The following is a 72,089-nucleotide window of genomic DNA, read 5'->3' on the forward strand; positions in this document are numbered from 1 at the left end:
AATCGTTGCGATAAAAAGTACCATCTCCGTGTATTGTGGTGTTTTCAAATTATATATTGTATACATGTTCATATATTTTATTTGGGTAATGGTGAGGTTGATCGGCCGCGCTTGAAGTAATACATCGGATGAACCGGTTTTTATTTTAAATTGATTTACGCTTGTAATTGATAATTGAACTGTTCCCACCTTGAATCGGAAAATACTGTAAAACTCGTTTTTGTTATGTGGCCCTAATTGTTTACCTTGTATACTTGGGTGTAAAATAAAGAGTTGTTCTGTTCTGCTCTGATTAAAACAAGCGACGACGGTTAAACGTTACGTTTACAAAATTTGACAATTCGGAACATTTACAAATCGGTGAAACGAAACGTATTTGTAAATTGTGACGACACATAGCGGTAATTACGGGGATAATCAGTTGATAGCGATTATATAATTATTTCATCAAGCAATGTTAAACGTGATCTAATTTCAGAAAACAAAAAGCGTGAAAAACAAAACCAGCCGACAATATTCGCGGCGATTTTCAATAATGACGATTAAATAATAATTTGCGAAAAATAATGAAGATATAACAGTAACCGATAATTGGTAAAGCACGGGGAGATAAAATTTATTTTTAATGTATCACTTCTGTCGGACACTGAGTGAGAAAAACGCTCTTGTCGAACAAGTTAATTGACGCGTGTTTGACAATACACAGGGTCGAGTGTGTACACAGTAATCTCGATACCGATTTTTCCTGCTTGATGGCCCGATTTGCACGCGTTTTGCACTCTCCCGAAAACTTGTAGAGGCAAACTTGTGTTTATGTCGTCGGATAAAATAATCGCAATTTTTCTTGTAAATTTTAAGAAATGTTAATGCAGAATCAACATACTAACACAATATCGCGTAAAAATAAAATTAATGCATTCAATGTCAACCGTACTTTCGTTTGACAACGGATCCATTTTAATTTCCTGCAACGATATCTATATATACGACACACGAACACTAAATCCGATCTTAATAAAAAAAAACAGTTCCGCTCGATAAAATATCGTGTATATTTTTTTATAAACAACTGGTAACAAGATGACCTGTTAATTCTGTTCAGCTCAATTGTCTTTGATATTTGTAAATTGTTTAGAGGTGTTATTAAACCAATTAGCAGATAACGTTAATCAATCCACACTTACATTATGTCACTATTATTTATTGTGCTGTAACATTGTATTATGTTTATGCAATAAAATTTTGGACTTCGACTTGGTTTGATAACACAGTTTGTTGACGGGATTTATTGATCATCTCTTTCACCAAAGCAATTAGCGGATTAGACGAATTCGTTCAACAAGGTGCTGACGGGCTTTATCGATCGCATTTAATCGGGTGCCGTTTGTATGGGTATACAATTTAATCGGGTGCCGTTTGTCCGGGTATACAATCAAATCGGGTGCCGATTGTCCGGGTCGACAAATTTACAGGGTGCCGACTGTCCGCGTATGCAAAAAAAAACACTGGGTGCCTATTTTCCGGGGCCGTTTGTCCGCATACCGCAAGCTATACGTGCACAAACGAGAAAGCATTTCCGAAATTTTAACAAAAACAAACAATTCTTTAAATAAGCAACAAATAAATTTTCACGCAGAAACTGTGGAAACAAAATATAAAGTGCATCACGCTCGATGTACGACATGTCAAATGATTCTGGAACAAGGGTAAACAATAGAAAATAATGGCGATTGTTTACAGTCAAGTTACAATGATTACAAATGTACATACAAATATACATACAAATGTAACAAAACATTCTAGAACCTTGCAAAAATTATACGGTCTGCAATATCGAAATATACATATTCATTTACATTGACCTGTCTTTCACAGCGAACCACCGAGGCCGCGGTGGTCCACCGCGATCATGGTGGTCCACCGTGAGATCAATTTCCCGATAACGCAGAGAATGACACCGCAATTCGCCACGGCGAAATCACCGTGTTCAACGGTGTATCGTGGTGAGATAGTAATTGTCCACTCTGGGCTGAATCACGGTGATGCGATGTGGATGGCAGAAATCGCGCTAGACGTAGTGTATTTCCACAAACTTGTGAACATGATAAATCTCATGGTAATTAAGAACTTATCATGTGCGTGAAAATTATAACTGCTTTGCACTTAAGTCTTATACAATGCAAGGCAAGGTTTAAAGCATGGTTAGAATATTCTTATTTGCACAAAAGCGAATAAGGACGATTTTGCGATTTTAACAGAACTCAATCAACATGATTATATATTCTATTTGAAAGATCTGACTACAGGAGTTAACGTGTACTTTATAGCCATGATGACAAAAATAAAATTAATTGCAAATGCACAGACTGTGCTTTTGAGGTCGTATCGTTGAGATAAACATGTTGCCTATTAGCCTGAATAATAGTTAAAGGTATTTCCCTTATGAAATGTTTTTTATGAAAGTTATCTTTATAAAATAACAAGATGTATTTGCTCGAAAATCCTTTACCTTATAAAATTAATCAACATTTCAAGCGTTGACAGTATTTATAGATGAATAGATAAGGTACGAGCACGATGTAGACGTATAGTTTTACAGTTTTACGTTTCAATCTTTTTCAACAGTGTCTGGTTGCTCCTAAAACGTTTTTTATTTGAAAGCGCTAGGTGGGTTTACGTTTCCGACTCCAAAGGCGGAATGTCTTTACATTGTACAATCTTATTTCGCACACGTTTCTTAAAACTAAACGCAACGACAGACCTTGGGCTACTATTACCAGCAAGGTTATACAATTTTAGCCAAGGGGGATCAGTCTAATACGTTTCCTCCAATATTATTTTCCTCAGTATAACATACAAATATTGATTGTATACTTGAACGAAATGTCCATTAGAAGATGCTTTATATGGACTCAATTGTCGAATGTTTTAGAAACTTATACTGTGTTTTTACTGGATACATCTGTATCATTATAAACTATGAGCATTATCATAGGAGGTAATCACGTGATAGTTAAGATGGCGAAATCCATGTCGAGGCAGGTATTTTGCGCAGTTTTATACCCTTCAATACTTGACTGTATCAGTTTGTTTAATCCCGGTCACGTTGCTTATTTACCTGGTTATTAGTTCAATAATACTGCGAATACGTAACAGGATTCATTATTTGTTTGTGTTTTTAATTTACTACATTGAACATACTTGAAAACAAAATACACATTCCGGATTCTGAATTAAAAGACGCGCAAAAAAAGTCATGATAACTTTCATGATTGTATTACAAACCTTACTTTAAGTCTCAGTTAAAACTAAATGTGTAGCAATAATCAAGCTGATAAATCGGATAAGATTTTGTGAGAGTTGCTGTGTTTTATGGTAATTGACTGCTAATTTCCAATAACGATTGGCGCGAAATTCGCCTTTAAACTGCAGAGGTAACAAATTTATATGTGGAATGTAACATAACACCTTTACTTAATTGCAAAAGAAGAAATACGTGCCTAAACAAACATACACATCAATCGATTTGATGAAGTATTTCATCAGTCACTTCATTCAACATTGTCTCTTGATGGAGCATATGATGGCGGTAAACGATTATTCGAGACGATTTTGTTTTTGCGTAAGTAATTGAACTCGCAGCCTATAAGACTATTTAGTGAAAGAAAGCGTTCACTCGTTTTCGTATACATTTTGTCACGTTGAGACCCCATTAAAGGTGTTTGTTTTTCTTAACATTATCAAGTCGGATGCGTCCATTTGGTAGAATAAAGTTGTATACATAATGTATAAATGCAAAATCAGATAAATAACAAAAACTGTAATTGAAGTTGCCTTTAAATATTCACGTCAATTAACTTAAATATTATGTAATAGTATATTTCTGACACAGCGTGCATTATTAACCACAATTCAAGTACTATATTAAGTCAAACGATATGCTAGTATAAGCACGTATGAGCAGTATTTACGTTTGTAATTGTTACTGAGTTCTTAACAAGAACAATAGCTATGGCTCCACAATAAAAGATATTGCAGGTTAACCGGGTTCATATGTCGTGATAAATTTGATATCTGAAGTGCCCTTCATACAGATGGAACATTTAGAAAACCAACAACATCGGAATTGTTACAAATATATGTCATCAACAGTTTAAAAATGTAAATCGGTTTAAACGTTTACTAGGTAAGTTGATGTCTATTTATAAAATGAAGAGAAACTGTCATGCAGGTTGGTATAAGATACAATTGTTTACAATTTAAATATTCACACACAGGAAATAATAATTGAATCAAACGGATTTTACACAACATTTTCTGGTTTGTTTGTTTTAGTGTTTTACTAGTGTCTAGTAATGTAGACATGAAGATCGTTTTTACGACCGTATATTTTCACCAAACACCTGAAAGCACTCCAGTACCGTGACGGTGTAGAGGGGCGAACTCGAAAAAAGAACAATATAGTCGCCATTTAGTTCCAGTTAAAATCGCAAGGATTACCGCCGTTGTTTTCAGAGCTTTCAGACCTGATAATAATGTTTTTAAAAGCGTATTCATTTCAGGCTGATCTACGTTCCATAGTCCATCCGCGTAATAAAAGAAAATTAAATAATGGTCTTGTTGCTTAAACTAGTTCCGACTATGTCAATTTAATCATTCCATAACAGGAAACCATTTTAGCTAAGAAAGTTCGCAGCGAATATTAATACAAAATGAATCACCTTGTGGCTGTTACTAGAACTAAATGGAGACTATATTGTTCTTCTTCGAGTTCGCCCTTCTACACTATCACTGTACTGGATTGCTTTCAGGTCAAGCGTTTTGTCACAAACTTCCGTAGTAGTCGGCTTATCAGCAGGGGATACTCGGCTGTGTGCTTCCCAGCACATCGGGAGCCTGGATACCATAGAACAGCAGTTGTAGCAAATCTAGGCATATTTTATGATAAAATATCAGCTTCTGTTAAGATGTATTTTAACTCGAGCCTGATGATATTTGTTTTCAAGATGTACAAAATAGAATATCGAATGGTCTCCTTGACTTAAGTTCTAGATCATTTGCTTTAGGTTCGAGAATGTTAATAGAATACAACTAAAATCCTAAATAATACAGAATATTTGAAATGATAGTTTTTATATCTAAGATATGTTTTTAAAAATGTGTAAACGGTTCATGACCGCACAGGGTATATTTTCGCCTAAGAATAAACGTGGTCCATTGCTATTATGAAGGAAATCGTTTAATTTCGGTAGGCTTGCTAAATGTCTGTAGTATATTGTAGTCAATGTCTCTGTTATTAAAAATAGAACAGGGGTCTCTGCTAAATAACTTTAGTCTATACGCATGGATTAAAATAAAATTGTGTGCGCATGCTATCTAAATGGAGACCATGCTATGGATTGCATATGACAACGGCAACCATGATCAAGGCCTATGGAACAAATCATAAAAAATTTAACTCCAATTAAATATTGTGTGAATGTCGCTGAGTGTAGAATGGGATCGCCAGTGGGCTAGGGGGATAAAAGTGAATGCCACTGTTGCTTTAAAAAAAAGTTTCTTCCCATTATTTTACGTTTGGATGCAGGTATATGCTAACTTCGTTTAAGTATGTATTCTTGTTATTACAAGTATGATGATAGTCTCGAAAGTCACGTGAGAACGTTAAACGTCATGTAAAAGCTGGATGTTAACTTCTGGCCATATCTGATGTTGTTGCTGTTACTATTATTGAAAGAGAAAAAATGTTAATGTTGTTTTCATATGTATGCTTTAAAGAACGAGTTGCAAGCAACTTTCATTTGCACACAAACATCCAAATGTAATTGAGGTTTAATAAATCTTGAAAAATCAATATTTGTTTCTCACTTTTTGACAAGTGTAAAATTTAACTTATTCTTTAAGAAAAACTATATTTAATCTTTATTTTAAAAGAAAACTTGGAAACTTAAATTGACATGTGTAACTTCTTATGTATAACATAAATAATAGTAAAAGTTATAAATATTAAATCGTTAATTTGCTTGCTTGAAGTCTTCTGTTCTGAGCGTTGACTGCTGCGTTTAGCAAGGATATGAAAAATAAATTATTTGCCCAAAAACGGAGTTCAGTATGTGTTTTTACGTGTTAATTACAATGACATAAAGTACCTATTAATTGAAGCCATTAAACTTCGTGAGATCTCTCCTTTTGTTTTAAATTATGTTACGCTTTACAGGCTTTACATTAGCCGGCCAATTCCAGCACAGGAACGGGTTTTAAACTACAGCTGCAATGCCATCGTGCGTTTTCTCTTATGTTAGCACAATTTACCTAATAGTATGTGTACAATCGAATCAAATCATCTTGTAATTAATTCTTCTATAATGTTATAAACTCATTTTCATTTGGTCACTAAAAGCGAGATTTAAACTTGTATTGTAATATATTCTGAACAAATAAATAGAGATAGATAAGAGCATTTGTCACATTCATCCGTTCCAGTGCATTTCCAATTGTTGTATATATATTGCATTTGTTTATTCTTAGGGAAAATTTCTAAGGCGGTTATTTTGGCGTTCTATTGCAGACACTCAATATATATCTGACAACCGATGTCTAAGGAGAATTGCAAATTAAATAATTACCTGACACTGTGTATATATGAAACTTGACACAATAATGCAAGCGGATTTAGTTTACCTTGACTGACATTTTAATATACGTGTTTGTCAATGGAATTAAGATATAATTTGGTCTAGTTCAAACCCTTTTTATTGTTGCTCGATTTAGTTAAAAAAAACAACTCATTTGAAACGCTCTCAAGTCCGTTTCCTGGCCTAGAAACTGTACTTGGTGTAAATGGGGAAGATCTAAAGAACGGCCCCACATCGGGGATCGAAACCGTTATCCCCGGTCGCGAGGCGGACACCAAACGACGATAATTTGATTATATATGCAATTTAGGTGCCTTATTATTATGTTTACGTCAAGTTGACGGACTACAAAAGTTAGTTATTGTGTTGTGTTACTATTTGTGTAATTTAATGAAAACACTTTATAACACGAAAATTATTACATGACGTCACATAGATTCATGATATGGCGTGTTTTTCCTTATTCCACTTGACATGTTCTCCATAAGCTGTGCTATAAATCCAACAGAAGGTCTTTTTGGAATCGTATTTGCCTCATCTTTCAGGAAGCTCTAGTTCAAAATATTTTCCCTTGTTAATGCCCCAGAAAATATATGAAGTTAGTTTCCGATGAAAGATACTTAGGTAACGGCTTACAATGGACATTGTAATGAATTAATATCAGTACATATACATATTGCCTAGACAGTCGCGTCTAACATCACTGGTACACTTCCAGATCAAACATCATGTTCAATGCACAATATATGAATAATTCCTTGTCCGATTTATTAAATGTCGGCACTGCTCTGTTACACATATCATCCTTAACAAGAGTACACGACCCACATTTTGATAACATGATGTTCATTGGTTAGACTTTTCATGCCGACACTCATATGGCAAAGCCAGGACATCCTGGGGATTGTAAATTGTAGTAATTGAAATGGATCAATTGAATGTTTGAGAAACCATTAACCCCGAATTCGTTTCATTAGCTGGTTCACTATTTCTGGTTTCCTTTCATTAATTGTTCATTTTGTGTAGTGTCTGGTCTAATCTGGCGACAAAATGTGCCCATACAAATGAACTTTGAGGTCCTATTAAAAATCGTCCATATCATGACAATATGTTTCGCGCCCTTTCATATGATTGTGGAATATGATATATCAGTAAACCAAGCTGGGCTCATATTACTTAAAAAGTTCATGCGTACATGTTATCTGTTTCTTCAATATCTTACAATTACTGGATATGCACTAATACAATTTAATTCGTAATAATGAAATAAACAAAATATATTAAATAAATTTATGAGAATTCTTAACAAATCAGTGCAACTAAATACATCATCTGGTATACTAGTATGTTTCTTTACTACAGTCTTGATTGTGATGTCTTGTGGACGCAATTTATATAGTTTATTTAATTTTCCAAAATTTCTGTCTTAGCTGTCATTGGTTCATGACTCCTGCGATGATACGTTAAAACCATATTTGTTGACTCACGTCATTTGGAACAAATACAATTTTTCATCCATCCTAAAAAAATAAACATAAGCTAGTGCGGTCGGTGACAAAGCTGTAAAACACTTATTAGTTGCGTCAGTAAGATAAGAAACATTTTGACAGTTCTGACCGAAAAATGATGTCTGTATTCCTTCCCGGCTACCCAACCCAATATTGATGCGTGTTATTCAACAAATATATTGTAAATATTACTGTTTTGACCTGGATCTGTAGTAATCTAGGCCTATCGAAAAATGACTCGCCTGGTTCTATGTTTAATTATGTACACACATTAATAGTGGGTGGACGATATAAGTTGGTATCAATATACTGTTCTCGAAGATATTGATAGAAAGTATACAAAAGCATTGATTTATATACGTTTTCAATACATGATGTATACATCCGCTTTATCCAATCATTATTTGATGGACTGATGTTCTTACAATAGACATTTCGTTTCTAAATCGGCGATTACGAGACGAAGAAAACAAGGCCGTTAAGTATTTCATTCTTTAACGAATTACTTGATTGATGAAAGAACCGTTATTTGTATGAAAACAACTCAGTTCAACGCGGAAATCGTCTTTTACGCACCGGTCTTACGGATATAACGCAGTGAGTTTTTTGGAAGGTTATGAGGTCCTTTCGCGTCTGAGGCGGAATTATGTGGTGGACCCGCGATTTAGCCCGGTACTCCTACCTAAACTACGTACTAGACATACGAAAACGTAAACGTTTTTTTTTTATATATGCAGCTATTGATATTATATTTATGAAAGGAGTACTCACAAGGAATCTTACCTGTCCGGTATGATAAGTACGGTATGATAAGCTAGCTTGCGCTTTGATCGGAGATTCAACCCGAGTCGCCTTGGTGAGAGGCGCGTGTAACAAGCAGTGCGCTAACCGGAAAGCAATATTAATGAACAGACGACGCCATCTATGTATAGTTAACGCGGTAAACATATTGATTTATTTTTAATATTACAGGTTTGATAACGGATCGATTACTTAATGTAATAAATTATTTTTTTCGAAAAATCCGAATATAATTATTTTACGTTTAATGCGGTGTTTCATTGTCCAAAAGCCCTTATTCGTTGATATTGAATGTATTGAACGTGTCATTCCAATAAACCCCAATTTCAATAAAACAATCTTTATAGGTTTAACTCAATGGATGAACATTCACTTGTCATACACACATCGTTATAGAGTCCAACAATGCATCTATTAATCGATTTTCAAGAAAGTACAAAGCTTTACATAACACATATATTTTGGCAGGGATGTCATTTAGATCAATTGCTACTATAATGTATTGTTTAACGATGCATTTTTGTAGCAAGAAACCTAAAACAATAACATGCTATACAGCTTTAAAAAGTTGTAACTGTGAAGGATTTCATCATTTTACCTTTATGACATTATTAATAAGGTTGGGTTTAATCATTGTATCAGCCCTATTATTGCAGTCGTTTTAAAAGCCTGTTCTTTATGGTGGGTTTCCGCTCAGCTACCGTAGATATAAGAATTATCAATCTTACAGACGTACGGTATAAGTTGTTTGATTGAATTTGTTTAACATTTGAACATTTGAACTGTTGCTGTTTTGTGTCGTTTGTTCCAGTTGAAGTAAATGTCAACTTATGTCACATTTACTGTCCGCATGTATTGAATCTTTGTCCGAATTCTATACGTTTTTAGTGTAAAGTGCAGTGTTCACATTTTCACTATGCTATCGAATTCGCTACGTTATTCGTGCAGTGATTCGTATACTCAATGAAGCGTTAGTATTTTAATGAAAACAAGTCACGCTTTATCGAAAACTTAAAGGCTCGTAAAAGCTGACAAATTCAATTATTATGCATATAAACTGGTCTAATTTGTACCGGATTTCAGTTTCTCTTGCATAATAAATGATAATAACTCAGCTCAGGTGCAATGTTGTCAAGAAGTATGGAAGATATATCCGTTTCATAATTTGAAGAAATGTTTACAACTTTTCAATATCCATACATTTTCGCTATCTCCGATGTTCCTCGGTTTCTTTCGTAAAGTACGCATATATTGATGACGTAGTACAAATAACACAATATCCTCGTAAACAAAGAAAGAGAACATGAGTTCGTTAAGATATTTGTGTGTTTTTCAATGTTTTGTTTTACATGGAATTGCATCATGCATACTTGTTTAATATATGTTTCATTTTCTTGATATCACTTTTGGATTGATTGTAATTGCGACTCTGCATAAATACTATTTGTGTGAACAATGTCTTGTGCCGACCAATCAAAATTTGTTATCGGAAATTCGGCTCGGAATCGCTAGGCATGATTGAGTAAACAGCGATGTAAATAAACTGATTGTTTTTAAACACAATTGAGTTGGAGGACAATGTATTTTGAGCTCAACATAAGTTGTATTTCTTATTTTGTATGGTAATGTCCAAAAGCATATATATATATATATATATATATATATATATATATTGATAACCGTTATAAATAAAATATGCTAACAATATTTAAACATCGGCAATAACTCCGGATCGTCATCTTATACGGGCCTTTAATGTAATGCTTGAACAATGATAAACAATGAATTAACAGTTATGCATACATGTACTTGTTAGACCGTTGTATTACTTGGGTACTACAAAGACAATCTATGAAATACAATTACCTAAATATGGCATTCATTCTATTTTGTCCCTCAATGAAAAATTATTAAAAACAAGTATACGTATATTTCATATATCTCGTCCTGCAATTAATAACACACCAAACCAGGTGCAGCAACGTTCGATTTATGTACTAGTAATAACGAAACACATATTGGAATAACGTGCATATTATTTATTTTGTATTGCGGAAGTCAAAACTATTATATACTGCACATGCAGCATGCAGTTGATTAATTCTTAATTTTCTTCATTTATGTACTAGCTCGTCTATTTAAAAAAGGCATTGTTTCAAAATAATGTATGATATTGGCTTAATTATGAAAATGTATCTATTGGAACTGCAACTTATATCCATACACTGCAAGGTTTAATGTACACATGTTATTATAGTGTTTATTACTCGTTTATGAACCTGTGTAAATAATAACAATCAATGTGCTCAGAACACGTTTAGAAATGCTTCCACTTCTATTGGACAGTTTGCATTTTTAGTGTGTTTTTTCGTATGCAACAATTTAACAAGTGGTCCACCGTAGCAAGTATCAGAAACAGATTGCACCTTCACACCTTGCAAAATATCGCAGTTTAAAACGCATGTATATTATGAAGATTCGCTTTTGACCATAATCACTTCACACGAAATCGAATGTATTCTTCAAACAGGCATTAAGCACATGCTAGAATAGAAAAGACTTGTTTTATATTTCGAACGGACCTTTAAGCTGCAGTTTGAATATTCTCCTTCGTTAATTTCAATGGCTTCGAGCCAGCTTTGAAGACATGCTGGAAGAGAAGAACAATGTTTGTTTTTTAAATTGGTGTATACATAAACATATTGCAACTGGAACTTAGTTTGTTTCAACCTTCTTGTGAGTTTATAATAGTTTATTATGAAAGGGATGTCGATAGTGAATGTTAAACTAGATTCGCATTTTGTCCTCGCTTCTAAACTAACCTTGTTTATGGTGCGCTAGGAAAATGCACTAGCTTCAAGATAAGGACCAGCGGTGTTCAGTACACTAAATGGACAATCATTTAAAACAATTAGTTATCGATACACATATATAAGATTTAATAGACATATTTGAAAATGGTGCGAATATATTGATCATTTGAAATTGTCCATTTTCTCCTTATTATATCTGAGTGTATCCACATCTTGCTAAATATAGTGTGCGTGATTCGATACTTGCATAATGGTCAGACAAAAGCAGTAAAGTCGCATCTATACGTACAATGCTGAAATCGAATACGAATCAATCATTACTTTAATTATAGTGTGATTAGATTCTTTCAAAAGCTCGCGGAGTATATGTATTATACCCTCCCAAAATTACGTTAATCTTCGATTACTTTATCGGCCAATTAGAGGGATATAATTGTCTCATTATTCCTCGATAACGTTAGCTTCGTTCGGGTTCACGTCTATACATTCTCAATAGCCGATCGGTCTTATCTGTGCAAGTAGGAAACAAGCTTAGTAATAGGAATTGTTGGGAAAGATGTTTAATCGCGTAGGTTTGCATGGCGTTTTCTTGAACGTCATCCATATTTCACCAAATAATGGCAATAAACAACCCTTATACGAAAGTTTTTTTGGACAGAAACCATTTTTCACATTGTATTACAAAATATTATCTACGTGTATCATTTATCATACGATGCCATGCACTCAAAAATGTTTCTCGTTAAATATAATATCTTTCTTACTTTTTGACTCTCTGAATTTACAATGAAAACATTTTCGAGATATGTTGCATCGTCAATGCATGTTTAATACGATTGGAACATATAATTAAGCAATATGTTTACCATACTTTCATTTTAAACATATACCGAACCAAGGAAGTATGTTTCCTCTAAAAAAAACATAGCCTGCGTGTGCTTTAGCTATCCGAAATATGCTAAGGGATGTTAACATTATGTGATTGTGAAAATTATCTATAAATACCTATCAAGATAAACGATAAATGAACCATCAGAAATATATGATGCTATTTTTTATAAATCAATGAAAAGTGGCTTACAAGACGGGACACTATACGCTACACGACAGTTTAAAATAATAATGTAAAACAAAAGTTTTAGATCGGGTGTCTAAGAACAGTCAATTCAAAAGCACTTTGTTATGGAAACCAGTTTAACCGCATGTCTTTCATTACGTTTGCCCAGAAATATTCAGTAGAAAAGGAAATTTCACACAAAATAATATATACAGAAAATACAAGACACAAATGCACCTAAAGTGATTGATTCTAGGGTCATCGCATTTGAATAGTCAAAAAGTAGAAAGGAATTGGTGGTTTATATTTGTTTGAATGTAAGACAATAATACAGTTATAGTGGTTTTAATGTGTGATGTGTTTTATAGTATATACTGTTATATGTTAATTTTATACAATTTATTAATTCAACTCCACTTAATCATGCCCGAAATAAGCGCACTGTTGCATGTACACCATTTCGCCTACTGATATTTACGGTATGCCGTGTCGAGTGAGCATTGAAGATAACAGCCTTCATAAATGCAGACTTTTTGATGCGGGCCAGAGATCGACCATCACGAACTTCTAGATAAAAAAGTACCAGCAAATAGGAATATGTATTCACTGATGGCACATCTAAATAAATAAGATTTCTATAAAACTTTTACAATCGGATAGCGCCTTTTTAATTCCTTAACCGTTAGGTAACTATTCATTTACCTTTCTTTTCTATCCGATAATACTGTTTCTAATGAACATATTCGCGTGATGTAATGCGAGACAAAGCAAGGAAGTGACATCGTTAGTGTCATAATACTGTTACTAAGTCCGAACGCATTTTTTGTTTAACTACGTTGGAACAGGTTAAAGACTGATGTATGGTGTCTTATGTCGTATGAACGCCAGAGATAACCGTTTGTAATTGATTGCATGATACTTGCTTTGAGTGGAACATCTAAGAACGTGGACATGTAACCGCAGAACTAATTAAATTCTATCGATTAAGCAAATGTCGTATTATTCAACACCATCTTCTTTTACCATTCGAAAGTGTGTTTGTTTCTAAATGGTTAGTTAACTTGCGTCTTATTACCTGCAAGAGTTTGTGAAACTGTATTTGTTTCGATAAATGCTTATTGTAAAAAGCATTATTATGCTACCGAAGTTAAGACGATGTCATTTGTCGCTTAAATCGAATCATGATAGTTAAAAAGTAAGCTCAAAATAATATAACAAGTGATCACAATTTCAAGTTTTACAGTACAACATTTTATAATATGAATTTTTTAGGCATACCATTCTTTTTTCAAACACGTTGGTATAATAAACGTTGATTTATTTGATACACTGTTTTAACTTATCAGTATATATTCGACATAGCACTCAAATGGCAATTAATTAATAAACACATAATCAAATAAATGTATCTTTATTAACAATAATATTATTTAATATAATGTAACGGGTTCATGTCGAATAATGTTCTAACAACTTATATCTCTAAATACTTATTTTTAAGTAGCATGCATACCAATAAACCAATCTTATAAATTTAGTCTTAAGTTACTTAAGATTTGCTTATTGGGAATGTATCCGGCATGTATTTTCCGATTGGTTAATGAACTTATATCAACGCTAAAGTATGCGTCAACTGTAACAATAGCGTTTACTTTACAACAAGCCAACACTATTACAAACTAACTCCATTATAAATCAAATTACTAAATGTCTGCACATAAAATTCGTTTTGCGTAACTGATATTTATCTCGTTTATAAAAAAAATCAGAGAATATAACGAAATATTCAATACACCAACACACTCACTCTCCCACATTTACTTACTAAACGCAATCAAGCTTCGTTAAAACCATGTATTCAGACATATAATAATTCTATAACCAACTATATTTCCTACATTTGATACATACAAAGTCCACTGAAAAAAACGGTATATGTTATGATCGAAGAACTTGGCATTATAAAGCACTTACTGGCTCTGCTATATTTACTAATATGACGTGCTATTAATTGTTTATGGCTGAATTATTAGTTAATTAATACTTAAAAGTAAATAAATATACATTTATTAAAGATTTTCATTTTTCATTTCACTTTAAAATTGCCATGGTGTTGTTGATATTGTGTCTGCCTAGCGATATGGAGGTAACGGGTTCGATCCCCACTGTGGGAGAATTCTTTAGATCTTCTCCATACACACCAAATACTGGTTTTAAGTCCAAGGAAACGGGCTCGACAACAATTCAATACACCATAGGCTTTCGATGCCAATGACCTAAATAAATAGGTTTAAACTAATATTTACTTCGCTAAATATATTCAACCAACACAATCCATGTGTGATTGTCCGTCATAGTACTGCACCAAGAAGTACAAAAACACACGTCGAGTGTCAGGGTTATAGCTCATTTGCCAGCGATAGAGAAAAGCACTGCAAAGCTAATGAAATCTAAGATTGAATCAATTTAGGTGCAAATCAAAGGTTACATGATGTTTGATTATCTATCACATTATTAATCCCCTCATATGAAGCCATATTGGTCTAATAAGGATGTGAGATACTAATCAACATTTTATCCACAAGGGAGTTTGGTCTGATCATAATGATTTTTGTATTCTAACGTCAGTTTAATGCGGAGGTGATAAATAATGACATTTAATAATAACGGCATTTGCCTTTTTTGCATGTAATATTCAATTGTAAGTGTAACGAACACAGTCCATCACTTAAAGTAGAAAGGGATGATTTCACTATAATCATATTTGCATCACAATTGCATGGGCGTCTCATTATAATATCCGAAGCATGCACGTTGATTAAATTGCATTGTGTTACAAGTTTACATTGTACTCTTGACAGTTCATCATATTATTTATTATCTAACCATCGGTATAATAATTCTGGAATTAAAGTACCCATATCGCATGTATATGCTTATGCTATAATTATATGTATTTTATTTGATAATCATAAATAATCATGAAAACATAAAAAGTGTGTACGTATCCTTTAACTAAAATGTTTGTAATAATCGATCAAACTATACGGGGCCAATAAAAACACGTATCTTCTACTCGGTATAAGGCAACAAGTTAAGTGTTCACAATTGTGGCAATGATTAAAAAACAGCACAGTGTGCATATAGAAGCAATATTGTCCTGATCATTATATTCAGTTTAGATGTCAATTAATGTAATTTGTGTTATTTTTTGTAATACTTGTACGATATAGTTAATAAGATCAGAAATGCAGAATTGGGTAAGCGGGTATATGCTCTCTTCAGTATGCATGTATCTACTTGATTTAATTAACGTGGTGACACTATGTTTTCGCATAAACTTGTACGAATCAACAAGCAACAACATAACCGAACATATGATTCCATTTTTACAAGCGGTGATGTAATGTTCTTTTTATTTATTTAATCTGTTTTATCGCGGAAGTAAACCATTAAATGCACCTTTAAGGCAAAATAAAACTAAGAAAACCAAATATTGCAAGTTTATTGTTTGTTTTCTTACAAAACCATTGCTTAATCATTAATCTCATTTACTCTTCGACGTTAAAGCAGAATACTTGTCTTATTTGTAACAGCTTGAAGCATGCAGAATATGTTCAAGATTCCTTACTAAATATCGTGCTTGTTTTCAAACGAAATACTGTGTAGCTTATTGACTTTTTAAAGAAAATAAGAACATGGTTTTGATGTTAACAATTCAGAAAGAAAATTTAATACAGAATACAGATTACGGCTATACTTTATACAATTAAATTCAAATACGACATCTTCAATCAAACGTAATTGAACCAATAGCAATGGTCTAGAAAAAATATTAAATAAATAAAGTTCTAATTTGTACTTTATATGGTTGCTAGACGACACATAATTGAACCATCTACGACGCGCATCACCTCTGTTAACACTACAAAACAATAAAACTAAAGGCCAACAGGCAGACTACGCATTTGCAGATGTCTAATGTAAATATTAAATGCGCTGAATAAACTTGTAATATAAGTAATTACATTGTAAATGTTAATAACTCTAGCTTTTTAGTTACAAACCTATACAGGCCTTTAATTAATTATCTTAAGTCGACGAATACTGTTTGTTTCAATTTCCTTTTATTTATATATGACACCGAAACATTGTATTGTATATCTGTTATATTTTATCATCAAGCAAACTTTAAATTATTATAGCGATATTCTCATTTTCTAATGTTATAACATACAACGTACCTTTACTTTTATAATAGAAAATTTGCTATAAGAGATCTTGGTATATTATAACCCATGTAATATTAAAACTCATTGTAGATATTTACTTGTGGTATGTAACGTTCACCTTAAAGACAGTATGTAATTCAATTTATTCAATTCTGACTCAAGAGATTGTATGTAATTTAATTTATTCGATTCTACCGTGCAAGAAACAATCCAAACTTTTTATAAAACTATGTTTGTTGATAAGGTTCATAAAGTCAATCAACGAGTCCATTTGTATGTTTTAATAACAATTGTCGAATAGAGAGTAACGTAACCTATGTGTATGAAGCAAAATGTGAGAAACGTTTTTGATATCTTAAATATCGCTTTAAAAACGGTATTTTTTGCTAAAATTGTTGCCATCCATCATACAGCTAATGGAAGCGTTTGAACTTGACAATGAACAACATATCATAATTATAATAATTTATATCCTACCTTCTTTTGGTAGAATTCTTCACACTAGCTTTTATTATTTTTGTATTTATTAATAAGTTCATTATTTGTACATGTGTTTATGGATGCGATCATACACCGAAACCGGAGCAATAGTAAAACTTACGGTATCTTATAATGATCGCGTTATGTCAAGTTTTATACTCATTGTAAACAAACGAATTCAAGTAGGAACGACACGTGTCAGTGTCGTTAAAGCAATATACACATGGTACAAATATATTGTATTGTCATATCAGATACATTGACAGGCAATATCTACTTCGACAAGGCATGCGAAAACGTTGCGTAAATTACTTCATACTCTTTATTTGGCTTTTGTCCATCGTATTGGCATTCTCGAACCATAATTACTTTGAAACGCCTAATAATATTGTCAGTACGGTCTGTTTTTCACTTGGTCAAAACACACGATCTAACGGAATTATATTGTATATTTGCGTCATTATAACCATATACCATTTCTATTGATAACTTTGTGAGATTAGGTCAATCGGTCATGTCAATCAAGATCATCGCTTGTAATGGGCCGTTCTTTTAATACCTGTGTTTATAATATACAATTATGTTTAAATATTTATTAATGACTCTTAATTCTTTATGATAATTATAGATATCAAAAAATAATGTTAACTGTTATCTCAAAATCTTCAACAACATAATTATATTGTAAATCACGTGTGTGTGATTATTTACACATTTGTTTTAAATAAATCGAATTGTTTAGCCGATTTATGTTGTTCTATGTATCATAATATATAAATATATTCTTAAAATAAATTCTTATTTTACCGTTGTTTACGATGTATTACAGGAGATTCTAAAGAGCGTCATGAGGTTTATTGTGGTGTGTCTTTTTTAACACAGCCATATATATCCAATATATATATATAAATAATGAAATCGTCGTTCTATGTGCTTTAATTCCTCATTATATAAAATAATGATACAAATTATAACAATATAGATTAAACACCGTGATCACATGAACGGACAGAGTATTCGTTGTTAAGAACCTTGCTGCAGAAGTGAGCTATATAGACAAACGCCGATGAACATTATACTCTAACTAAAAACAGAATTATATGACAGACATTAAATCTTCTAAATAGTGCTAATAATTTTATCATTCTTACTGATATTCCTTTGAATGATAACTATGTTTGCATTGTGTCGTGCTTTTGTTCATTTAATTGATGAGTTATGTATATGAGCATGGCTCGCAAATTTTAAGAAACATGTTGCGAAATGAAGCGAGCGATAATCTTATGTGTTGTTGTAGACAAAACACTTGCCATAATTTTACATAGTTTTTCATCATTTCTGGTGCTTTTAATGAACGAATAAGCAGAGCCTACATGCGCATTATACATATGACGCAAGAAGCTGCTGTATTCACAAAAAAGCTCTAAACACGTGTCTGTAAACCAATATTACAATGTCTTCTGTACACAAATAAAAACAAATTCTGTTGCCTTATACGTGCTATCAAAATTTGCAATAATTACACACACAAAAAATAAAAAAAACCTACAACAAAATTGGCAATATTTTATAGATCATTGTGTTGTTGTCTCATATATATAATTTTTGTTTTTATTGATGTTGTTACATTAAAGTAGTAAATAATGTTTTTCCTGCGTGTAAACATTGGGGGAAAAAAATATATCGATCTTCAGACAGGTTCGCATCCAGTGTATTGTGGATAATGACATATTAATGTTGCAATTTTTATTGTCCTTAATGATGTTTATTAAGCCAATTACGACATGTGTCGCTTTAAAAATAAACAATTAAACAAATATGCGACAGAAAATATTATACAAAGCATATCACTCATGTATAAGATGGTCCATACAACACCATAAGAAGGGGTAAAAATGCATACATTTATCGAAAATTTTAGAATAGGTTTGTTTTGTATTTTCAAATCGCTTTAACAACCTTAAACAAATATGCGAGCTCATGAATGCTTGAATGTTTCGTTATCTACTGATTTGTCGATAATGAACATTTTAAACAATTATAACACTTATTAAGCTAAAAACTAACAGAGAAAGGCTCGTGTTAGGTGACTGCCTTTGTAATTTTGAAATTGGGATATTTTATTCCAATATGATGAAGGACCAGTGCTTCAAAACAATAAAAATATTTGTTTGTTAAACTTATCGTTGGCCTGTCGACCACGAGAGCTAGCTATTATATATTTATAATGACAACACATGTAGGTTTTGTGCAAGAAATCAATGCTAACACCACGCAAATCATTAGGCGGAAATGAATCTATTCTATTTTGATTTCATAAAAAATATGCAGATTAGAATTAAAGTCGCTTTTTTTAAGTATCCAATGATTGACACATGCATTAAACTTGTTGTTTTATGTGCAACCTAGAATTATTCAGGCTTAAATGATGCCAGGAAGTCGCCGATGCGAAATCTGCTAGTCGTGGATGCTAATTTTGTTGGCTGAATGAAACAAAAACTATTATAGTAATTGTGCAGTTCTTGGTTGTGCATGTAAATTGATATTCTCAGATGTGAAAATCATGTTTTGCAGTATAATCGTAGACTTTGAGCTTCGGTTGAATTACCACGGCTAATTGAAATTTGCAGTACACAAGAAAGACGTGTTGTGAAATAATACACGCTCCTTATATTAAAAGAAATGAGCAGCTATGTACATTATTCTTTATAATTATGCTTTATTGTTTTGAAAAGTTTAGTAGTTGCACTTATTCCAAATATAAAAACAAAATAATTGTTCAATTGTAACATTTCATAGTTTCAATCTCTAAGCACACACCTTGATACATTTTATATAACTTTTTGTTTTAATTGCACGTGTTTCTTTTTGTATTTAATCGCCAAGCAAGTGTGTATTTACAATTTAATTACGTTTTAAGCATCGTAAACATCCTTACACAATCAACAATGCTGTCATTTGAATCAGATGATTCTAAAAAACGATATAGGTGTCTGTTATAAACAACACCGAAACGATTGAAATACATCATCGTAGTGTACGTTTAGATTCGATTTTGCATTTAATACATTGATCTCAAACAGAAAGTACGTTATTTAATCACATAGACACTACATTCGGTACATTTAAAGCCGAATGTTGTAGTAAACTAAGTTGCGTCTTTACTGCAATATAAATAGTCTTAAATATAATATCGGTCCATCATTATAATGTTAATGTGTTTTGCTTAGTCAGTCTTGGCTTTTGAAATTCTTTAGCCTGCAGAGTTGATCGTTATAATTGTTTAATACACAGCATGCCATATAATTATACTAATTGATGCATGCAGATTCAATTTTACAATCTGGAAAATGTTCTAGCAATAAAACATATATAGTATTATTATTGGGTTGTACATGCATATTCCTTAATGTATCTAGGTATATTGCAACGTTTAGAAAAGCTGATAACATGTAAATATACATGTCAAGGTCACATTTTTTTATTAAGAAATATATATATCATAATATATATAATATATTATTATATATTTTTGTATTATACAATAAGACGAATTTGGTAGTTTTTGTTTTTAATGAAAGGATAAGAAAACAAAATGTGAAGTTTAATGTTTGCTGTCATACAATTCCATACATATTTTACATCATAAAAATCAGTAATCTACATTAATTTATTAATATCAGAAATCATTTAACATGATTAGCAATAAATCACTAAGAGTAGGCATCAAAAGCTAAGCCTATTATTCCCTTATGCTGTAATAAATATAGGAATTCGATATTAAGGATAAAACTCACAAATCTTATGATGGAATGTAATCCATTACTATGGACTGGATAGCGTGTCTTATCTTGCTGCATTTTGGTATGTCTTATGGAAATTTAAAATGACAAACATAATATCTGAATTCCCATACATGAAGTATATTAGTTTCTGTTTCATGCAAAATGTTTCGTTGGGAAAAATATTTCTAATGATTTGATATGTATATGTGTACATTTAAAATGTACACCAATATGTTGAACATCTTCAAAGTCAATTACTAACGTCGTCTGTAAAATTTAATTGCTTCAAATGTTATGATATCTATACGTTTGCTTAATTATTTTTACTATACGTCGGTATTGAAAAACTTTAACTACTATATAATAATGAAAAGTGCTGTGTCACCTTCGAAAGTTATGTATACGGCTTCTTAAATCGTTATTTACATAGTAACATAATAATCATACCAGAAATCACAATCGAGATGATGCCTAGAAAACAATAAATCAGATATACACTATGAGGTTATTCTGATCGTGTACTGAACGATCACGAAAGGTCTTTTGATTGAAAAGGAAAAATCGGCAGGTACATTGTGTATACAACTTTTCTTTAAACAACATAAAATGTCGCCATTATAACAAACCAAGTATGTGATTCATGATGTGTCATTTATGTCCTTATGATTGGATAAAATACAGAGCGTTTGAAGAACGGTCATGAAACCTTAATATACTTGTAGAACAAATATGTAAGAAGGTGGCTGCAGACGCGTGGACAAGGACAAACAACATCAAGAAGATCTGCGATTGGTCTATTTGAATTACTGAATTATGAATTAAATGCAACATTTATATTCGCGACCGGTTTTCTTAACAGGTCTTACACGACATCAAGAAGTAAACATAAAATAAAGGCATTAAGATTTCTAGTATGCGCATCGAAATGAGACAAGGCATAAGTTAATGGGACTTGTTGATAAGGTTGGGCTTGTTTTGAAGTTTTTTCTTTAAATGTTTTAAGTTGATAAATATAAACTAGAGATCTCCTGTATAATACACACATTTAATTAAAGAAACACATTTTTAAATCGTCAAAAGATGCATGTTATGGATATTTCATAGAATGGTAAATGTTCAGTATTATAGCTACCTTGCTAGAAACATTAATACACAAATCTAACACATTTTTGTGTGAATATTGTCAATTTATCAAACTGTGAGCAGGTCCCTTTAAAACCATTTTAATACTACATTGGCAGGTTAAATCCACACACTTTGCCTCTGATCTTGAAATGAAATACATGTTTATCAATACATAAATATGCATTTCGAGAGTGTGCAAAATTGTCAATTAATCTATAGCCTAGTTAGCAAATAGTTTATTATTTTTAAAACGGTACCGCTTTTAAAACCGAAAGCAGGATTTCTAGACGTATATGTCCATTTCTAAGTTTTAAAGCGCAAAAAAGACGGATTTCTACCTTGCAACCACAAGATATATTCTAATTGTCATAGATAAAATATTATCGTATTTATACTTCAATTTACTATGCCAAATAAGTCTTGTGGCTTTAAAGTACCTACTAACATTGATTATTAATTGGGCATTGCGTGCTTTATAATAATCGTCGACGTGATGAAAAATGAGACGTATACATAACATCTTTTTATGAAACGGAATGTAATGTACTTGAATTTTAATGTGGTCAGTCGTCACATGGTACAATTCAATTATCTCATAAATATCGTTTGACTAAATATGCATTAACTATAGCTAACTGAACAAATTGCTATTTACACGTCCAACACCAAGCAATAAGATATCATGTAATGCAATGCACTTTTTAAGTTGTATGGTTACTAAATTACCAGCATAAAGACGTCGAGCATCATATACAAATAGATTCAGATTACACAACAAAACCTACTCGTTAGGTCAATATTCCAATTTTTCAGTTTATAACTGTAGTCCAGTAGAAATTGAACCTAATGTACCAAAAACAATAACAAAATTTACACTATTATTGTTTCAAATATATGGTTCTTGTACAAAAACATTTCAAGATAAGAAGGGACAAAGTACCCATCGCAAATAACCATTTGTATGGCTGCTGACCAACTCCAGTTATGTACAGGCCTGGATATGTGGTTACCAATTACAGACAGGATATTATATCGTTATTTGTTGTTGAATTTTCTTAAGGCTAAACCGCGTAGGAAAAAAGTAATGTCCGTCTCTCCGAGCATTACTATTTCCCAAACTATACATAAAATGTTGCTTCTGATGAACATCGACCCGGGGAAATACTGAAAAACAGTAATGTAATTTGGTTATCATCATACTATTATTCGTTAAGTACTTGCACTCGTGATACCACTGAATTTAATCAATTTAGTATAACAAGTTTGTTCCAATTCTCGACAGGACAGTTTGTTTGCATCCAACATTTTCATACACATACATGATTAAATGCACCTCTTTTAAACGAAATAATTTTCTAATAAATAAACTTCTTTAATTCCAACAATACAATGAATCGATTTTTTTCGGTGGATTGTTGGTAATAATTATATACTTATATTGTTATACATGATTTATTTTACGTTCAAGTGAGCCCGGTTGTTTTTTAGGGCATGGGTAATGTTTAACCCAACGTTTTGATCTTTCTAAATTTGCGATACCAAATTGAATCTTATTCTGATTATAAAAGATTTCGTTTAGAAACAGTATTTGCTTTTGGCACTATATGCGAACTGTATATAAAACGACATATGTGCAATATGATCATTATAAAATATAAAAACTGGGTTTACATAATTCTAGGTTAAAGTCAACCCTCGAATAGCCCTCGCCCTCGCATTTCATCAAACTTATAATTATATAGACTCATTTATGTAATGATTTGTTGTCCGTTTTAATTTTTTTATCGCATATACATTTTATTTAAAGAGATTTAGGTAAACCTGAAATTTACCGCTGTATAAAAGACATATTGGACTCCAATCGCGTTTTACATTAAATACCGTCATTAATAATGCGCAATTAAAATTATGAAGTTTCTCATGCGAAGTTTCAGAAACTTATCCGTCCGCAATTACCTTAAAATTACCTCTACTTATTCTGTAATTAGGAACACTTGTCTGTATGAAAGACTCAGAATTAGAATATGTGACAGCATCAATTGTTAACGCGGTCATTTTTCAAATTATAAGCCCTGTTCCAATTATTCCTCCATTTCTAAGATACATTGTTGCTAATTGCGATTTGAATATTAGTCATAGAGATACTGATATTGAATGTGTTAATACTTACCTGAGTTCGCCATTTTTTACAGAAGCCATTAGCTCACAAGTAGATCGTTATGATTAAAATCTAAATATGTAAACATGTTTATTTCATCTTGAATGTGTATATATATCTATATATATTAACTAAAAATAAACAAATTTTACGTACCCGTAAGTTTAATTGCAAAAAATACGAAATATTCATTGACAAACATGTACTTTATTTTAGTTCATATCCAAGGTTATATTGATTAATGAACGTTAAGCAATTGTTTAAGGGATATACATCACTTTTTGAACTTTCAGGCTGAATAATACAAACATTGCCGGTAAAATGAAATCATAAATGTGCTTCAGTAATTCCAACCTACTTTGTATAGATGGTTGATTAAATATTCCCATGGCTTTATTTTCATAGCATAGCATTATTACACGAACAACAACTCACAAGAAATACATCAAGAGCTACAATTATTGTTATCTCATGACGTAATAAATTTTAAAAATAAGAAATTTACCAGTAAAAATATTTGGTAGCCCATAAAATTTACCTACAAAATGATAAGAGGCAAGTTTTCAGCTTTATTTATTCATTTACATATACATAACATTTATACATACATATAAATAATACAGCAAGAAGTCTGACGTACACAGTCAATATCATAAATTAATGTTACATATTATTTAATATTCTTTTGTATGAGCTAGTCAGCCTTGTGTCAAATTTAAAAGTCTATACTCTTTTAAAAAACAATAACACAAAAAACTGTATTGTGTTCCATTGTGCTTATAGGTTCGATATCATTTAGTCAGTAGCATCCGATCTCTTGTGGCCTGCGAGGTGGCGTGTCCCAGGTCCACAGTCCATCCAGTGGTGGAAAGCCCCTTCCGCCTTGTATTTATGGAGTGGTGGTCCATCTGCATGAACCCTTATAAGAGCTTCCAGCGTGTCCTGGTTCATGTGTGAACGCCTGGAGCTCTTGATGAGATTCATTGCTGAAATATAAATCATAGAACAAGGTTTATTAACTTTATTCACATATTTTGTTTACAATTTAACTTTATAAAGCTTGTAATAGTGTCGTTTATGGCTTATATTTTCCAAAGACGAAGTAATATTTATGTATTTTTTAATCTTATGTATGCACATATGTACTAGCAAATCATATTGTTTTTAACCAGTTTTAAATACTTAAAGTGACAATTCACACACCATTCTGCGGTTTATCTATTTAATATAATTTATATACAAATTGATCTTACCAGAGAATTGGCGTTCACACTCTGCTGTAGAAGGTGATATTGAAACCATGATGTTCACGAGGGTCATACTGTTCTGAATATCAGCAGGCTGTGTCTAGAGCAACTCACAGTAGAGGTCACGGCAGTTTATTCCAGTGTTCTTATTCCTCAGATTCTTATGGACATTTGTAGATAAGCGCTCTTTAAATTAAACGCGCTTATGTGTGTCTAAATTTTGTATAAATATGAAATATACTATAATCCAGACATGCTCACAATACATGTGCGCCACAAGAAGTGCTCAATTTTAAAACTTCAATGAAAATAGAAATAAATAATACCTGTTGTATAACTTTTCTCGTTATTATTTGGTCTTATCTTGCATTTTTAAAAAAGTACGGAAATGGGAACCGCATTGGTTGAGTCTCACAGGTCTGTGAACGTGTCTTCAAACATTTGCTTCACTTCTTTGTGACATTGATTATTCAAAATAGTTTAAATAAGTGTCACTCAAGATAAATGCACAAATACCTAGGCATTATCGAATAGCTCTAAAGTACAAGTTCATGTTGACTTTAAAATATCAATTGGTTAATACATATTTGTACTTCACTATTTCCAAGCAGATTAAGAAATGTGTACTCAACTCATCACCGTAAACTGCATATTTTAAACCAAATACCAAATTGTCATTGACATATTTCTCGGAATGTCTTCTTATCTCGAAAACATACAAATTCATTGTAAGCGGACATTCAGTACAACACATGGGTTTCCATTTAAACAGGATTGGCAAATTTCTTGTAAACCGCTTAGGAATATATGGGCATTGTTCTGCCCAACAAGACTAAAATCAAAGGAGCGGCAGCGAATTATAAATAGTACAGTATTTATGTCTCATGAGGATTGTTGTGTGAGGAATGAATACAATCTCATCCATCAACACACTTTACAATTTGTTTTAAACTTTTTCTCAAATTAACAAATAAAAGAAACATACAGTTTTTCTAAAATTAGTTTTGTTTTTAATAAGAGGTCATGTATAATGAATGATAACGAAACAGAGGTCAATAATCAGGAACTGTCTACTCCGGACTAATTCAAACTGTAAGGCTTGTTCAGCTTTCAGTTGTTAACTTTATGATCGATTTATGCATGCTAATGTGATGGTAAAATTTGTAATTAAAGGTTTTCTGTTAACTAATGGCCGTGAATGTTTTATACACTACATCTTAATTGCGCCGCGTAAGAGCGTGTTTATTGCTGTCTTGTTATTGAAGACTTGTGCTGTAGGAGTGAAGCAGTAGTAACGAAAGGAAATCCGTGGTTACCACTTACCACAATCACATGCTTCCTGGATCAGGATTAAACGCTTGTTTCCATAGTATTCAGCGCGAGTACCAACCACTGTGCTGACGGGACAGCCATATATGCTTGCACAATATTTATGCCAGTATCGCTACATAACGAAATGTCACTGTACATGGCCGTTGTGGGAGATTATCTATACATATGTTTACATGCAGGCGTATTACATAATTTGTGTTACGTTTATTTCAAATGCAAAATAGAAGGAATGGTAAACAATGTCATCAAATGATTAAGCATATGGTGTTTTCGGTCAGGAAAATTTGATATTGTCATTTCGAGAACATTTGTCTTCTGCAGGATTTGATTATGTTTGCGAATACATATATTTATATAGCAATTGGCCTCAATGCTGCAGCGATACATTTAAGTTAGAAACATACGTAAAGTTAAATTGTATTTAAAATTGAAAAAGTACCTTAACATCATATTCATTCCTTAATGTATGTTGTTGTTTTTTCGTTCAACATGTGTGGCTCGGGCATTCCACTCCACACCGTAAAGAGTTTACAAGAAATATATACATATTATACAATATCTAATACATTTTCAATCAATAGCTTTAACATCAAAATGTAAACACATTTTTATCATTAAAACATTGAAAACTGTCCCTTGTCGAAACTACTGCAAGAGGGGTAACACAAGTTCCCGTTCTTTACTTTTACGCAAATCACTAAAATAGTTAATAAGTACATTGCGCCGCACGGATAGGCACGATTTTGCTACTTTCAGAGTGGGTCTAGTTTTGTTCATTTTACAATTTTAAATAAACCTTGTTATCTTAACAGATAATACATGTAAAGGTGCACTTGTATGTTCATGCTCCAGAATAAAGGTAGGCATATTTAGAAAGTCCAACAAGTTATTACATATACAAAACAATTGTGTAAAGAACTTATTACATGCTAACAATAACAAAATATATGTTGAATAGTTTCACATTCAATCAAATAAAAGGTACACTTGGCTGGAGTGGCATATCCAATTCAAAATAAATAGGACGTTGTACCTATTATTCAATGTACAATTTTATATTGAAACCACTGTGAATTGTTATCCCGTGTTATACGAAAAGTAATATAAAATATTTCGCTATTTATTTGCTTTATCTTCGACCATTTAGCTATACATACTTGCGAAGACTCGTTTTTTTGTAATTATATCGTACATAGGTTTTGTACCCTTTGAATTTACCGTAGGCTAGTTGACATGAAAGGCTTCATACAATCAATGCCAAAATAGATTCTAACTACACGTAACTTGTCACTGCGTTAATAATACATAGTAAATTTGGAGACGAGCATGGCTGTTTTAGAACATCATCACATCAGCTAATTATTGAAAGAGACGGATGTGTTAATCGTGTATTGAAAACGATCACCATCCCATGCTTATATGTTCTTAATATCTTCGTAACTATTATAATAGATACCACCTTATACATTCCTACCAAAATTTATAAATTTAATTACCTGATGGACTCGAATTATGAAAAGAAATAAGTCTATGTATATACAATTGATAATAATAATTGGTTCGTTTCGTTTTGTAAGCATGTATGTATATACATTTAGAAAAAGGCAAGTCCAATTTGTGAGTGGCCTAGTATGTTACCGATCCGGGAAATAACATATATATCTTTGCAATATTTGTTGTATAACACGTAGCGATATTGGTCAACTGTTTTGTGTAGCCGAGAGGGATCAGGAAAAAAGAAATTGGTATTCGGTCAGAACCGTCAAATAGTGTCTTATCTTACTGGCGCTGATAATAAATGTTTGACAGATGTAATCTGCCACACTTGCGCATGTACACTTTGTTTAGTCCGAACACAAATCTTATTTGTTTTCTTTGACATGAGCCAACAAATATTTGATAACCCACTCATGGCAGGGGTCCTCGATCAAGGAAAGCTAAGATGGAAATCAGTGAGACTTAAGTTAACCATATTCATTGCATAAGCGGTAATAAATCATGCATGAATGACCAATTGCCAATTGACATAGACCCGATTAATTGTCGTGTCCCCTTCCTAACGTTATTTCATTATCATATCGGGCACCAAAAAGTACAAGTAATAAAATGTGGAATGTTGCAAACACTTTTTCTACACAAGTAGGAGGGGTAAGCCCTTTCTGTTTTGCTCCAGATTTTTCGCTGGACTTAATATGTATCCTTTTATATATATACATGTCAAAAGTTTCATCAAAGAAACTTAGGTATTAGATATCTCAACAAAGTCGATTCAGGAAGACGAAAACAAATATCAGAGAGTGTATCTAATTCAATGGATTTTGTTATAAACGATTCAAGGTCAAAGTTTAAATATATGGCTTCAAAGCGGCGCAGTAGGGGACATTGTGTTTCACAAACACAGCTCTTGTTTAATCCTGTATATTCCCTGAGTCTCCTGACACATTGTTTGCAAATGGCTAGCAGGACACTACTAAGAAAATCAACGTTTGAATATATGAGTAAAATCCGTATTTTATTCAAATTGTGTATGTTTTTAAAATTACATTTCCTTTTTACTATATATATATATATATATATATATATATATATATATATATATATATATATATATATATATATATATATATATCTAACATATATATTTTACAAACACTGATACTTTTTCAAAATTCAGATTTAAAAAAAATAATTATTTTATAAAGACACATCACACATTGCGTAATTAAACGCATGCACATATTATCCCAATTGTATATCATGTTTACGTTAACATACATCTGTGTCTGACATGCTTATTAGGAGGGGGATTTGAGTTCAAAAAGTGTTAAGGTTAAGGTAACGATGTTAATTTACTTTAATTTTGATATAAACTGTTACCGTTGTTAAGTATTTATTATGTTAAAGGTATGCATTATCATTTGTTTATTTTGTATAGTGCTTATACAATAGTTCGTTCCACACCGAATTGTAGTTGATATATTTTATTGAGTTATTATTTTCTATGCTTCGTTTGCAAAGAACACAGCGTATCTAAGGTGTTGTCTAGGAAAAACTAGTATTTTCCATACATTGAATTTTAATATTAGCCCTTTCCGACTTCTATTCAATAACCACTTTAGCTACCGAGCCAAAGATCCAAAAATATGTTTCAGTGTCCAACTTTCACATAACTTCTTTTAACACTGTACGTACCGGATGTAACGTTGAAGAGTCGGCAGATCGTCACGAAAGGGCTTCAGGTATAAGGAATGAAGGCACAGTTTACAATCTAAGCCTGGAAAGAAAGGCCAAACACTCGTGAGACATCTCTGTCTGGCGTCGCATTTCATAAATAATTATGAACATCATCGACTAAGAGTGTAGGCATATATATATTGATATGTTCGTATTAATGTGGATTTATGGAATGCGTAAATGCAATCACTGTCGTGAACATGTGTGATATTAACAAAATACAGGAAACTCGTATTGTTAAAGCAACTTTGACTTTATCAGTCGATGTTAGCAGAGAACGCGTTGTAGAAGAAGTGTACATTTTTATTTTGCACGTCTTATTTAATCACTCCTGCTTGCCAATTATTATAGTTCGTTCGTTGTGTTGTATTGTTGTGATCTGTGGCTACGAAAATGTCTGAGTATGTTATCGCATAAATATTATAATAATTGGAGAGTGTTTAGACATTTTTTAATGTAATTATATTTAATGTGCTTGTGTACCATTATGAGCATTGAACTATATATTCAAAAACATTTTTGCTCACACGGTTTCTTCAAGTTAATTGCGACATAATAATATTATTGATATATGATGATAGTGAACACATGCTTTTTCTCCCAAAAGTTCAATGTTATTGGACCGCACAAACATTATTTATTTTAAATTTGAACTAATTATAGATAATTCTAAAATTCCGTCCGAACTCGTTTTCTTAGGGCTGACAATGTGGGTAACATTTCGCAATTTCATCCAAATTCTTACTCGTTACATTCGGATATTTAATCCACTTTGTCAAATTGCAATATGTTACATTGTCAGCGACATCAGAATCTGCTCATTTGTCGCAAATCGTTTTGGAACGACCACAATTCACTAAAATATCATACGGATACATAAGTGGTCTTGGGATACATAAGTTGTATTCCTAGTCAGCATATCTCTCGTTCGGGTATACAAATTTGTGGGTCGAGTTATCTGGTTATGCAGCAATAAATGACGACTATTAGGTCTATTATGATACTATCAGTGATGATGCCATCATTATTATTAATGTTGGAATTATGTTATAATGGTTTGATTTGGCATTCATTTCTGTCTTACTTTAATACTGATTAACAATGCATGAACTAAATTTAAGCACTTTTTTCAGGCACCATTGCTTTGGTTCAGTCGCACGGCCATGTGGCAGGCAATCCAAGGAAAAGCCGGTAAATTGTCTGGATTTCACCAGCCGCTCTTAGGCGACAAGCCAATTGACCCCGCTTACAGAATATATGAAGCAGTGTTGACTTCTAAAACGGGTTTAATGTGGCATACAACAAAGGTTTCCATTTAAAATGTTGCAATCACATTGTTATATGTTAAGTAATTTTTATAATTTAAATAAATACTGCAGTAATTTATTTTATTTTATTTTCATTTTCTATGTGCCGCATGTTACTTCAAAGAAACATATGTGAAGCTTATATCGGTCAGTCAACTTTCTAAAATGTTTCTAAAATCAATAAACGTGTCCGAGTTGTTTTCAAAAAATGCAAAACAAGTGAGAGTAATGCATGTGTATTTTAATATATAAAACTAATAGTAACAGCAAACATAAACTGTATTTTCAAAGAAATAACACATTTGGTAATGAATATGTTTTTAAAACCTGTTTATATGTTTTTGACATTTCTCTTTATAATTAATCCATGACTAAAATATTGTACATATGTGATTTTTTTTAGATTCAGTGCAAACAATGCTGCATAAATGCATTCAAAATTATAAGCAAATTGCATTTATAAACTTTGCTGAACCTTACATGTATAGTCTTCTATTATGCGTTAACAAGATACAATCCTGAGCAATATTATCACATAAATGCTCTTTTTGAGCAGAATGTGCACATAAGCTCATTTGGAGCAATATAATTCAAACAAGATCTATCAACAACAACAAAAAATTATTAATACACAGTAATTATCACATAGAAGCTCTGCCTGAGCAATACACCCATCACGAGATTTATCACAAAACACTCACAAAATCAAAGAGCCATGCTGGCCTCCATATCACTCAACGCATCCATTAAAACCTTGGTGTTGAGGAGATGTCCTTTGATGAAAAAAAACCTATTTTCACAAAGCAGTTTTTTGCTCTTGTGGCTTGCTTAAGCAGTGAACGATCAGAACGACTTAAAGAACATTTGTATGGATCCACGAAAGGATCATCCTTGTGCAGGTTTAGTAATATAGCCAAATGGTTTACATCCAAACAATATAACTAGCTTTTTGGACTGTCTGCCCCGGAGCCGTTTTTCTGTGTCGAAGTAATGATCCCTGAAACAAAGAACTTACACGAAGTAAACGGATTGTGGGTAGTATTAAATCAAGAAAAGACAGAATGACATTTTAACCCATCAAAGCATAATTACAGAAGTTATAATGATGACCTAATAGCCGTCATTTCTTGCTGCACACAAATATAACTCGACCCCCAAATTAATACACACGAACGAGATATATACTGATTACGAATACAACATATGTATCCCGCTACCACTTATGTATCCCTGTTAGAATATGGGGGACTGTGGCCGTTCCAAAACGATTAGCAACAAAGGAGACGATTTTGATGTCGCTGGCAATGTAAAATATTGATATGTGGCTGGGAACGAGATTTTGACCCATCTGGTCAAAAAATGACTTTTTCAGTTAAGCATATATTATGAAAGTGCTACATCTGAAAAATCTAAATCTGAAATTTGAGCATTGAATTCCTAAAATTGACAAAGTTATGTCATTTTTTGTATTGCATGTCAGAAACACTGATTTGCGCGATTTTGTACGAAATGACGTTTCAATACAACGAAATGACGTTGTAATTCTACCAGTATTAGTTCATTTTATGCTGATCAGTTTTTGTTGATAATCACTCAATTGTGTGTGTATGGTGATGACAGTCAATAACTATGACTTACATAATTAATTGTATTATTATAAAACATTAAACGCTCATTGTTGCCATGGAAACAGACACTGTTCTTTTTTCAAATGTATTGTCATTTTAAAGAATTTAAGACACAGAATAACAACACATCAACAAAATATCTTCTGGACAGATATTAAACATTACCAACATGTTTATAGTAAAATCAATGTATGAACATTTTCTGAAAATAGGGGTGTATTCATAAATTGAACATATTGTATAGCAACGAACTTTAAACTAAAATGAAAAAAAAACTGACATTTTGAATTTTTGTTAAGCATCTATACTGCCATACATGGTTTATTTAGCAATTGTATTTAATTCAAAGATTGATACACAATTAATTAGATTTTTTTAAATTAAGTTAACAGTTGCTATGGAAACAGTAAATTATCAATTTCATTTGTACCTGTTATCAACAATGAAATTGACCATAAGTGTAGATAGAAAATAATATCAACCCATTTCATATATAGAGGTCCAAAAACATGATTTTCAAATAAAAGAAAATCACAGCAATAAGCACATCAATATTCAATGGTAAACGTCACCATAGATTAAACTTTACACAACAAAATATGTTCGTTTACTTGTAAAATATAATAGATACATAATATGAACACATATGTTTACATCACACATTTTGATGTCAATACAAACTACAACAGTTTAAGTTATCTTTGAACACATGCCAGTCATATTATACAATGTAATAATCATACTGTACAGAATATTTTATAGTGAAATCACTATGATAGATTTGTTAATTAATTATAAATCTCAGTTCAGGTTATATATGCCCATAAACTATTTTTGATTATTGATTGCTATGTCACTTTCAATAAAAGAAACACACTATTAATAAGATATTCAGCTATTTGTCATACAAATAATACCATGTAAATGTCATAGTCATGAATACTAATCAGAAAACAGTTTATCATAAGTATATTGCAAGAACAACAATTTGAGAAAATGAACAATTGTTAATAGGATAACAAGCTCTCACATTTTTTACTTTGGAATAGATGGTTTGGGACACACAATGTCTCTGGCAACTTCATTGATAAAGAACGGTGCAATTTTCTCGTAAAGATACCACTGCCTCAGATGATCTAGAGGGGGGATAACCTTAACTGTTGGAAGGCAGCCTGCCTCGGGTCTTGCCTTTAGAAGATTAAATCTAACTTCCTCCGAGTCACAGAACTCTCGACAAATGAGAACCCCTGGCTCATCCGCAGTGCAACGAAAGTGGTAGTATTTTGTGATGTTTTTTAAAAGTTTGAAATAGTTTTCTAAGAATGTCTTCCAGTTCAAAAACACCACCGGTCTAGATGGATCATTTACGCGTTGCGGAATGTTATGCCCGGACCTAGAAGATGCTTTAACTGTGTAAGCAATGTCCTCCATACATTCAGCATCTGATTGGCGCCATTTTATTTTCCACACACCAAAGTGCCAATCTGGCGTGAATTTGGTATGTCCCGGTAGCATCATACTCAAGGAAACAGACTCATGCAGACCTGCAATGATATTCCAAAAAAACAGTAACAATTTTATAATCTTTTTCTTCAGGTTACAACCTCGAAAGATTCATTTCAATATGCTTTATACATTTTGTAATTGATAGAAACAAGCGACCAAAGTTCTTATCATATAGTATAACAAGAGCACCGCCTAGACAGCTCATCTATTTGTCAAAGTATGAATCAAATCTGATCATAAATAAAGAAGTTATGGCAATTTTAGTAAAATCTTTACAAAGTGAAATGGGGGGAGTCTTGGGTGGGATGGTTGGACAGTCTTTCAAAAATAAAATAATACAAATAAATATTTGTTTTTTTAAAGGATTTTGCAACAACATAAAATGTTTTAATTGGGGGGGGGGGGGGTTAAGAGGGAGGTATAGTTGGGGTGTGGTCATTTATTAGATGATTAGTGCTGCAAGTATGAAAGCAATAGCTTTGATACTTTAGAAATAAAGTGGACCTAAACACAAACCTTTTCAAATGTCTCTACACACTACACATTATTATACTTTTTAAATGGTTATATTTTAAAGAAAGACAATGACCGTTTTATTACCTGTCAACACTCTCCACATGCAATAGCCCAGAATGGTGTTGTTTTTATTCTGCCCAACAGCATTGTCAAAGTGAATCTGCGAATAAACATTTCTTGTTTAAAATAATTAATATATATTTAAATGGAGATTATTGCTACACCTATGAAAACATTTATGAATTAATGGAAACAGAATTATGTTATGTCCAGCAACAAAATGAAATAATTACAAATTACAAAAACATAGATTAAAGTAACAATTATTACATAAGCAACTATGTATAAATTTACTTAATCTTTCCAATGAAAAGAAAGACAAAACATTATTTTGTTAATCTCAGAGTATGTATAGCAATAAATTACCTCTGCGTGTTTTTCTCCAGCGCCAAAGTGAGAAAAATAGTGGTGCACCAAACTTGTGACACAATCGCCACCTTTCCCAGGCATTTCTGACTCGTCAATCATATAGAATCTCTGTATTCCTGTAATATTGTTTTATGTACATAAAAATAATTTTTACAAATAAAAACTATAAAAAGACTATATTTTAATACGCCATGCATACAAGATTTTCACTTAATATTTGTGCAAAACACTTGTATTGTTTAATTACAATATACAAAAGGCTTGTCAGCAAAGGATGACATATGCCTCCTTTTTCCACATTTTTCTAAACCTAAACGCAAAGTGTTTTTGCACTTTTTCGAAACCTAAACGCAAAGTGTGACGGAATTTCAGACAGACAGACAGACGGACAGTGTGATCACTATATGCCCACCTTCGGGGGCATAAAAACAACAACTAAATAATGCAGTATATTAACAAATGTTTTTCTTATAGTAGTGCAATGTAGTTACAATTAGTTATTATTACATATTGTGAAGATATATAAAACTGATAATTACAATAACATACCTGTTCCTTCAGCGCACATCCCAAACACATGGCACTTTCTTGGTGTCGCAAAGTAGATTGGCCCCACTTGCATGGCGTGATGAGGGTAGTGTACACACTGGGCAAAATCCCATGAGTAGTGAAGTGTGGCATCTAGTGAACATGGTTCTGCACCTGTTAACAAAATGAACCAAATTGTATTAAGTGAATCAATTTATTTAGACATTTTTTATTATATATACATATTTTTATAATTGTTTCCCAACATGTACAGCTAGATGCACCATATAAATGAATGTTCAACATTTAAGCTATAGCATGTTCATGGCAAAATGCATAAAATGCTGCGGTTCATCTTCCAGGACAAAGCACAAATGTACCTCATATGAGGTACCTTATTTGTATAACATATTTTTGAATAGTTAATTTACAATTTATGAATTTATAATGGAAATAAAATTTGTTTATTAAAAAATCCTCATTTTTCAAGACCTTCAGTGACATCTGTAGTACTGCACACAGCTTTACTACAAAGAACCTGGTCCTTGAAAAGTTGGCGTTGCCGGTTGGCCTTTTGAACATGACATGTATAGTCACTTAGTACATTGTGCCTTTCTTCATCTGACAGATGAGCATTGGTTTTTAATTTGCCCATGAATTTTTGACATTTTACACACAAATCTGTCGCTGGTGTAGCTACTGCAATGTGGGGGCATAATGAATTCCATTTGTTTCTAAATGTTTTTAAAGACACAACTCTATAGTTTGCTTCCTTTGCACTCTTCATGTATAAGTCATAAATGTCAGTTACATTTTTGTCACATGGAAGAAGCAAAACGGTCTGCTTTGGACAATTAGGCAGTCGTCCGGGCAAAGGTAATGCATTTTTATTTGCATATTCTTCAATGAATTTTTTTATTCTTGTAGTATCGTCGAATGAAAGTGCATGGGCAGGTGTTGTTTTGCAATTACCATGTTCATTGACACTCAGGCCATACATGTCATAAGACTTACTAATTCTTTTCAACGTTGACTGAGAAATTGCAAATGCAAAACAGAAAGTTTTCTTACAAATTTGCTGACCATGGAAAAAATATTTCTGAGACGGTCTCGTTCGCAACTTTTTCGATTTTTTGTTTTCAGATGTAAAAGTACTATTTTTTCTTTGGGTACAAAGTTGGGATTTAACTACAAGTTCTTTTTCTCTTGAAGACAGTTCCTGGCATTGGGTCCTATTTTCTAGCAGATTATCAACACCAACTATTGTTGAACATGGTTTACTTCCATAAAAGACACTACACTGGCATGTTTCACGCGTGAAATTTGAAATAATTTCTGCTTCTTTTTGATCTTCTTTTCTAATGTCATTCTGTTTGTGATCCATTTGTATTTGGTCAGGCTCGGATTCGCCACAATTAATGTGGTCATCATAAAGTAAGCAATCAACCTGATCACATGTATCACCATCATAATCATCAAAATGATCATCAACATCTTCAAATGAAATATTTGCATGATTTCCCAAATCTACATCACAAGTTTCAACCTGTACAAAATTGGATTGGAAAACTGTCAAGTTATCATTTGATTTTGCAAAAGATTCATGGCCAATGTGGTATAACTCATCAACTTGTGCAAGTTCATTTAAAAATACGTCATCAGTCTGTGACAATTCGTATGGAATTGTAGATTCTTGGGAATAAATTTCACTAGTTTGGCTCATCATTCTTATGAAAACTTCACATAACATAAACTATCATTGTATCAAAACCAAACGACATTTTTTGACAACTTCCGGGTGAAAATTCCAATTATCGCATATAATCATGAATCGTACAGCCAAACTAATTTTAACAGTGGTAATAAACACTAGACGTGGTTAAATTTATATGGGATACATCCTTTGCCGACTAATTTCACATTATTTGACGGAAAAACAACAAAAAAGAAAGAAAAACTAACCTTTTTGTAAGCAGGAAGTTTATCCATTAATTGATGCAGTCACACGGTGCCGTAGTGTACGATGGGTTATAAATCAGCAAAGGTTAAACTATACTAATGTTTTCGTATAAAAACCGTAACATAATCACTGATTGGGTAATTCATAGATTGTTTCGGAAAATAAATAAAAGAAATAAGATATTTATCGCAGTAAAAACGTGTGAAAATTGCGCGAAAAAGTTGTCACGACTTTGCAACGTTATTTCTCGTTTACGACGTCAGCGCCGAAAGGGTCAAAGTCTCGTTCCCAGCCACATATATGACAAAATGGATAAAATATCCGACTATAACGACTAAGAATGTCGATGAAAATGTGAAATGCTAACCACATTATCTATCTAGGTCAGCACCAGGAAAGCGATTTAGGTCGGATTCAAAAAAATAATATATTTGTGCATTTTTTTCATACAGAATGTTATCGCACAATTGGCTTGTGTTCGTAAATATTTAAAAATAATGACTTAATTGTTGAATCGGACCTTCAAGCTGCTGTATGAAACCTTTTAAACATGTTGAACCTTATTAAATTGACGATGTCAAACAATTTGGTGTGCACAAAAACAAATGAAAATGACTTGTGCTTTTTGAAAAGCATTTTGATTTTATTTATATATCAACATATCGTGTTTGTGTGCTTTGTATATTCAGGTATCAGTTATCTGGATGTTAATTTGATGATTTTTACTAAACTAAAAGGCATACATAACTTAAACTATCGCGTAGACAAAAATTACATGTTTTAAAAATACCAATATCAAATTATGCTATATCGATGTAATAATGTTTCAATTGTTCATGGTTAGTTATAAAAGCATACGATTCATCAAAACATGTTATCCAGTAAATAATGAATAAAACGTATTTGTATAGAAACGAACTAATCACCTTTAAATAAATATGCCACAATCATATACGCTTTTCTGACAAAACAATTTACTTTAGTAGAATTATGAGTTATTTTATTAGACATCTAAGTTTATAAGTGCGTTTTTTTTGTGATATGAAACACACTTCGACTGTTTTGCGTGGTCGTGTTGCAAAAATCGGAAGGACTGTCCCTCCATCATCAATAGTTAGGTTATTATTGACAAAAATGAATGAGGAGAAGAGCATTAACTATCGGTGAATTGCGCACTGTAACATGTCAAATAAGGTAACCATAATATCATCCGTAATGGAAAACACATTGACAACATATGTTGGGCATTTGCAAGTTAATCCATTTGTATCGTTATGGTAATAACAAAATAGTTAATTACGAGCACTTGTCAAAGTCAGAGTAATGGCATTAAATTGATCGGTTTCTCTCAAAACACTTATTTTTGTCATAAAGTCTTGTTGGGTTCAATCCAATAAAACATCATACGAACCTTACATACAACACTTGCGGCGCATCAACACTGTAGTAACTAGAAAGTCATCATAATAGCTTCATTTATATGTTTTCACTTTGCTTAATAATAAAAAAAACTAAGTAAAATAAACAAGTAAGAATTATACATATGTTTAAAATTCAGTATATATGTTTTGCACAATTGTTTCTAGATCATGGTCATTGTAAAATGAACCATACTGAATTAACAGCATGAAAATAACATTATTTTCAAGTGAACGAACGTATTTGTGTTACAAAGAATAATAATACAATCAGCTAACGTCGAACATCAAATTTTATTTGAAAATATGATTGTACTAATACTTTCATCTTTTATTTATGGAAAAAATATTCAAGAAACAAATTGCAGTACACTTTATATGTTATTAAAACGATCATATGCAACAAAGGATATAAGACGAAAATCTTATTTCTTTTGGGATGTATGTTTAAAATGTCCGTACTTTTTGAGAACGTAATGTTTTAATTTAAAAAAACGTAGATGCGACAAGTTTTTCTTTGATTTGCACAGTAAATAAGAATTTAAATACGCAAAACATTGACAAAACAAATAAATAGTTTATAGCGATACAGATGTTTCCCGCATGATCCGATTATATTTGTGAAACCATCAACACATGAAGTGCAAACGACTTAAGCAGCATTCATGTGAATAAGCATTTTACTTAAACATCTGAAAATCGAGTGCATTTATGGAACATTAAATGAACACTGCAGTCAATGATACAATCAGTATTTGTAAATTATATAGAGGCTGAAATATGGAGGAAATGAATTAGACTAACCTCTACTGACTAAGTTGTATAAGCGTGCTGGTAATGATGATCTAATGTCTGTCGATTGTCATTTTGTCTGGTTTTAAACATGTGAGCAAAATTACAATGTGCCATGTAAAGAAGAGAAAAACGTTTTTCAGATGCAGAGAACTTCAGATCAGAACTTACTGTTGTAATTTCAGGACAAATCTGAAATGACACGCTAAAGTCCTATGTGTCAATATTTGCCAATGGAAACCCGAAATACTTGATTTAAAAAGAATTAAAAGAAACAAATACTGTTTTAACATACCCGACACTACACAGAGTGTTTGCGACGGTTGAGTTATTCAAGACCCGATCATGTCACCTTTAATATTAAGCTGAGTGTTTATTAGTCAATACAGATAAGTAATACGTATTTCTCCTCAGCTTGAACTTTTCGAAAAATGACTAGTTCTCTTCTTCGACTTACAACGAAATAAAATATATGGATTTGTACTATCGTTATTTGTTAGTTTTTCTGTGTCATAAATGTAAATGGTTTTTCAAGGTGACATACTTATTAGACTGTTATATTAGAAATATAGAAATATTACTGAATTATTTATCTTTTTTGCAGAATTGTAGGTTTTAGGGTCATACACCTGACTAAACATTATAACATGTGTAAAACTGCCAAATGCATATCAAACGGCTGTTGTGTAATGCTTTTATTGATTTTCAAATTCTATAAGAGATGCTTAAATGAAAAGATTAATTGTAAACCGGTATAACTAATAGCTTAATTCAGTATATGCTATCAAGTCGATCCCAAAAATCAAACATATAGTGCTGTAAACATTGTATAAGATGTACGCCCTCGCCGTCATTCGTGTTTAGAAGACCACAGAACATATATTATTTTGGCGCATCATTCTCATCATGCAGGATATAATACTTAGCAATTTAAATTACACGCCCAATATTGGTAAAATTATAATTAAGTTAACGTTTAGGAAAGGCACCTAAGAGAGCGACTCATGTAAGTACGTTTTATCATTTTAATCTGGTTATGCCAACTTTGACCTTCAGTTTATAGGTGCGCTTTGTCTTGTTTTAATTTGCAGGAAGAAGTGCGCGAACTGTGAATGCATCATGCAGAGTAGGTTATCTAAAACTAACTAGCAGAATGGTGTAAAGTACATCATTTAATATCTGAAATCTAGTAAATTCAGTTGAAACAAATATTTATTTTCAACACTTTTTACAACAAATTAAGATAACAAGTTTCCAAATACTAGCTTTCCTTGTTGTTTACGACTTTAAATTGATATTAATATTGCTAACTGTAGTCTTTATAATGTAATGATTATAATCCGGCTTTTTTCTTTATTTACAGACTTTCGTAAATTGGTTTCACTTGATGACTAGTTGTTTCATTTAAGTATTTGTTTCAACAAGTCAATAATAGTTATATCAAGTGTGTGTTTTATCCTGAAAGAGTCCCATTATGGGTCAAACCGGCTCAATGATGCTACATTTACCATGTTTAAAAAAGATCTGCAATTGTAAATGCTTTACAAATTAATTCAGACAATGTTAAATAACTAGCATCCCTAAGCAAATATCAACTACTATTAATTATTTGTATGTAATCTGGCGCTAAAAAAATACATGAGGTATTAAAAAAAATTAAGAATATCAATAGTTTGATAAGTCGAACTGAACTTCCGTGAATGTTCAGTTTGATCTTCTAGACATTAAGACAACGTTCTCTTTAAGCAAATATGGAGTAGTCATATGAGTGACGTTTAGACATTAGGGTAAATATATGGAGGGTTGGACTGCCTATGCGAATATCATAACGAGTGTGAGAAAAAAAAATAGTATAATATTCCTGTGGAGTTTTCCATAAAACGTACTTTGGGAATTATCGTAATATGTTTATAAAAGGGTCGAATAAGGTATTTATGCAACAGATTTGTATTCTTATAAAAACAATAGCACTTTAATAAAGCTTTATGTTTTGTTCATTAGTTGACTGTCATACTTTCAAATTAAAGATATAATATTTCTGTAGATTTTATTGTTTAGATAAAATTTATATCAATACAAATTCCTTGTAAATAAATATTAAAATAGTATAATATAATTCAAGCATTACTTTACAAAATGACATAATTATAAAATATATTCAGAACAAATAAACACATTTGTGTATGACCTTACTTTTTAAATGTCAATAAACATATATGATAATGCTAACAAACAATCATGCTAGTATATTGAACACGTGTAGTTGCTGAACTCAAATACGAGGCCATCATTATTTAAATTATAATGTTTTTAGGTTTTCTCTTTAAGTTCGCAGCGTTTATGTGGTATATTCCCCCAACACTTACGGTGCACTTCGCATACTTTAAGGAACAATTGGAGGGATGTAATTGCTTCATTTTTCTTCAATAACGTTACATTCGCTCGGGTTAACTGCAATGCATTCTTAATAGCCGATCGTTCTTAACTGTATAAGTAAGACATCATAATAACCAGGCAGAGATATAGGTAGGTATGCGCCATTGCAAGGGAATAAGTAGGTAAACACGTTATTATTGGGAATCGTTGAAAAGATGTTTAATGTCGTCTCCAAATTATGACAATAAACAACATTCACTAACTAATGTCTATTTAGACAGAAAACATTTCTCACATACTATTGCGAACTATTATCTACGTGAAGGATTTATCATACGTTGACGTTCACTAACAAATGTTCCTTGTAAAAGATGATAGCTTTCGGGCTTATTGACTTTCTGAATTTACGATGAAGCCATTTGCGAGATATATTGCATCGTCAATGCATGTTTTATACGACTGGATCATACACTCAAGCAAAATGTTTACGATGTAACGGTTTCAAGTGCGTTTATGATCAATTACGATCAAAATCTTTACATAACCCATACATATGTTTCATTTATGAAACCATATCTTTCGTATACTTAAGCTGTCCGAATTACATTGGAGGATTTATTTATTCATTTGGTGCACATGAATTTATATATGCCTACTCATTTATGGGTTAAAGAAACCCAAGAAATATAATCAGGAGAGAACTGTTATTTGAGACCAGTGACCAATTTATTAAACAAAACGGGACACTTTATGCAACTTGAGATCTAAAGAATACTATTGTAAATCAATGCTGAAAGCAGATGCCGGCGTCTTGAGACGGTCAATTCAAAAGCATTTGGAATGTAAACAAGTTTAACGATACTCCTTACCTCGCATGAGCTTAGCAATATTCTTAAAAGGGCACATTCTCACAAAAAAAGCATTTACAATAAAAATCAGACTCAAATGCACCTAAACGTATTTATTTAAGGGTCTACGCCGTGAAACGGTAAAAAACAAGCAAAAACCGTAAAATCAGTTATGTTTGTTATATGTTGTGATTTGTTTAACAACATGGTATAGACCGTTCCATAATTTAGTCATTACATTATTATCTCCCCTGAATTCTCTCCGCGTCCGCCATTACACTGCTGCTTAATAATCGGTAACATATATAAGAGAGCACCGATTATTAAACTGATGAATTTCTTTCTAAATTCTAAGGCCGTCATTACATGGTCTTGGTTGTCTTGGAAAACTAACACATTGACACATTAAAAAAAGCATTTAATTAAATTAAATGCAATATTTTTCGTTTGATTATTTGCATCAATCTTTAAATCGTGTATGCCTTTGCATTCCAGTGTTTAATTGCCCCTTTGTTCTGCATAATCCGATTATCTCGTTTTGATCAGATATTGTCCAGACTTAACTAACCACATGGTGTCATAAACCACACTGGGTGGCAGATGACAATCTGGTCATTGAACACAATTGATGATGCCACCATGTCTCATCTTCCTGGTAGTATTAAGCAGTCATTTGGTAAGATAATTTACCACCGACATACTTAACAGTTGCGTAAATAAGATATGTTACATATTTTACAAATTAAAAGTTATGTCCGATATAGAATATCAGAAATTGTACACCGTAAAGATACTAGCCCGTTTAATTTATGAAAAAATAAAGTATTTAAAAAAAAATATAAAAATAAAACATTTAACGTAATTAGCGGGTATCGGTTAATTAAAACTACGTCATTCAGTATGAAGATTTGATGTTACGGCAATGTACGAACGATATCATAAAACAATAAATTACATCTGACACCAAACAGAGGTAAAAAATATTAAAAAATATATAAATGTATATAAATATATGTGTGTTAAAATGCAAGATATGTGTCACTCATACTCACTAGTAACGAGTTTTCAATATACATGAGTACACAGTTCAATTTGCATCATATGAAGTTGTGTTTTTTCAGTTGTATGTTAATATTCCTCAATAGCGTCATTTTTTGTACAAAACCCATCAAATTAAAATTACATGTAAATACTGTCATGTCCTTTGCTTTTAATATGGCTTTGTAGTATGTTTATTTTCAAAGCACTCCTTACACTTTCTAACACTCATTTAGTTATCACACTAGCGTCCTCATGCCATTGATAATTATATTTTTATAATTAGATGTATTACTATTGTAATTTATTGAAGCTTTTCTGCAAAAAAATATTACGGCTTATGCATAGAGCTCTTTATTGTGTCAAATTGTCGGCCTTTCAGTCTTCAGATAATATTTAATTTGATGCTTATGCCGCGTTTTTAAATTTGCAAATAAATGTATTAATAAATTCGTTTGGCGCTTGATAATATATTTTTGAAATATTATTTAGGTGTTTTTTATCGGAGTTTTTTTGTGTGGATTAATTGACTAAACATGTGGTGTCGTTATCCATATGTTTTGCGTTACTTCAAAGACCTATAAAATACAATTTTTAGTATTTTTTGCTTTATAGCTGTTAAATGATTCAAAGATGAAAATATAGATATATCACATAGATCGCATTCTCTTCATCTTCCGAATAATCACATAAAAGGTCGTCAAGATCAATATCACTCTCTCATGATAAAAAGCTCGTTTTTTAATGTGACAAAATTCCATCTAAAAAATAAATATAAATCCAAACCCCTATTTTTTATCTCTGATATCAGTTAGAACAGGAAAAATAATGGAAGGCGTATCAAAAATATCATACTTAATATAATATGTAATGATTTTGGAATGTAGATTATTACCAAATGAGATCAATTACAAACAATTAGCGGTAATTAATTGCGCGAGAATCTTTTATAAGTATTAATTAAAATATAATCTGCTTGATGTTACGGCTATTAAAATCAACACAACAATACATGCGTGAATTGTTTGTGAAACGTTAAAAGTAACAAGTCTAATCAAAGACATAGTATGCGCGACTGAACCGGCACATTTTCGCCGATGATTACCACTTGATTACAGATAAAAAAAAACAAATACACGAAAGCATTTTAAACATTTTATTTGTAACAATCAATCTCAACTTCAAACAATCATTTAAACAACAAAAATGTGATAATCGCCTCACATTAATTAATTAAGTAATTTATTTATCCGACAACGGTGAAGCGGGTATTCTCTACGTCTTTGGCTTTTGGAATCGCAGACTCGCACAAGTTAGCAGCAGTGTAATGGCGGACAGTCACGTGACTGACAATATGGCGGCGGTCAATTTATGGAACGGTCTATATACACAATAATACAGGAGGTATCAGTTAACGATCATATGTTTAACTGTATGTATAGCTGAAGGACATGCGTTGGATAGTTATACAACCGTTACTTATGAATCAATTTAATTTGCTCAAAATTAGACATCACTCGGTTTCTTTCAAACACATACGTGTCATATGCAGGTTCGATTCAAAGTAGCCGAACGGTTGCTTGCATTATACTGGAAATAATACTAAGCACACTGTTGTCTGTATACCGCTGCACCTGCTGATATTATAGCGATGTATTGTCGAATGAGCACTGGAGCTAATTCTGCAAAACTGTAAGATATGTGCTATGGACATGTGGTCGACAATCATTTAACTGTATGTCATTAAATACTAGCAAAAAATTATATGTTTCTCATGGTGGTGTAGTTAAATTTATTAGATTCTGCAAACTAATTATATTCGGATAGCGCATGCATAAATTCATTTACCGTTCTTTTAAGCATGATAATACTGTCACTAACGAACACGTTTGCGAAATGCAATGCTAGACAAAGAAACGTCAGCGTTTATTTCATAATAATGCTATAAATTCCAAGCGCATTGTTGGTTACAAACAAGTTAACCACTGACGTATGATTCCTGGTGTCGCATGAACATCCGAGATAACAATTTGTAATTATTTGCGGGATGCTTGCTCCGAGTCAGATATTGGTGAACATGAGCATGTTACCGTAGAACAAATTAAATTATATCGATTAACAAATGCCCTTACGCAACTACATCTTCGTTTACTATTGGAAACGGCTATGTCTAACTTCAGCTAACATTAAACACCGTTATAAAACAAACGTAAAATAACTTGTGTCGTACATATGTTAATAGCGTGTTTTTGAAATTATAATGCGTTGTCTCAATATTTTTGACAAATGCAAATACAACCTATGGCAAAATCGGTTCAGCCTTCTAATATTGTCATATATAAAGTTTTGCGGCTTTGCAATTAGAACGAAACGTGTATCGCATGGATAAATAACTAAATAATATAACACAATAGCTAAATGGCTGCATGGTAAAATGCCAGCACTTACAGGTTTACGAATAAGGTACAAACTTTCTCTTTCGCGAGTTAATTTAGTGCTTACGTCTCCTTTGTGTTTCTAGATTCCTGACTTTCTTCGACCGCTCGATCTTAAGATCGTAAACCTTGTCCTATACTTGACCTGTTTGAGTTATTTGTTTCTTTCAATGAGATTATTTCCGCTTGTAATAATTTGTTGTTTTCAAGAAACGTTATCGAGACAGTGCATGTTATGTATCAAGAAAAAGCAAAATACTTCAACTTCCACATTTAATCGTGTAACTAATGAAACCACTGTTCATACTATTACATACTTTGCGTGCAGGTTATGTGGTAGAATCTTCATTGTTCTCAAAGCGTTAATGGACCCTTTAGGACATCGGCTAACTCTCTTCGTGAACACTCTCTAAGATGAATACAATCAATTGTGTCCACACACTTATAAAGCTACAATTGCCGTAAAAATACAATTGATTGCTTACTTCATACATCTTCTGGTTTACACGTATAAAAACTGGCATTAATATATGTTTAAAAGGCAAGGGTTTATATAAAGATCCACAATCTACAGATTAACGATGTTAACATGTTTCTGTCGGGTGAACACAAGTGTGTGTTGGATTGGAATCTAAGCTTTGTTGTGTGATACTACAAACCATAAATAACAATGGTGTATTTTTTAAATTTCGTTATATTCGTGTTTTGAAAGGTATTAAGTAATTAATATTGGATATTTGCTGGATTCGATAAATATCGCTATTGATTAATAAGTAATCGGAGAAATAAATATATTTAAGACTGCCGCTGCAGCGTTACAGTCAATGACCATCCGTTAATCACCGATAGTTCACTTTTTGCTTCTCTACTTATCTAATATTCATTATATATAAATATTTTATATTTCAATAAGATCGTGTACACATCTTTTTAACTGATTACTTTATATTTGTGTTTTTAATGGATTGGTATTACGTAATGCAATATATAGGCATGTTTCTAAGGTAACACTCCATTCATTTCGTTTGAACGTCATAAAACTGCATGTGTTATGAGTATAAAACTGTCTGTTTAAAGTTAACAGATGCTTTATTGCGACATTCGTTTCCATTATTCCATCAAGGTTTTTTATTGAACATGTTACTGACAATGGTGGTTTATAATGGGTTAATGTACCCACATCAACGGTAAAGAATGTAGAAACAATATCGTGTGAATTATCACAACAGTAAATAGCATCTGAAACAGCGTGTGTCAATAGCATGCGAACATGTTCAAGAAGAAAGCAAATATTCTTATTTCGGTAATTTTTTTCGCTTTCAATTGTGTAACCTCAGGTGGTCTAACATATTTGAACACTACAGTAATTGGTTCATTTGATATACTTTTAGTGTAGCAAATGTGTAGTATGTATGTGCTTTACCATATCGTTCTGGTGTTTAAGTATTGTTTAGAGTATTCAAAGGCGACTCTTCTAGTATGTTCATTTACCTAAATACTTGTTTATCTTGTTTTGCTAAATGTTTCAATTAATTTGATATGTTATTTGACGGTATTAAAAATATGCAATTCCATTTGTAATCACAAAAACAATCAAAAGGGACAAAATTAATATATAAAAAGAGTGAATATACATAAAAATGAGCATGCACAACTGATAAAACTTAGATGAAAATATATAAACATACAATATGCGGAATACTATGATAAAAACGTTTACAGGTTCAAAAAACAGACATAAATACAAGGACACATTATACATATTATAATAAAATGTCTTTTGACGGAACCTTATACTGGTCTCAATTATATAATGTTAATATCATTTTGTTTCATATCATTTAACGAAATACGTAATATTGCAAAGACACTTAATCACACATATTTACAAACTTGATTCAGACATGATTCTTAAAAAAAAATAATTTAACCTTCATTAAAATACTTATATTAAAAAGCACATATACCTGCGTTTAAAACATACGCTGTACACTGTTAATATGGGTGTATTATATGAATGAGGAACACATGGCTTTTATTTCGCTCTGATATATTTACAAATGCGACTTGCTGTTATGAGTTTATTATTGAATAATTGATTAATTAAACGAATAATCAGAATAGATTTCATTAATATTTTCATTCATTTCGCTAATTCAAAATTCCAACACAATCAATTTGTCATATATCAGACTTTCAGTGCAGATGTTACTGAAGTACAAATGGCACATAAATCGAGTGACAGGTATATAGCGCGTTTCACGTCGGTGGATAAATGCACTGCAAACATAATTGCATCCAACATTGAATCTAGTCCCATGCAAATCAATTGTCATATTCTGTTCGGTAATTTTATCAAATGATTAATCAACTTATGAGAAGCACGATTTGTCTTATAAGGATGAGAAATACTAATCAAAATGTTGTCAACAAGAAAGAATGGTCTGTATACATTTGTATTTGTTATAAATGAACACTATCGATAGTTATGAAATACATTCGATTTCTGTACTTCTTCTATATAGAAATGAAAATTGTATTCGTCTCATTTATCAATGTCTCTAGCTGCTTCTTCTGGAAACCGAAGCCGTTTCAATGTAATTCGCATCAGTTAAAGTTACGTAAATGCCATTGGTAATCCCGCGGTAAAGTGTTTGACGTTTAATAAGATTGCAATTTAAAAAAACTTAGAGAGACAAAAATTGTTTGACTGTTACCTTTTATAAGTTTTACAAAATAAACAAATATATATTAATATTATGACAATTTTAAGATAGTTCTTAAGGATTAGATTTTACAAAAGACCTAGGTATTTAATATACAATATTATGTTTATTTTTAAAAAAAGCTTACGGTTTCTGTCATTCACCCTGAGGGTAATATGCACTGTACGTTATTTAAATCTGTCGTGGACAAATAATTTCCTAAACAGGTCCATTAATTGCTATATAAAAGTACACAATTTGTTTTAAATATACAAAACAATTTTCGAATAGCGAGTTGCATAACGAATAAAGTATTTAGTAAAATATTGTTTGCTTATATCTAAAATTCCGCTTAAAATAAACTACAGTACTTAATGTTATTGCGGTAATCCAGCCTGTAGATAAGAGAAGCTTTTGCATTCACCATGTTATTTATAAAATTATTAACATCCGTCCTGTATTTGGCAGTCTTCTTACACGAATATGATTATAAGTTTTTAATTCGTTTAATTTTTTTATCAGATTACGAAACCGGAGCGATAAATAATCTACATGTATCCTATCACAATAAGTAAATTGTGATACGCATTTTATACATATATAGAACGTAGTAACGACACGTTTCAGTGTCGAAAGGTACAACCTTAATAAGGGATATGTTACAGTCCTATAAGAGTAATCGCCATTATATATCGACTTCGACTAGAGATGCTAAAACGTCACTTGATTGTGGCCATAAAAGTCATCTGGCTTTTCGCCATCTCATTGGCTATCCCGAACCTTAATTACTTTAAAAGAGCTACTTATCTTGCCGGTACGGTCTGCTTTATCAAGTGGCAAATATAAACGGGTCTACCGTAAGTAAAGTGTATGTTTGCGTCTTTATGACATTAAAAATCCCTAATGTTAACTTTGTGAGATTAGGTTAATCTTACATGTCTATCCAGATTGTAGCTATTTAATGTGCCATTCTTCTAATTGCGTTGTTTGAATGAAGAACGGTGTTAATGTATTTATGTATGAATCTTTATTCTGGTAAAGTATTTGCTTTATCAAAATCTATAATATTTTCAAAATCTCGGCTTATGCTCCAAATACCATAGCATTGCAAATGCTTTGTGTATACATACGTTGAAATTCAATCCTTGTTACTTTGATAAAAACAAACACTCGAATTGATTTCAAATTCAATTTAGTTTTTTGTACCATAATATTAAAATATTTTCCGTGATATTATCCGTAATTTACCGGGATGTTGATTATTGTTGCTGTTTTGTTTGGTTCCCCATTAAGTACGGTTAATTGGAAATTATGTCATTATTTTGATGATGTCGCGTCTTTTTTTAAGACACCCATTACAATGTTCCCTTACAGAAATGAAAAGGTTTTCGCTATGTAGCGGCAATGTTGCGGCTACAAAGCCGCTACCATTTTTTTGTAGCCACACTTGCTAGCCAGAAAGTAGCCAAAAGTAGCCGCTAGCGGTTACCTTGTGGCAATCTTATGGCTATTAGTGGCAGCTTGCAGCTCTTTAAGCCACAAGCTGCTCATAGTAGCCGCTAGCGGCACATAGTAGACAGATGATGGCCAGAATATATTCTTGTATAAAAAAAGTGCAATTATGAGCCAGATGGTAGCCACAACCAATGCTTTAATATTAATCTTGAATAAACAAAAGACTAATGGTTCTTAGTAGCCAGAAGGTGACCAGAACATTTGTTTCGTCAATAGAATGACATTCATGAGCCAGAAGGAAGCCACAATTGTAGAATGACATCATATTGTGTATGATGTCATGACATCACCGATGATGTCATCAGACAAAATATTAAAATGGTTGAAATTTCTGACAAACAAAAAGAAATTACTGGGGAAGAGTTAAAGTCATTGTAAGTAAGCTGTGGTGATAAATTCAGTTTCAATTGTTGTATAATAATGAAAAAGCATGGTTTTGGAATAAAAACCTGCATTATTGACATATTAAATTTGATTTTTAATACGCAAAAAAGGACTTGCGTTTCAAGTTTTAACACTGACATTTTTATGCCCCCGAAGGAGGGTATTTATTGATCGGACCGTCCGTCCGTCTGTCCGTCTGTCTGTCTTTCCATCACACTTCGCATTTAGGTTTCGCATTTAGGTTTCGAAAAATGCTCATAACTTCTATGTCGCTTAATATAGCAACTTGATGTTCGGCATGCATGTGTATCTTACGGAGCTGCACATTTTGAGTGATGAAAGGTCAAGATCAAAGTCATCCTTCAAGGTTAAAGGTCAAATATATGACTTCAAAGCGGTGCAGAAGGGGGCATTGTGTTTCTGACAAACACATCTCTTTTTCTTTTACAATTGATTTGGCTAAAAACAAAGGTTTTGAATAAAAATCATGTTTTCATTTATGTGTTCAAGGTTTGTATCTATACTTTTTCATTATAACATAATTTATTTTTACATTTCAATTGTTGTTGTTTTTAAACAAACGCAGTAAAATTACATGTATCAGAGCAAGATTATTTTTATCTCTGGATTATTTAAAAAGGTTGTCATGATATTTTAATTCTAGCTGTTGGGCTGGCCGTTTATCAAGTCAACATAAAAGACAAAAGCATTCCATATATATTCTTTCTAAGAGGGTTTCTGGAAAAAAAATGTTGCAGTGTTTCATATTGGCCCCACTTTCCTCAGGACAGGTGTCCTAAATGGTCAAATTTCTTCCGAACATGTGTATAAAATGATGAAAAACTTTCAGACAGTTTTGTTATCGTAAAGTTAATAAAAAAGCAAGTCAAAACTAAATCCAATGACATTTTACTTCAAACAACACTTCACTATAGACTTAGGAGAGTTTTTTAGTTGAGAAAGCATTGGTTTGCAATTTATAATATGGTTTGTAGGTTCATATATGTTATGGCTGTCAAGGATTGCAATCATTACACTCTGGGACATCAGGCGATTTATTTCATATATCTTGCGGATGCCCTCCCAGAACTAGTATCGGCAACGTAGCGTAGCGGCAACATAGCCGCAACTAGTAGCGGCAACATAGCCGCAACTAGTATTGGCAGCATAGCCGCAACTAGTAGCGGCAACATAGCCAGAACTAGTAGCCAGAGCAGAGCCAGACCTAGTAGCGGCAACATAGCCAGAACTAGTAGCGGCAACCTAGCCTCAACTAGTAGCTAGAAAGCTCATTTGCATACGACAAACCACCTTGCCGCAACGTTGCGGCAACTAGTAGCGGCAACGTAGCCGCATTATTGCGGCAACTTAGCCGCTACTAGTGGCCTTAATTTTCGTTAGGGTCAGCCGTCAAACGAAGACAGCTATGTAGAAATATGTTTCAGTTAGTATTGTTTATGAAACTCGTAATGAGAAAATTATCATGATATACAATATCACAATAATAATTAAACACCACTATTAATAAAAGTCTCCTTATACAGTTTTTTGTTTTCGTAATCCATTCTCAGTTTCAATTGCCTTACCTACACCACTCACGCTTTCGGTACAGCTATGTTCTTCTTGTGCTGAAATACTTGTTTCCATTGCTTACACTGGTGTCCGCATACTCGCGCATAAGGGTGGAGCTTAGAGGAAGCAGGAGAATATCTCGGGACGAGACGTCAATCCAGACAGATATAGTCAAGTCGAAACGAAAGGTATTATGTCGATTATAGGCCATTTAAAAACAGATGGTACATGTTTAATCTAAAGAACAGACTATGGTAGGTACAAAGAAAGATAAGATTGATAAGGCATACATTTTTAGCAAATACAAGTCCAAGATAAATATGTAAAGCAAAAAGCCCCATTGTTTTCGGAAATACTGATCATGTCGAATCAAGAGGTATGAATAAGAAGATGGTTCATCTTTAGAAAAAACAATGACGAGTCTAAAATATAGATAAAAACAAGAAGGAAAGTAACCTTGAAAAGGCATGCAACAGTTAAAATAATGGATACGAATAACAGTCATGTTGAAACGAAAGGTAAGGGGTAAAGAAACATGTCTTAGGGGAAGGAATGCGACAGATAATTAAGAACTATAATTAACGTACCAACTTAAATTGAGAAGGCAAAGTACAATTGTAAGTAAGTAAATGGTAAGGCCCTGTTTTTTAGGACATACTTCGTCAAGATTAACATACATTATGACACTTTGAATTGAAAAATAACCGTTTTTTATTCAACGACAAACGCCTTATACTTAAAATACACACTTAATTAGTTTAAAGGTATGGCATTTAAATGTCAAGGCTTAGATCATTTGTATTCACAAATTACGCAGGATCCAGGTTCTGGGTCGAACTATGTAGACAACTTGACAGATTTATTTACGATGTTCCTCACGCTGAAAAGTCCCAGCCATGACAACGTAGGTTTTTAAGGAAGGTCCTAGATCGCGACAACACTTGAATATAACACAATTCTGGCAAGCATCGCGTTAAAATATATAACGAAGTGAGAGGGAGGTTGGAAAATGTAGAAATGTGTAAACCAGAGACTTCCACTGATATGCGACGAGCTCGAGAAAGATCGATAATGCACGAGGAAAATGGTTTTAAATAGTGGACGAGTATAAGTGTTTCTGTAGACTTGATAGAATGTGTTCTGTCATAGGGGTTTTGGGTTTCGGCGTTCCCTAACGAAAATAGCATTCGCGTTGAATAAGACAATTTATTTTTGAGCTAATAAACATAATTTACAAATGAAATTTAAACAATCTATACCTAACTTGAAACATATTATGGGCCCTATATTTTTGTTCAAATACTCCGTAAATTCAAATAGAAGGGATATATATTTAAGCAAGACGAGGCCCGTTCGAATCGGAAGTATTCGATTTTAAATAATGGTATGTATCGTTTGTAAACACAGAGTCAAGTTGAGACGAAAGAATAAAGACAAGCAGTGCAAAGAACCTAACACGCTACATATTTTAAAATATTACGTTTAGTATTTAACATGGGATGACGAAGTTTAGAATAATAATACATCTAATATGTTCAAGTGTATGAAACTTTAAGTTTTCACTTATAATAAAACAAGACTTATATGCATTTTTGTTTTAATGTTAATATCTTGATATTTGATTTTTGCAGGTGGTTAAAATTATGTCTTACATTACCTTTTTTCATTTGAAAGAATATCGTTATAACTTAAGAGTCATTTTAGTATGCATTTATTGAAATTCTCAAGTTGAAAATGTCTAGTCTTTAAGTCATAATCTTAATTCTAAGAATGGGTTGGCGAATACACCCCATGACGAGTTTTCGCTTTTTTAATCATATTTCTAAATTCACATTAAGATATAAAGCAAGAATATTATCACAGAGATTTAAAAGAACTGACATATTAAAAATAGAAGATTCACGCGCATCTTACAGATCAGAAAGCAATGATATTGGCCGAAATACAAACACAATGTTGTGGAAGTGATATCGGAAACGAAGGGGTTTTTTTGGCATTAAAATGAAATCGTTTGCAGAAAATGCAAAGGATTCAACAAATCTTTGCATGAATAATTTTCCTGACAGTCATAAAGTTTCTTTTCAGTATTTGCTTATTGAGAAATCACCTTAATTGTGTGTTTTTGTCCATTTGTTTCTCCTATTACTAGAAAGAGACAATTACATCAAGTTGATTTTACATTCATCACGTTTGACTTGCAGTCTTGCACGTGGTATATTGTATGCTTCTGGAACAACGTCAGAACATTCCGTACACATTAATGTAATCATTTATGTCAAAGCATGCTGCTAGTTTACAAATTGACAACTTTATATTGATAAATGTATTGTAAAGACCTAATTGACAACTTTACAATAGCATATTGATGTACGAACAAAATTTAATACCATTAGCTGATGATAATAAGTTATTAATACACATGCGCGTACTCATTCCAAAACTGAACGTAAATAAACAGACTGTGTACTTCTAAATCCAAGAGATATTACAAAACAGCTAATGCAATGGGTTTGCCTATTGATTCTAATGCAGTATTTGCATAGTTGTGTACAACAATTTGCGGCTTCCGTCCTGTAAAGAGTTGAAGCCATTAGTGTCACATACATATGTTGCTACGGCGTAAGTGTTAAATAAAAAAAAAAATAATAATAATAAGTTCCCTAAACTACCAATAAAAGGTCGTTCGTGATCAAAATCAAACCGGACAAACTATTCCTATTGCATCCAACGTTTTCGAACAAATAGATGGCTACATGCATCTCTTTCAAACGAAATAGTTTCCTTGTAAATAATTGTTCGTGACTTTAATAACAACACAATAGTATGAAAACAAATCGAATTTCCGGTGGATTTTGGAAAATAATGAATGTATTTCGTGATGTATAAGTTTTGAAAGAATCATCTTTATTGATATTTAATAGTTGTTTAACGGTGTTGATCTGTGCTCCAATTTATAATTATAGTTACGTTTTGCATTTCGTAAGCACGTGCAGATAATTACGAACATAACATCCCTCATACAATTTAATTTCTGAAAATGTGTAGCCCGTTTTGTGACGTATGTATCTAATATTTTGTGTCTGTTTTATTTTTATTTTTTTCGCATTTAAATCATTGTTTTAATTTACAACATTATAAAATACATATTGAGCACTACATTAGCATTGTTTTGTATTTGTTTTCATTAAGGCGCAAAAAAAGTTATTAACTATCTTATATCAAGTTTCAAAGATAATCACGTACTAAATTATCTTTAAAATTACTCTCGTTATATTGATATTTCTATAGGAAAGCCTAATAATTCAAATATGTGACAGCATTTAATTGGTAACAGCGGTAATTCTTACACTTATGACCCGTTTTCAATTATTTATCTGTTTCACAGTGAGTGCCGTTCATAACAGCAATTACAAATTTTGGTTCTACAGAGACTTATATTAATGTGTGTAAACTTGTCTGAAAATGTGGCATCTACAACTTATTCCAGCTGACTTTGTATAGAAAGTTAACTTAATATTACAATGTCTTTGCATAGCTCACCATTATTACACGAACATCAAATCGAAATGATAACAGCAAGCGCTGTAGCGGATCCGTGGTCTAGTGGTAACACACTGGCTTCACAATCCAGAGATCGCTGGTTCGATCCCCCGCTGCACCTAACCTACTAACTCGTCTTTCGCATGAGACGTTAAACCGAGGTGCAGTGTACTAGGTGCTATACACCGGGCACTAAAAGACCCAGGGTCACCTCTGGAACGGGGTGTCTTCTGTATCTTGCACTATCCCCCGTAACCAACTTACACGTCTTTCTGGGGGCGATGGCCTTATGGGAGACAATCCCGGTGCACTCGATAAAAAAACAACAACAACAACAGCAAGCGCTACAATTATTGTTCCCTTATGTCGAAATACATCTTAGGATGTGGAATGTGGGATACAAATGCCAATTTTAATGACGGCATGTTATACATTGTGAGCGGTCATCAACCACTTGCCCCAGATATCCTTACGAAATAGCGTATCGAAATGTGTAGAAAATGCGCTCTCAAATCTGAAAGCTTTTACGTTCACACATTAGTGAGCGCTTATTCTTTTGTATACATTTGATGATTCAATAAATGTAAGCGTTGAAATATATCTTGTTTAAAAAGTATATTTGTATTAATATACACCATCGTACAATCCAAATATTTTGTTTCAAACTGGTTTATTAATTGCATATATTTCATGGTCACACAATATGTGCAGTCAATATGACATGCTCAGTCAGCTTAATTTAAAGACTGTTTAAAACCAAAATAAAAAGCAAATCATACCCGCTGTCCAACTTATCTCGTTCGTTTTGCTCTGTTTGTGCAATTCCTAAACGAATGGAAACCACTTAGGTTGAGTCACGCCGGTCTGTATGCGTGTTCTCAAACATATTTTACACTTCTGTGTATAATTGATTATCATAGACAGTGTTAAGAAGCGGTCACAAAATATAATTTTCAAATACATAGGAAATACAAAATAGCTCTGACAGGAGACACCATTTTGACTGAAGCATATAAATCCGTTAACGCGTATATGAACATGGCTATTTTCAATCAGATTTAGACATGTGAACTCTACTTCGTGAATTAAAAAACAAAACGTCGTCATATACAAAATGTTGCATCGATACCAAATTGACATTGACATATATATATATATATGAACGTCTGCTTTTTTATTCCTTAAAAAACATAAAAAATAACGGTAAGCGGACATTCAGTACTATACCAGACTTTCATTGTTAACAGGATTGACCGATTTATTGTAAACCGCTTGGAAATGTATTTGCGTGTGTCTTATGTCACCGCGGTAAACGTTTCTAATTAATAAAGATGAATAGTGAGCAGAACCCATTATGTGAACTATTTTGTGTGTCAAGCTTTGTTTTCTTGGATGGTATGTTAGGGATATGGTTAAAGGAAAAAGTGATGGAACAAATGTTGTTTGCTCAGCAAACACTGTAATCTCCAGCTTTGCATTTATATTGATTGGAATACGTCATATTAACTGTTGGATATTACAATTTAAAATATGTGTTAAAAGCTCATAAAAGGTGACGATCCGTAATTATTCTCGATTTTTAATTATTTGTCGCATGTTTACTTTATAAAGGTTATCAAAAAACAATATATATATATATATATATATATATATATATATATATATATATATGCTATTGAACATTACCATAAACAATTAGTTAAACAACTTGTTTTGAGCTCAAAATAAAGTGTCCCCCAAGTCAATTGTGTTAACAAACAATCAGTTTATTTACATCGCTGTTTACTTAGGAAAGAGCAAGCGCTCCGGTGACTCAGGTCACCAAAGTATATCGTTGATGTTCAACGTTTTCCGGTATCACTTACAAAGTAGGTCTCTTCTGCATGGTTAAAACGTGTGTATTGATCTAATAAATTACTTTCTGCTGTTAAAAAGTTGTTTAAAATATAATTTGAATTGAGTTTTCTTTCGGCTGTTTTAGCATACGTCTCCGCTTGAGGCTACACACCATGTTTGTTGCAAAGTTGTAAACAGTTCTTCCAATTATGAAATGGGTTTATCTTCCATAATTCTTGACAACGTTGCACCTAAGCTGTGTTATTATCATTTTTTCATGCAAAAGTAACTGGAATCCGGTAAAAATTAGACCAGTTTATATGCATAATAATTGGTTTTGTCACCTTTTATGAGCCTTTAAATCGCATCATTATATATGCATTCATATAACTGAAAGCCAAAATATCAAAAATTAGTGTTTTTTACCACGAAAGACACTATTGTTGTTGTACTTTTATGTGTTTGGTTTATAGGTGTATTTTTTTTATCAAACTGAATTTGTTGAGATACAAATTTATCAAAAACATGTCTTGTGAAACTGTTCATATTATTATGCACTCAAATAACTGGTCTTGGTTGCGTGTAATAGCTCATTAATATGAATTTATTAATTTAAAAAACCAAGTTTCAACAATTGACAAACCCAAACGTCAATGATAGATCAGAAGTACGCTTTGTTAAAGTCAACAAAGCCTATACGTTTGTGTAAACAATTCAGAAAATTGTGTTTATATTAAGACATCGTGTTTTGTATGCATTAAATGAATATTATATTTGGTTGTTGGTGTTGTTTTGTTGTTGTTGTTAAAGGTGCTTTCTACTGAAAAGCATAGTACTACGATAAATATATTACGAGTATGGCGATTGATCAAAATGATATACATGGTCGGACATCTTTGAATATGACATGCCATAATATACAAAGACTCTCCGTGAAAGGCATACATGCATTCTGTAAAGCTCTGTCTTTTCTTGAATTTTGATGAATGAATAGATTGCTGGACTGCACCACAATAATGTGTGTATGACAATTGATATATGTATGTACAATCACCTATTTGAACCTCAGTTCGCTTTGCTTTAAAGATGATGTTCATATCGATAGTGTATACAAATCCTGTGTTTTTCTGTACTATGTATAAGTATTTTTTTTATTGAAGCTTCTATTATGCGAGCCTTTTTTTGTAAATTGCTTAATGTACTTTGCTATTTTGTAATATTCTTACATGTTTTATGTTTTCGTTATTTGTTAATGTTATTTTGAATTTTGGGTGTAAATGTAAATATATATATTATTAGCGAAACTCATTGTAACATTAGATCTGTCGATAAATACGGGTATTTCAATCTGTGAAATATTTTAAAACATCAGCAAACGTAATGTTTTGAGTGGACATTAAAATGGTCTGCATTATATTCCGATACACATGACGTGCCTCGCAATAATGTAATTAATACTAATTCTTTTTACGAAAACTACATTCAATTAATGTTACCGCCTAAGTTTAAGGTCTAACATGTATATACAAATAATGAGTTATCTGAATATATATGTCTTTAAATGTGTGTGTCTATAATGGATTTGTAGTGTTTCCTTTTTATCAAATCGATTGCAATTCAAATATTTCTACTATTGCTGACGCAGCTAAAAAACGTGAGGAGTGGAAGTAAATCGTTAACTACCATCTCTAACGCGCAGTTCTCTCATGTTAAAAAAAACGAACGTTTTTAATCTTGTTTAGGCCGCTTATATAATCTCTATGACGAGTGGAAACAGATCGTTTATTACAATCCGTAAAGCACAGCTTGCTTGTGTTAAATAACGGAAAGATGTGCACAAGTAAACTTGTTTTGGTATATTTTTCTTGCTCTAGAGTTCAGATTATTAACATATAGCATGGTTTCCATTTCGTACCATGTTCTTGTATTATATTTTAAAAAAAAAAACATGTAAGTCTACACACAATACTTCATTTTATTCGTAGTGTTTTTTACGACGTATGGTTGATAAAAAAACAACGAATAAACAAGAACATAAACTATAGCTAATACAAACACTAAATACATTACTTCAAGATTGATTACCAAGGACATCAGTTACGCCAACGTCTCAAATGTCTGTTTGCCATAATTGCCATAGCCTCTATGGCTTCCATAAAAAGCGTCCCAACTCAAGGACAGACATGTAATTCGATAGCATCATAATTTTTGCTATACAGCAATAGATAGATAGATAGATTTATTTCGGCATAGGAAGCATATACACAGTTCACAACATAACATAGAATAAAATAATAAGCAATTATTAAAAATTATATCATGTACAATAAACTATGACATGCTCACCAAACCAAGGATAACACAAAAAAGAGCAAGCCCTTATTTCCATTGTGGTCCTTATTATTGGTGGCATGACAAAAAGAGGCAGACCTTAAACAAAACTATGTTGACCTTAAACATAACTATGTTCATAGTAAAATAATTATTTAATGAAATAAAAATATATATCACCGTTCAAAAGAGATCAAACTAATTATCACAGTAGTGTTTAGAAAATATGACAGGAGCTGGAAACTAAGATCAATTGATAATGTTATCAATTATTGCAACACATAGATATTTTGACAGTTGTAATTTGATGATATGAGATATCATGAATTATCTAAATTAAATATATTGCTAAAATGTATGTTATGAAGTATGAACTAATAATTATTAAAAATAAAAACCTAAGACGAAGTTAATATCTGCTTATTAAAAGTGAAAAGAAAAAAAAAATATTATTCATTAAATGACTTTTAATGGCAACCTTAAAGCCTTCTAACCTGTTGACCTCTGTGAGTGACTCAGGTAAAGAGTTCCAGAGTTTAATGCTGTTAAAAAAAAGGATTTGGAAAATACAGTTCATATTCAACTAATGGACTTTTTTATTCGTTATGTTTAAGTATATATACTTATAACACTATTTTTCTCGTGTAATAGTAAAGGGCAAATATGTTATAGTTTAAAGTAAATTTCAGTAAAATATAGCTATAGTAAATAAGCAGCGTTTTTATAAACATAATGTTATATCGTTTATTTGGCTGACTGTAAGATGTACCAGAATATATTGATAGGAGGTATACGAACAAAATATTGTCAAGTTCATCCGCAACTTTTAACGCGTGGTCATGGAGAGGAATTATTCTTAGCAGGACTAAGAATAACACAACTAATTCTGGACATCCATAAATACATGCGGGATACATTTGTATCTGTGCTGACCTTCTTCATTATTTAGTTGATTATAACATATTGTTTTACGTGTGATATTGCAAATAACACCGGTATGTTCGCAAATCAAAATTCGAGTAATGCTGATGTTCAAAGAACAAATTCGCTCGCGCGGCTTTTTCCTCAAACAACAGCCCGATATACCTTTTTTCTATGAAAATCACGAGTAATGTGCTTATACTTAAAACACATTTAATTATCAGCAAATTGTCAACGTTGTTAATACAGTTGATATGATACGCACAATGTCTACGAATGTTGTACGACTTTCTATAAAATTTGCATGAATGCATGTTCATTTAAATTTTCAACAATGTTATTATGTTAGTATCTGCTGGCTTTTCTGCATTTGTGTTGTCTTTGTAAGTTTTGTTCTGAAGGAAAAAAGTGTTTCATCGATCGATAAAAACTTCAAAATTTGAGAATCGGATAACATTGCCTGTTCAAGACAACCTGTACGTGACACGCACCAATTATGTACAAACATGCATTTTCGTGAACATTTCATTAATCTGGCGATAGCTGGGTCGCAAAATTACTGAGAAGGATTTTGTGTATATGACAAGTGATTAATGTATACATTTAAGTAAGACACAGACGTTGGGTTTACACTTTATTTTAAATGAGAAAAGTACCGAAACATCCTTTTCATTCGTCAATTGGGAAAAGAGCATGTCTGTTTTAGAACATCAACCCATAACTTAATAATTGAACAAGAAAGATGTGTAAATAATGTATTGGAAAACGTATACCAACATTTTTTTACGTTTTTGCCTCAACATATAAAATTGTTCAAAAAAATGCTGCTATGTATAATGCATTTTAAAGACGGACAATATTATTAACGTAAATAATTGTATTGCTGTAAAACCACTGTCTTATTTTTCAAATTTTGATATATAACGGAATTTTAAATTTCAAACAGCTTTCATTTATTTCAGAATTGAAGTAGTGGGGAAGGAGTTAGGTACAGCAACTTGCTGTTGCGCTTAAGATATTTCATCAAACTGTATATTATCCTGACATACACGCACTCGAGTCAAGAACATGCAAACTTGTTTAAGATGGTCTTATTGTTTTCACTTGTTTGGTAAGTACGCTCCAAACAGATTTAATATTATATTGTATTAATTGTATTCCATTTTCAATTTAAAATTAAATCCTTCGTTCTTTGAGTAAGATCTTACAGATAATAACACAGGTGTAAAAGATTAAAATGTGATTTATGAATTACAAAACAACAAGACATCAGAAGTTGTATACAAAGATTTGGTGTTGTTCATAAAATACTGGCTACACTGCAATACTCACAGCAAATTCCAAGTCTGTCTTTAGTTTGTCTTAACAGGAACACAAACAGACTGATTGATCGGAGTAATCACGAGACGCATGGTGCATGGATTCATTTGAACTAAAATGCTTTAAAGGATTGTTCCCGCAAAACAATTAACACTGTGAATATATAAGGACACATAATTGTTGCTCGTTTTGAGTGCATTATTTATGTATATAATACAATAATCGGTAATGATTCGAAAATATTTTTAAAATTAATACATATCAAGTTATTAAAAAGTTATTAAAAAGTTTTAAGAAACAGACAAACATGAACGCATGGGAAACGCCGAACATCGTATCGAATCTAATTTCTAAGATACTTTAAACATTAAATTCAAACACATAAAGTAATTTTTCACAAGTGTAGAAAAATGCAAGTCGGAATTGGTATTACCTTAAAAACAGTAAACTTTAAACACTATCCGGTAAAAATCTCTTGAGCAAACACTCAATTGGCGTATAGCTTTCCATACTTGTATATTTTATTGAAAAAAAATCGTTCAACCAAACAATTCTACATAAACGCTTCTTTAAGAATAAATGCAACGTATTTTTTTGCTCATGTTGACTACCGATGTCACTGAATTTGTCGTTTCGTGAGGAATGGCGTCGTTTGTGACGCCATATTCGATGTTGGCCCCGCCGTGTTCTTTTTAGTATTTGCAGCTCTGTGTGCAGCCTACCTCGAAATACTAAGTGTCATTTCCATAGTGGGAAACTATTTAATGAAGAAAGGAAAAAAAGAAATATGTTACAAATAATGAGAATGCTGTATAGTTTTTATATTGGAAAGAACGTTTTGTTAACACGTCATTGGTAGGTGAAATGCGAACAAATGTACCGCATACTTATGTGCCCTTTTCAACGAAACAAAATTAAAATAAAAAAAGAATCGTGAGACAATTTTTTTTAATTCAATATATAGAAGTGAAATTCCAGCTGCTGGAAGTCTAAATAACGTTTACGTACAGCTCGCTTCTTTGTCCGGAAATATACAGATGTATACAAATACATCCAAGGTACAAAATTCCTTCAGTAGAAATGTGTTATGCGCGTAATATAACAAATGGAAAGCATAAGGTATTGTAATATTACAGTTACTTTCAAGTTGAAAGAAAATGATGAACAAGTAAAGAACGGTGAACGAATACATTTTACTTGTATTGGGACTCACATATAGGATTGGTATTTCCCCATCACACAAGCCGAATTAACGCTGTTTTCGATTCAGCATGTTTCTCAACCAAAGCAAGAACCGTGACAATTCTCTTTATAATATTAATTCAGCCGAAATTATTCTAAGGATAAATAAACCACGTATGATCATTAAACTTTAAACATAGTTTTATAAACGAAGCTTTATTATAGCAAAAGTACTCTTGCAATTGTTCAGTATTCAGTATTATTCAGGACAATGCGGTCAAAATTACAGCGATGTATCGCCACTTCACAGCCAATTATTTAAAAAAGGGGCAGCAATACAATTAAACGTTGTTTTTGGTGAGGAAAGGAAGGTAAAGTAAGGAATATGTTTATTATAGGGTAAGCCCTGTATATTAAGGGCTAGCCCGTTTTCACTCGACTGATGTATTTTAACTTATGAACATATTTATTAACGTCTAATCTGGCTGACGATGAGAGGTATTTTGACAGACAATCGATGCTTTTAAAAAACAAGCTACTGTACAAGCAAATGGTCATGCCAGACGGAGGCATAGGTCAAGGAGAGCGATCTTTAGTCTTTTTTGTAAATCTTGAGTGCAATCCTCATAACGCTCAAGCTGAAATACATTTCAAAACTGTTGTCCCAAGGTATCAGGGATGACTTTTGAACTGTTGCCCGAGGCCGAGTGGCCGAGGGCAACAGTTACAAATGTCAGCCCTGATACCAAGGGACAACAGTTTTGACTGTTCACCAAGCATCCATGAAATAATTGTTTTATAACCTGATAAAATTTCCAACATAGAAAAAAGAGCAAACTAAATATTCATTTACACACAACAGTAATCGATAATATAGATAATTTTGATTGTTTATCTGCTAAGTGACGTCATTTTTTCGACGAAAAGAAATCTTATTCCAGCGGGCAACAGTTCAAACTGTTGACCGGTCAACAGTTCGAAAAATTCACCGGTAACAGTATAAAAAATTGCAAATTTATTTTTCGACGAAGAAATAGCAAAAAAAAGTTAATTATCATTTATATAAGGAATCAGGTAATAATCCAAAATAGGACAAAGCGTATGTGACTATTTGTTATGATTCACAAGCAATTGATGTATAATCACCATAATATAATGAGTCCTGTTAAGCAGAGTTTATCCTGCATATGTGCCGACTTTTCCGGCGGTTTAGACGCCCATCTTGACCTGGAAGCACTCAAGTATAGTGGCGGTGGGTAAGGGCGACCTTGAACAAGAACAATTAAGTTGCGTTTGTGTTCGAGTTCAAATGAACAGGTATAACGCCGTTGTATAAACAATGCGGTCCGACACGAAAATCTTGTTCATAAACCAATGATATTCAAAAACACTTGACAGTTGGCGTATCATACTTTGCGTCATATTTATGCTTTATGAGACGTTGCTCTAAATAATAACCTTTTCTAATATAATGTTAATCTTTTTTAGTATTTAACTATTTAAAATTAAAATATAATAAAGAAAACATACGGGTCGATTTTTAAGGAGTTCAGTGCTGTGAACGAAACATCTTTGGTTTAAAATAAGACATGTCAACACGATTTAGCTTGCATACTTTAATTTAACCACCAGGATATACTATTTGTTTCTAAAACAATTAGTGTTTCTTTTAAAATGTGCATAGAATCATAAGTTTCAATTGTATTTCGGTTTGGTGTTGTTGTTTGTTCAACCATACAAAAGGTTACACGGAGGATAATTCGTAGGTGAAATTACATGAAGATATGCTCTCTATTAATATCAACAACTCGTTATACAAAAACTGACCTTTCCTTTTGAGAATAAAATAATATGAAATAAGGCAAAGCCTCCACGCGAGCTCGATTAATGTTTAATAGAAAAAAAAATAAAATAAAAATGGGCATTTTTTACTGTTGACTTAAGCTGAAAAGAATTAACAGGTCAAAATGATAAGTTAACATGTGATAACTGACCAATTATCTACAACTCATCTTGCTACCGGTTGTTTATAAAAAATATATATTCTTTCGATATTTTACATGACTAAACCAATCCTCTTAGCCGAAATGATCCGTAAAACAAAATTGTGTTTTTGTGTCGTATGAACGAAACTGCAAGAAAACTACATTTAGACTCACATCGTACATCGAATACATTTCTGTCGTCTGTTGTCAAAACGAAAGTTGATATTCAATTGAATTATATTTCTCTTTCCGGGATATTGTTGTATTATGTTGATGCTGCATTAACAAATATAAGTGTATATGAAGTGAAAACAGCAAAAATAAACAACGGTTGCGATAGACACCTTTATACTGTTAGATGCCCATAATATCACTTCAAATAAAAATAATTATATATATATATATATATATATATATATATATATATATATATATATATATATATATATATATGTATGTATGTATATATATATAGGCACTTCCTAACAGAAGAGCGTGGAGTTCGTAAAGACTGGTAATAATATAGGCACTGGTATAAAAAATAAGGAAATTAACTTTTAATTATTATGTTAATCAGCAATTAAACAACAAACGGGCCATACTAAAGGGTTTCATGTGACCTGATGAACATAACTTTTAGCCCAAAACACCGCCCAAAACAGATTGTCACACTATCAGTTGCCAGCCTTGCAACCACAGGTTTACCTACGACGGTCAGATCGGGATTCAAACCCGAATCCACCTATGAGCCATCTGATGATATTGATCATATGATATTGGCCTGGGTTGCTCTTCCAATTAAGCTTTCTGACCTTTTGAAAAATATATAGATAAACTGCAATGCTGTATAATAGCATGATTACCTTGCTAAGGAAACTTTTACAAAGAATTACATTTAATTGATATTCTGTTATGATTTAGAACAGTATATTGTCAGTTCAAAAGCTCACATGAGTTATTGTTTGAAAAGCCCACACAAGCTTCTGTTTGTAAAAATGGTGCTAATTAATTTGCCGACTGTGTATAGTTGAGATAAAATCACCTTCTTTTGCACAAATCTGGTAAAATATATTTGGTTCGAATACCAACTGCGAATAAGAGCAACAGAACAGTCCATGTAACTAAATAACCCTAATATTTAAATAAGTAATTATCTAAACCATAAAGTGACCTATACTTCGATAATTATGTATACCTGAAGAGAAGATATATCGAAGGTGAAAGTTGCGTAACACATGAAACTATAAACAAATTGTGCAGCAAACAAAGATTTGTATATACCAAGGATAAATATATTAATCTAGTCTTTCCTTGGCATTACCTCCTTAAAACACTAAACAATCAACTAGAACCTACAATGTAAAAATTTAGAACAGCAAACTGTTGCTACCTTCTCAATTATAATTTTCACTGGCATCAGCAATGATTTCTCAATGTTGCATACTGTACTTAGATTTCACAAGGGCCAGGCAGCATATTTGTTTGTTTTTTTTTCCTTTTGGAGCATTTAAAGTCACAGTCATTTCAAATTACCATAATTGAGAAATAAATGCAAGGTAGGTCAGCAATAATTATGTCATCCACCAAAACATGTTATTTAATAACATTGATATAACACTTTGATAATTTTACACTTGTAAGTATATATATTTTTAAGTACCAAAATACTAGGATTAAATTAATTTGTAGATTCCTAACTACTGTTTAAAAGTCATTTTGGTAAGCGACTGTCACGTCACCCACCGTACTCATGGTAGCGACTATCACGTCACCCACCGTACTCAAGGTAGAGACTGTCAAGTCAGCCACCGTACTAAAGGTAGCGACTGTCACGTCACCCACCTCAAAGTTATTTTAATGTTATTTGAATTTATGTTTTAAATATGGTTAATCACATTTGATCACATCTTTTGATTGCTTGAATCAATCACATTTTACAGTATCTATAAACATTGCACTATTTGTATTAATTATCAAATAATTAATTGAGAATGTTCTTTACCAGAAAGGTAAGCTCAGACAAATGTCAATAAGAGCACTATCTTCCTCACTATGAGATATTGTCAAAGGTAGCAATATTGGTTTGAATCATGCCATTTTGTGAGGCATAAAAATTAAGCTAAATTCTTGTATTTTTTTCAATAGAAGAATATAGATATCTAGAATATGAGATAATAAATTTTGGTCATGTTGAAATGATACTCAAATATGATTTACCACCTTTAAATTTAAATGTAATGCATGACTTAGACAGTGAAAGAAAAACACTATATGAAATGATTATGAAATCGAGTATTTGACTGTGCAGGTTGTTGTTTGAAAAAATTTGGTACCTGAGTACATGCCGAACCAATCGTGTGTTTGTTCCCCAATGGCAATCGTCCAATAAATAATAGCACTTACTTATTTTGTCATCATTTTAATAAAAAATGCGAGTAGCAACGTCGGTGCTGACACTTGCTATGTACACACAAAACGGTGACGTCATTCGTTACTTGGATCGTTTTTGATGACGTCATCGAACGGGGAAGTCCCTGAATGAAGACAAATGTTTTACACGAAGAATGATGATGCTTTATTCGAAATATAGTAACAATAAATAGAGAAGAGAATTTTAAAAAAATTAAAAGCCGTAAATTTGAAAAAAAATTCTATTTTATCATTAAGATCAATCAGGAGACGCTGGTTATTTAGTTCGAAAATTTCCAGTTCCGGTTTCGGATATTCCGGATATAAGGGTCGGTTGCGCGCGCAGATACCAAACTTTTCAAAACAACAACCTGTGTAGATCTACAGTCCAACGTATTAACGGTGTGCGAGCTCTCGAGCTCGCTATAATTAGTTTGGAATGAATTGATGTGGCAAAATCAGTTCAACCGTCCAAGACGTGATGTCAAAATGGGATCGTTTGATAAATCTGTCTTTTGATTTTTGAAATCATTGACAGTTGTTGGCGGGTTTGTTAATCGAGAACAGCGAATGTGTGTTTTGTTATTACGTATGTTGAATGTAGTAATGTAAAGGGGAAATATTATAATGAACATTTATACTATTATTGTTTAACTTATTTCCATGTAAATGTGCCGTTATTCAATTGCGAATGAAATTACACTTGTGTAACATCTGTATGTAATGCACTTGTATATATAATGTATGTCGCGAAAGTTCTTTTTGTCATTTATTAATGTTTATCACTCAAATGGCATTAATTAAATTATTCTAAAATATGTCTAAATACAAAAAGATACTGAATCCAATAATGCGTGCTTTAAACCGGCGTATTTGTAAAAGTGATTTCCGCTGTAAGCCAGCGATTTGCACAAACTTTTGACAATATTTATATAATGGCACAACTCACTTTTTTATGTATCACACACAAATAAAAATGTAATCTACTATTGTATCGCTTATATGCAGTTATTGTTGGAGTATGTCATTACCGTTTTGTTTGTTTTGTTAAATATTCAGCGCTTACTAAACTAATTTAAGTCATTGATAACTTAAACTAGCGCTTAGAAACAAAACAGACACGAACCGCATTATGAATATTCCCAATTAAACAGAAACTACGCTTGTATTATAATAATGTTATCGCAAATGATTAATTATTATGACAAACAGTGATTCATCAAAAGATTTTCAATATCCAAACGTTACATACTGAATAAAAGTATTATTCACATAAACCATACCTATTATTAAATGCGCTGTTCGTATATGCCTGTGTCCAAAATAAATGTATTTCTATACGGTTTTCAGCAACAACATTAAACAGCAAAGTTTAAAATTGCGATTTGTTTGATAGCAATCGAAAAACGATTCTCTGCTTGGTCGATAAGCTAACAAAGGACCGTCCCTTTATCAACAGTTGTTAGGTAGTTATTGATAAAAAGTATAAGTCGAATAGCATTAAACTATCGATGAATAGAGCCTTTTACCATGACGATTAAGGCAACCATTATATCTTCCTTATTAGATAACACATCGAAAACATACTTTGTGCATTTGCAATTAGATCAATTGGTATAATTACCTAACATGATCAATAGTAATCATTGAGCACTTGTTAAGGTCATCTACATGTAAATCTTATTAAATTGATCGGTTTCTCTCCTATCACTTGTTATGTCAGTGTCGTATTTTGCGTTTGATGCATATAAACAACATACGAACGAACACATGCGGCGCATATAATATGCAATAACTAAAACACCTTCATAAATTCTTTATTTGTGTTTATGTTTATTTTGCCTAATAATTGTATGACATTTTAACAATCTTAACTAATAAATAAAACAAATACTCTTGCAAAATAAACCGATGCCTTCTTTAAGATTTGATACAAAATTATTTAAGTAAACATATACGACGACATTTAATGAATCGTCATACCAATTCTGAAGCAGCAACATATTTATTACACTATTATTAACCGATAATGTTCAATATTAATTGTCAAGTTCTGAATTAACTGCATGTATGAAACTACCTTTTTACATGAGTGCAAAGAAATTATAATTTAATTGGAGAAGAAAATAATTAACTGAGTTAAAACCTGATATTTCATTCTTGAATATGCTTGACGTATTAATCCCTTCATCTATTCATTCTGGAAATAATATGCACGCAAACATTTTTATTTGAATGCCGTTCACCTTAAATAAAATTAACAAGATCAAAATCAACACATAACTGTGTGAAAAAAGACTAATTTCGTTTTAAATGTATAATAAAGAGTCTAAATGTATAATCTCTTTTCACCGGAATGCAGTGAATCTTCGTATTCCGACAGGTCACCATAAAATTAATTTCTCAATGCATTCATTTCCAAGATAGCTCCACATACAGAACTTTCCACAATGTTTTAAACTTTTAATTATGTCAACCTTGACACTTGAAAATATGTCCTACTCTTCAACAGATGTTAAAATGAATTTAAAACGTTATAACATATGATCAGGTTGGCGTTAACGTTTAATGTGCATTAACTATGACGGATCTTAGCATAATGGGCAAATAAGTCCATCTTTTTGTTAAGGACGTTGAGGCCATAGGGCCAGCAGTTTGTGGTTATAGTGTCTTTATGAAGCCTTATGAGTTATATGTTTCTGAAATTTGTTTAGAAATAGATAACTAATTGGTTAAAAATAGTTTTAGAAAAGGTCACCAGTTATACCATTTTGATTTCTGTTTAGTATTGAGGCAGACTACAGAAGACCAACTTTTATTAATCAGTGTTTTTGTACAATGCACTAATAGCACGTTGAGAGCACTGCTAGGCCTCTGGTACTATCCATAGTAGCAGACAAACAATTGTTTTGAAAAAAAATCAAATGTTTCCTTTTAATTTGCTTGATTTAAGAATGGTAGAATTTTGGAATGGTAAAATACTCCAATTTTATCAAGATTCCAAGATTCCAATAAATAATGATATTTTATACTGTTCTTATTGTTGATTTTACATTCTATAAATTTGTTGTTGCATATGTAAACATACTAGTGTCGGGTTAAACACCGTATAAAGTAGTGTATTTCCATGACTGATCAAAAAAGGTGGATATTGAAAAATGGTAGTGGAAAATTCATGTATGTTATATCATATTTATGTCC

General features: G+C 32.2%; 1 protein-coding gene across 2 annotated transcripts; it reads right to left on the reverse strand.

The window, feature by feature from the left end:
* Positions 1 to 33,413: 33,413 nt before the first annotated feature.
* LOC127869066 (uncharacterized) lies at positions 33,414 to 38,377 on the reverse strand. Of its 2 annotated transcripts, none has more exons than XM_052411345.1 (5): positions 38,284 to 38,377; positions 36,343 to 36,495; positions 35,791 to 35,909; positions 35,449 to 35,524; positions 33,414 to 34,886 (listed from the first exon to the last, which is right to left on the reverse strand). In XM_052411345.1, exons 2-5 carry the CDS (start codon positions 36,413 to 36,415, stop codon positions 34,378 to 34,380), a joined length of 777 nt encoding a protein of 258 aa, XP_052267305.1. In that variant the 5' UTR covers positions 36,416 to 36,495; positions 38,284 to 38,377; the 3' UTR covers positions 33,414 to 34,377. The 2 variants fall into 2 exon arrangements, with proteins under 2 accessions (XP_052267305.1, XP_052267304.1); XM_052411344.1 differs by lacking the exon at positions 38,284 to 38,377 and adding an exon at positions 36,814 to 37,349.
* Positions 38,378 to 72,089: the final 33,712 nt, after the last annotated feature.

This window comes from Dreissena polymorpha, chromosome 2 (assembly GCF_020536995.1).
Source record: "Dreissena polymorpha isolate Duluth1 chromosome 2, UMN_Dpol_1.0, whole genome shotgun sequence".
Classification (NCBI taxonomy): domain Eukaryota; kingdom Metazoa; phylum Mollusca; class Bivalvia; order Myida; family Dreissenidae; genus Dreissena; species Dreissena polymorpha.

What these genes read in the sequence shown, in the direction of transcription:
- LOC127869066 (XM_052411344.1), bottom strand. Translation starts at nt 37,321, where the DNA reads ATGTATGGCCTGAGTGTCAATGAACATGGTAATTGCAAAACAACACCT. An exon ending in GATGTGCGCTGAAGGAACAG is followed by an intron (nt 35,910 to 36,342) that starts GTATGTTATTGT and finishes ACAATATTACAG; the next exon opens with GAATACAGAGATTCTATATG. An exon ending in CATGTGGAGAGTGTTGACAG is followed by an intron (nt 34,887 to 35,448) that starts GTAATAAAACGG and finishes ATATCATTGCAG; the next exon opens with GTCTGCATGAGTCTGTTTCC.